Below are 55036 nucleotides of genomic sequence, written 5' to 3'. Positions count from 1 at the left end.
AAACATGTGTTCATAACATTCATAACACAAACTAGTTAAAGCTAATTGTCACTTGATTAAGACGTTTTATAAGATGACGACGTGAATCCTAATCAAACGATTGGTTTAAAGCGTACACGTGACCTTGCGTTATTGGCCTAACGCGTAATTTGGATAATGACCGGTCATTATCCAATTTTATAATGGTAGCGGTGCATGCAGCTTTATGGCAGGTTAATATAAGGAGCAAGCATAATTTGTTGAAAGATTAACATTCTATTAGATCTACTCGATGTTGGAAAACAAATAATGAATGTTTTTCATTCGTTCAATAGTTCGAATATTTTCATTCGTTTAAAGACTAACGTTAATTCTATTCAACTCATTGAAATATTCGCACTGTTGAACTCATAAGCATTCATTATTTGTATACTTATGACCGGTCATTAATACAATCATGTAATAAAACATCTTGTTATATACAAAATAAACCATAATCTTATACAAACAAATTAATACACAGCATTTTGTTCGGACATTAGTAAAAAAAAAAAATATAAAAAAAATAAATAAAAAATAAATAAAAATTACCGACACCGGTACCTTCAAAACAGACCAAACACCCTCGGTTTCCGCCTCGGGCGTGTTAGACTGTTCCAAAGGTACCTTGTGTGGGTAATTCTTACTAATGCCCTCACTGCTGGAAGCTCTCACTGTTGACATCTTTGACTTCATATCAACTTTATACCTCACCTCCCTTACGAAATTCGAAAGATATTCTTATTTTTACGTACACTTTTAATGGTTGAATGTATGTAATCCATTTCAATTTAAGGACTTATTTCTTTCCTTAGAAAGAGAAAATATTTACAATTCTAAAAATGGGCAAAGGGTGACTCGTTGACAAAAATGGTTGAATGTATGTAGTCCATTTCAATTTAAAGGTATTAAAAAGTTTTGGTATGGGGTCATGAATTTGGTTCAAATTAACATATTGGAAGAATATGCGTTCCTACAATATTTTATTGATCGTTGTCGCGGTTGAAATCGAGTCTACGGTTATGAAATATAAATAATAAACTCTTTATGTTGTATAGCTCCCTCTCAAGGTCAAGATACTAATTAGGCTATAAAACAATATTTCTTGACCAAAATCGACCGATTAGCTATTCCCGTTTGGAAATTATATATCACAACTACATATTCTGACATATTCTGAGATTTTCATGGGCGTACGTACCATTGTACGGCCATAGGCGCTATTTGAAATTTATCAAAATTTACCGGGAGCACCGGTAAATTTTTATATTCAATTTTTCTCGAAAACAGAAGTGTTTTAGAGGCTAATTTTTTTAGTGCTTATAATACATCCAAAGGGGCATCCAAATATTCAAAATTGTAAAGATTCACTATCCACCCAATTTTCAAAATTTCCCAAAACTTTGTATTACTTTAGTATTTGTTATAATGCGCAATGTATTAAAGCATTATTATCATATTCAATTTTTGTATATGATTTATGAATTATTTTTAGTACATGTATATTACGACCAAGGTAAGCATTTATTACAATATAACTATTATTTTGTAGTACATTTTTATTATGCCCAAAGTTTAAAGCATTAGTACCATATAATTATTATTTGTAGTACATGTATATTATGGCCAAAGTAAGCATTTATTACAATATACATATTATTTGTGGTACATGTATATTGTGTCCAAAGTAAGCCACATTAGATTGTGAATCATAAATCGGAAAATAACAAGAGCAACATGGTCATGTCAAATATTTGTATTAAAGATGTATGTCGTGTCAGCCGTATCAAAAGGTATATCGAATAAGATGATTTTTTTTTATAAACTGATACAGTGTATTTAAACTGTAATATGGAATGTGAATGAAAATATGACCGAATTTGAACTCATTTAAAAGCAATGTGAATTGTGTTCAAGACGATGTTGTTGTTTTTTTCTTCTCGTTTCTTATGATATTTTAATTCAATAATTTACTGTGACTTTATTTTTCCAAGCTAAAATCACATTTTTAGTTGTGTATTTGTAAATCTAATGCACTTTTACACAATCAGAATACCATAAAAGAACCGTTGAGGGTTTTTTTTTACTTTAAAACAGCTGGAATTGGCTATACGCCTGTTTTTCCTCCTCGAAATATATTAATAATAATAACAATAATATATGGATATTTATATAGCGCCGGTATCCGCCAGGCTCTGACGCTCATGGCGCTGTACATACATGTATTACTATCACTATTACTATTCAATATAATTCAATGGAAGTAATTTAATATGCTATTGATTAAGGCAATCGAATCAAACACATAAACTGGTGCTCTACGGTTTCCGGATTATGCTATTCATATAGACTGTTCCATCATCTAAGTCATGGTATACATTATCTACAGCCCGTCTTGAAGGGGGATGCACATCATCTCTCTCTGGATACCCAGAAGCCCCTCGTTTAGGGTCTGGAACCTCTTCATAGACGGGATTATCGAAGATGGTTTGGTCTACCGAAGACGCTCTGACCAACCCTGTTCGATCTGCTTCAGCACCCATCGCCGCTGCCATGGAGTCTGTGACCGACACACTCCTGCTGGTGAACCCTGCCGATCCTGCCACCGAATCAGGTACAGCCATCTTGCGGCGTATACGAACTCTGAAATATAATTATGAAAAGGTATAAACGGAGATGAATGCCATTACATCGAGGAGGAAATTAATAGTGAGCACAATGTTATCAACTAATGCAAGGATAACTTGGCGATCATTGAAGTACTGCCTCAAGACATAGGTAAAATGTATCTCATGATCAAAACTAATGTGTATGTACTCTGTCCGAAAAATAATCCCATATTCGGTCTATTGCGTAAAGCTTTCAATTAATAGATTTCACGGACTCTCTCTTATATGAAGCTTGACAGGGCAATCAAAATATCACGTTTCCGGAAATGACTGCATTTTGCTTTCATGTCGTGATATGGATATATTAGTAAAAACCAAAAATCACAGCAGTATAATTGAGTACCTTCTGACATACACAGCCCCAAGTATGACTAAGACGAGGACGATGATGACGAGTATGACCACCACACCGATTATCCACGATTGAACTCCACCCGTCTGCAAGAAAGTCATAAAATCACATCAGCCTATTTCACACCTAGCACAGTTCCTTCAATGCCATATTACATGAAGATGTTCAAAAATGGTTGGTCTGATTATGCGCTACATTCCATTCTATATAGGACGTATCGACACGTACTACAAGACACCCAAAGAAGATTATGTTAAGGGTATACCCACATGTATAACTACATTTTTATCAAAAGTCATTCATGTGTACAGGTCCAACCAACTGGAATCACCTATCCGAATATAAGCGTTCCACGGCTGAGATAAAGGCTTTCGTATCCAATCTTAAAAACACCGTATGAAACACTCTTCAAATAAGATTTCAGTCTCCTTTATTAATCATTCTTTTCATTTTACCATCAAGAATTTGAGTTAAGTACGTTATATTTCATGTAATTGTTCTTTTCATAATGTAAACAGAGCCATGGAGAAGGCCAGCTGTTTTATATGTGCTTCGTAAATTCACTTTTCTTATAAATCATTGTTCATGTATTATATGTTTTGCATTTTAATTATTTGCGTTTAAATTATTGTTTGCTAGCTGAACATGCTACTTTGTGTAAATATGTCATTTAAATGAATAAATAAATAAATGACTCGGAAGTGACATTACAAGTAAGAATATTTTGAGGGTGATGACAAACCATTACCGGTACTGCTTTTACAAAATGTAGATTTTGACCATGCAGTGCTTGACATATGTGTCAGTCTCGTGCATGTAAGATAGCACTCTTGCATATAAGCTAACTACCATCAAATACTAACAGGAAGACAATTAAGAGAAGACAATAACTGATAGACTAAATAAACTAAAGGAAGTATATTGAGTGATTGCACATGAGATAGATATCCAGCAGAAAAACAAATCGGAGAAATGAGCTGATGGGAAAAAAAAACATATATGAGTGGGAGGAGGGCCAGAGAGTGGAGGACAGAGTGTGCGAAGATGGAAAGAAATGGAGGCTAAGGGGCGACATACTAGGAGAGAGAAAGAGAAGAGGGAGAAAGAGAAGGAGATAGTGTTATGAATAGATGGGAGTGAGCAACATAGAGCGGGAGAAAGAGAGACAGAGAGATAAAGAGAGAGATAAAGAGAGAGAGATAGATAGAGGGATATATATATATATATATATATATATATAGGAGAGAAGGAGAGAGAGGAGAGAACCGGGAGAAGTGAGGAACTGAGAGGAGATAAAGAAAGACAAAGAGACTGGGAAAGAGATAGAGAGAGAGACTGACACAGAGAGATAAGATATATATATATATATATATATATATATAGGGAGATAGAAAGGGGGTTGTAACCGGAGGGTGGGTTTGGACGGGTTCCTACCTGCGCGTCGGGTTTTCCTCTATCCCTTAGAACGAAGATCTTGAAAGGTTGAATGATAGAATCTTGAGATTCAATGCTCATAGCCGAAAGCCCTCTAGAAATATTCTCATTCGACACTATGTCATCTTCAACGTAGGCATAGAACCCTACTGCTGTGTAGTTCTGCCTGCAATGCGAAACATAGTTAAATAGAAGACCAAATACATGTGTTATTATAAAACATCAATGACCAATGCTGTTAAAATCATTTAGAGAAAATATTTTCTTGATATCCTTTAATCCGAGACATGCCACATAGAAACACATTAGTAAATCAGATTGCTTCTCAGTCATGTCATTGAACAATAATTCATGAAAAAATGAATTACAAATACTATGAGTTTCCTAGTGTAACATCAAAGAGAAGGGGAGTGAGTGCGCAGTTCAATAATTTTATGTAATGTTTCAATTTTTGATGTACTATATAAAAAAAAGGGTTTAAAATTTTCAGAAAAAACAAAAGCGATTACAAATTGTTGTGTTGTTGCTGTGATTAAACAGTCTATACTTCCTCGTGGTTAAATAGTCCTACATGACATACCCAGTATAGGCAGTACGATAAGTACTGTTGTAGAGTATAACAGTGATGATGGAGTTAGACTGGTTGAGTGCTATCCCTAGAAGAGTACTCAATCTGTTGGTGAGACCGTCGAAATTTTGGATATGATCTTCGAGCTCGATGGCGTAGAAAGTTCCTAGCAAATCTGAAAAGTGAAAGAAATTCGATTCCAATGAAATCATTATCATCACGAATGAGGAATGAGGAAGGTGAACATTAGTAGAAGCATCGATCAATTTTATGATGGGCGAACTTAATCCTGTTTAATCCTATGCTGCTTGATAATGCGTAGCGACATTTCTTCTAAACTACCATGATCTAATCGCATTTCTTCTGCATCCAATTCGTCGTCTGTCCATGCGGCCTATTATTGGTCTAATTTTCTCTAGATTTTTCCACTTAGAGCGTAGACAGGCTGGATATACATGATACAGACAAAATATAATTCGAAGAGCTGAATACTAGATAAATGCGAATAGGACATTGGATCAAGTTACATTAATCAGTGCGGTATGTTAATCCACTTCTGCCCCCCGAACAGACCCCCCCCCCCCCCACCCCATAATCCTCAGTTGGCAGGTAAGTTTTGATAAGAGAAGATATCCACGACGGTGTCAAAATAGTCAGTCTTGATGTCCTGAGTTTTTTTGTAAAGGTTAACAAAAATTATCCTTTGATTTCCTCCATGTAGCATGTTCAGTTTCCTGTTGACATTCAAATACTAATAGTTGCAGAATCGCATGTATTGACATTCAAAGCTATTTGTAATTACCCGTATTTTGTCTTTATCCAATATGCAAACGTAAGGCAAAGTATACCAATTCATTGTTCAATTCCTAAGAAAATGTATCTCTTTAGTTTTGTGTTTTTGAATATCTATATGGAGATTCACATAACTTTTGATTTACCGAGCTAAGACTAATACTTACTTGTCTCACATGTAGTACCGATATAGTTTTCTTGACAGTCACATCTTGAAGTTTGTCTGCCATCACTCTCGATGGTTTTGACGCATGTGCCACTGTTCTGACACAAGGAAATAGCGCAGTCAAACATCGTGGGCACCTCGCACAGATCTCCACTAAACTCTTCTGGACAATCGCATCTGTGAATATGAAGAAGGGAAAAAAAGACAAATAGTGATATTTTAATTTATTTCATTCTTCCCATTTATTGGGTGTCGTTTATGCTGACTTCTGGTTGACTTATGTAATAAACGGTTCATTTAAGAAGGATGGACTCTATTTTGCACCGGACTTGCACCTCTTAAATTCCTATGTCCTCGTTATAAATGATTGTAGTGACACTTCAAATCAGTAGAAAAATATATTGACTTTCCAAAATACTTACAGAGATCCAGCTTTACTCAATATTATATTAGCCCTAGCGAATAATCGTTATTTAATTTCTTTTAATCCGCATAATCGAAAAATATTCATGATTTTTGTTGAATCTGCATTTACGTCAATCAATGCGATTACTACCAAGGAAAATGAGATGAAGATTAAAAAACAGGAAAAACATGCATTTAAATGTCGAAAACAAAGAGAGAAGGAGAGAGGGATGAAAAGAAAAAGAGAGAGAAAGTGAGAGATAAAGAGAGAGAGAGAGAGAGAGAGAGAGAAATAGTGAGATAGAGAGAGAGAAAAAAAAGAGAGAAAGAGAAAGAGAAAGATAGATGGATTTGTTACAAAAAGGGAAACTCATCGGTATCATACACGTAGGTATTTCTGTAGAGCGAGCAAGTTCCGCCATTTCTGCACATTTCGGTCTGACAGATGCCGCTCGGGGGAACTTCTTCGACTGGTATTTCTTCACATTCGTATCCTCCTATGGTATTGCTACACGCTGATCCAGGTGGACACACGTTGTCAAATTGTGTACATTCATCAACATCGGATTCACATAGATCCCCATGGTAACCAGGAGGACACTGACACCTGGAATAGGGAATCAATTAAGAGGCGAAATACAAAATATTTTTAAAAAACGGGATTCACAAAAGTACATAGCATTAGTCATCCAGTAAATTACGTAAGAGCTGCTGATTATCATAATCGATGAAGAATATTCAAGCTCAATAATACAAAGTTTAATCATGACAATCATGGAATAAATGAATATTATATGCAACAATAATTATTGTAGATCACTAAAATACAATGTATTACATTTATCAACCAAAGACCTACACGTTCGAAATATTGAGCTTCAACTGATGATCTTTTAAACTCTCAACATCTTCTTAATAATTATGAAACATGTTAAAGTGTTGAAGATGATGTCTATAGCTTTTCAAGTTAGATCTGTTTTAATCAATCATTCATTTATTTATTGATTTGTTATTTTTATTTCTTGTTTTACCTGTAGGTCGGAAAGTCATCAATGCAAGTTGCGTCGTTCACACAGTTGTTATTGGTGCAGTCGTTTGAGCTCAGAATGCACGTAGGTCCTCTATACCCCGGAACACAAGAGCAAATGAAACCGTTCCTGCTATCAATACATGTCCCTCCATACTTGCAAGGATTACTCACACACTCATTGATGTTGGTGGCACAGTTTACCCCTGTAAAACCTGGTTTACACGCACAATGATAGCCATAAACCATGTCTGTACATTGCGCGTCGTTCCTACAAGGGTTGCTCATGCATTCATCAATATCGGTCTCACAATAATCACCCTCGTATCCAAGCGCACAAGAACAGGTATAATTGCTGAGTTTGTCTATACATGTCGCACCATTTTGACAATGTATATTTACACAATCGTCTATGTTCGTGTTGCAATATCTACCCGTGTATCCTTCCGCGCAAGAGCAAGTGTAATCATTTGTTCCATCAACACAGGTAGATGAGTAGTGACAATGATTAAAAACGCAGTTGTCGTCATTGATCTCACAATGTGTACCAGAGAAACCAGTGACACAGTTACAGACGTAGCCAGCGATTACGTCACTACAAGTAGCTCCATTCCTACACGGAGAGCTCACACATTCATCAATCTGTGTTTCACAATCGGAGCCCATGAAACCCTTGGAGCATTTACAAGCATACGTTCCAAGCCCATTCGCACACGTGCCACCATTGTTACAGGGATATGCAGCGCAATTGTTGGTCAAATTTTCACAGAATGTTCCTTCATATCCAGCGATGCAAGTACATGCATAGTTATTAACCAAATCTGTACACGATCCCCCATTTCTGCAAGGGTTACTTACACACTCATTAATATCAGTTTCACACATAGGTCCAGTATACCCATCCATACACAGACAGGAGAAGGCATCGTTGAGGTTCATACAAGTCCCATTAAAACATGGCTGAGAGCGACAGAGGTTCGTATCAACTGAGCAGTCAATACCACTGAAATCCTCAGTGCAGTTACAGCGAAACGAGTTCACATCATCTATACAAGTTGCACCATTTAGGCAAGGGTGATTTTCACATTCATTGATATCATCATGGCATGTTTCACCTTGGTATCCTGGTTTGCATACGCATGTAGGTTGCCCTCCAATCGACTCACAAGTTGATCCAGAAGCACATGGATTGTCGTCACATACATGTCCCTCGCATGTCGGACCAATGAAACCAGAGGTGCAGGCGCACTGGTAAGCGTTCAGTTCGTTGGATAAGGTTGAGCAGCTACCGCCATTCAAACAGGGATTCGAGTTGCATTCATCGACATCAGTTTCGCAATCACTGCCTGTAAAACGGTAATTATGAATCCGGCATAAATAAACGTATTCGTTTTCTGTTAAGACCTGCAAGTAAAATGACGCACACAATCATACACAGTGACGCATTTATTTCCATCTTATTAAAGATACTTTTAAAACAACACAAACGTAGGAGATCACAAAAGATTGTCATGGAGAACAATTTAAACTATAATTTCTCAGATTTCCATTACCAACAATGTATCGTATTATGAACAAAATTATAGACATTCAAAACTGGATTAATCGTCTTACCGCTGGTTCCAGCAGGGCATTCACATCGATATGTATTGACGAGATCGGTACATGTTCCTCCATTTTGGCACGGTCTTATGTTACAATCATCTGTGTTGCTCTGACAGCGTTCACCGGTAAACCCTTCTAAACAATCACATTGGTATGTGTTTAGCTCTTGAGTTGGATGGATGCATGTTCCTCCATTCTCACAGGGGTCACTATCACACTCGTCTATATTGACCTCGCAGCGAAGACCTGTATTTGAGTAGGAAGGAATTGACAATGGTCGGTTTTAGTAAATACCCAGTGAGTTATTCTGAGAAAGACATTCGGTCAAGGGAACATTTATCTAATTAGTGTTTTGATGATATAGGAATATGATGACGGGAGAGAAGAAGTGATTTTCAGGAGCTTCTTAAGCTAAGGCCCTTTTTCATGTTATCAAATTAAGAGAGATGAGAGAAAGAGAGAGAGAGAGAGTTAAGTCCCTGCTTGAGCAATTTTCACATAATGCCTCTACATGGCCCATAGCTTACCGTTGGTACCCTGAGGACACTCGCATCGGAAAGACGCTGCCAGGTCTGCACAAGACCCTCCATTTGCACACGGATTTGACGTACATTCGTCTACATCCTCTTCGCAAACATCACCTTCGAAGCCAACCTGACAGATGCATTCATACGTATTGAACTGTCCTGCCTGGGTCATACAGGTGCCGGAATGTTGGCAAGGGAAACTGAGACATTCATCGATATCATTTCCACAAGTATCACCTGTATTCACATTAGATTGGATAGAGAGAGAGAGAGAAAGAAAGAGATCGAAAAGGGTGAAATATGATTTTGAAATTGCCATTTTGAAAGAAAAACATTATTATATGTAAATACACAAGCCTCTATTAATAGATTATCAAATATTATGGTTTAACTAATACGTGTATTTCTTCACAAAGATCTTACGAGATGTTTATGCTTTTAACGTCAAATATTGATAATTTTCATAAAGTTGTATATCATATTGGATAACAATGGAAATATATAATAATAAAAGTGGGTTGTTGTATAACGCTCATGTCTGTCGAACTTGACACTCCTGGCGCTCCACACATGTTTATACCCTATTCAAATCTTAATTTTCATTACGTAATACATTGATATCGCCACTCACCATCAGTTCCTGGTAGGCACTCGCATCTATAGCCATTCACCAAATCTGTACAGCTTCCACCGTTTTGGCAGGGATTGGACATGCATTCGTCTGCGCTGGTTTCACAGTTTATTCCTAGAAAGCCTTCACGACATGTACAGTCATAAGAATTGAGCTGTTGCGGGGATGTAGTGCATGTGCCATCATTCAGACAAGGCTGATCCAAACACTCATCAACATCAACTTCACAACGAGGTCCTAGGATGTGAGAATAAGAGAATACATTTATGTTAGGAGAGAATTACCAAAGAGTTAAGCTGTGAGAGAGCTAGAGACAGGGACACTTTGAAACACAGGGACGGGGGGCAGAGAAAGACGCTATTTTAAAGATATATATATATATTCATAAAGATAGAGAGAAAAAGAGATAGAAAGAGAAAGAGAGACTAACAGACAGACAAACAGAGATATATATATATATATAGAGAGAGAGAGACAAGGGGGGTTTATTACAACGGATATATTTAATTACAACGGATTTATTTATTTGATAAATCTCAAGAAACCAACAGTTTGTAGTTATCGTGCACACTTGTTTTTTCACCATACTAAAATTCCCGTCCTCTTATTAAACTCCACAATAATAGTGTATGTAAAACACACTGAGAATTATTTAGACCTACCGCAATTTTTCAAGCTAAACTGTTTTATTACATACTCGCTTCCCAAAGGGGAGGTAGTTCAAGGTTCAAAATATTTCTATATTAATTTTCAGTGCTAAAACACTTCTGAATGACTTTGCAGCAGCTATTTTACATCTTAAATTCGCTGTTGAACATGTTCAGCGTAGTAATATAATTTGCTTCTTTTATGTATTATTATCCTCTCAAAAACAATAATGTCATTATATATACATAATATTATTTGAGTATTCAATATAAAGAAGAAAACAATCTGAAATGAAATTAATGTTACTTTGAATTTGAATGTCAGTAAAGTGATGACAAGTAGCCTACTGCAGAAGACGCGAAAATAGTTCCCCAAACTTTGCCAAGACTTGATTTAAACATCTGATATCGTAAAAAAAAACGGAAGTACGAATGGATTAATTGAATGAAGAATTAAAAATGACTCACCCAGTGTCCCTGGCAAACATGTGCATTCGTAGGAGCCTAGACGGTTTGTACATGTAGCACCATTCTGACATGGAGTAGAAGCACATTCATCAATATCAGTTTCACAGTTCACACCATCATAGCCTGTGACACACAAGCATTGGTAGAAATTTAGAGCTGTACCAAGCGTCTTACAGGTCGCTCCATTTACACAAGGGTTGCTCTCACATTCATCCAAATCAATTCCACAGTTTGTGCCTGAAAAGAGTCATAATAATGAATTGTTAACATAATCAATAGGTCATCACATAGTGTTAATCCTTATCATCATGTTTTGTTTGATTCATATTGGATTTTAAGATATCTGTACATTCTTAGAATATCTTAACGTTTGTATGAACCTTTAGTCTCTGATGAAAACAAAAATGATGCATTTGATATCATGCAACATATCTAGCTGAATCATGAAATGAAATATAATGTTTAGTTTGTTATGTAAACCGATAATTAAAATCAAGTCCGTTTCGGTGATAGACAGTACAGAAAGAGTACAATAATATCATCTATAAATACAGCACAGTTTATATTTCCCTTCAGCAAATTCCTTTTAGTTTTAACCTCTATATAAAGACCATCTGCATAATTAGGGATCATGTGCAGTTCTTGCATCCCTCCACCATGTCTACCAGTCTGTACATAGATTTTCTCATACAATAATCCCCACAGAAAAGATGAAAACAGAAGAATACCTGAAGATCCATCTTGGCATTCACAATCATACGCGTTCATGAGATCTCGACAAACGCCACCGTTCATGCATGGGTTAGAGCTGCACTCGTTGATTTCCTAGTTTCGATAAAGTTAGAGGAAATGATTCAAAATTACTGATGACTTGAATTTAATTGTTCACTCAAATGTTATTACACGTAGACTATATACAGTTAACAACTAAATTATTAATACCCCTTGTAAATATCATGTTTTTGTGTATTTCAAAACTCACAATGAAGGTGTACTCGTTGAATTATGGCATTTGTTAAATACTTTTAGATTTGAGCTGTAATATGTCACATTCTCAAGAAACATAAATTGGGCTAAATCTATTTTTCACATACTTAAAAAATGATGAAAAAATGGTAAGGGTATGAATAATTAAGTTGTTAACTGCAGATACTATTCCCCAAATTATGTATGTTATGAAGTTGCTACTAACGAAATCGAGTAGACTTAGTAATGCTAATGAGAGGTTTTATTCAAAGATTATTTTTGCGCAAAGTAAAGGATATTTCATTGCATAATTAAAGATTAATACGCCGGACTTGACCTCTACAAAGTCGAGTGATACACATGTGATAACAATATTCGATATCAAAAATATATACAAAACCAATTTAGCTCAACGGGATAAAAAGCTATATAATATGTACATAAAGAAAAAAAGGTTTGCAAGATTGAAATGATACAAACAGAGGGAATGAAATAAGGTTGGGGAAAGTGAGAGAGGAAGAGAGAAGAGCTGGGAAAGAACAAGAGAGAGAGAGAGAGAGACGTTGAGTTAGGTAAGAGGGAGTGGAAAGGAAGGGTTAATACACAAAATAGAATTCATTTCATGAAGTTGTACCTGTTCACAGTCTTGACCTGTATAACCCGGGTGGCAAAGCTTTGACCCTGTGACGTCATGACAGTCGTAATGTCCCAGGGCATCATCACGCCCCAAACAATAGGTATTGCAACCTTCAGCTGCTTTGTAATAGTGCTCCTCGCAGTAGACTTTGATCTGTACTGTTATTCTGATTTGTTTATAACAATAGAAAACACGAATCAGGCAAAATGGGCTTTGGAAATTTTTAGGAAAAAGAACCCTTTTTAGCAAAGAAGGTAAACAATCTGAATTGAAAGAAAATATTGTCCACGACTGCACCCAGAAAATACGAAATAGTTCATGGTTATAAATGAAAGTCAATACATGTCATACCGCTTTGGGAATACTACGTCATTATTTAAGACGTAATGCTTTCCTTCAAATAGAATGTACATGTAGCTACAGAAACAAGGGCTAGTGTTCTCGCAAAAAAGACTTAAGTTACACCTGACTTCAAGATAAGTTGAAAATCTTTTCACCTAAGTATGTGTTTCTCAAGCATGAATTGTTAACTATCTCATAATTCACGTCCAATTTGTATTATAACTTTTGAATTATGTAGTGGTGATCATCCATACCGCCTTTGGAGAAATATATGACAGTGACGATAATTGGAATATATACTTTTAAGGGGGCGGGATAGTAGGAGTACTGACTTACATGGCGTGCCCACGTCCACCATCCAGTACTATTTCCTTCCAATCCGAAACACTTCCAAGGCTTGCTGACGGTTGATAATCAGAGTCCATGAAATTATAACCAATCTCATCAATAAGATCATCACTGTTATGTGGGTCGTAGTCCAAAACTTTGATCTTAGTCCGAAATCCATTCTGCAAGTTAAAAAAGCATTTTCCGACATGTACATGAAGAAAAAAAATGCACGTTTCCGTAATGGTTTGTCTTTGGTAGATTCTAAATCTATAGATAAATAATCCATCTTTCATACCGTTACTTTTTTGCATTTTCTTTCTGATTATATCATGTCTATGTTCATGAAACTGGTAGTTTGTTCATTATTTGTCCCACCCGTTACCAATTACAAAAGAATCATAAAATTTGTCTATTGATCTTCTTTGATTATTATTTGGTATGATCCTAAAATCGGTGACTTGTTGGCAAAATACTGTTGACATGCATTATATGATGCTCATACAGGTGAACATATATCAAATCAAATAGAAACATTACTCAAATGTCAGTCAAAGGTAAGTCTTTCTTTCCGCCCTTTTCTGTTCTTTTGCAACCTTATCAACGTTAAAAACGTTTACATCAATAATATTAACAAACCGATCGCTATTATTCTTTGTTTCATTTCTATTTGCATTTTTGCTCTGCCAGCATGAAATCGGATGGCCTCGAGTTGCACGTTATGACAAAAAGGCTTTCCGACGCACGATTGCTTTGTTGGTTTCGTGTCTGACTCCACTTCTATTTACTCTAGTGTGAAAGCAACAGAATAACAAGGGTCAACGAAACTTTAAGACTATAAAGTACCTCGATAAATTCACACTAATTAAATTATGACTTAAAAATGCTACCATTTAAGTAGATCGTAATCACTAATGTTGTAAAATGGACATAGAAAGTGACTATAAATTATGATTATTTAACATTGGAAATCCCTTTTTTGGTACATCTATTGGACAATTTTATATAATCTTCCTACGTCATCGATTGAATATGATCATGATATAAATATTAAATCATCAGCTTCTGCTATTAGTACAATTAAAAATACAACTACAACTACAAATAAAACAATAACAAGAAGAAGAAGAAAACAATACGAACAGCAACAACCGTTACTACTACTACTACTACTACTACTACTACTACTACTACTACTGCTACTACCACCACTAACTACTACTACTACTACTACTTCTACTACTACTACTACTACTACTACTATTATTACTACTACTACCGCTACTACCACAACAACAACTACTACTACAATTACTACTACTACTACTACTACTACTACTACTACTACTACTACTTTTACTACTGCCACTAACAGTAATACTATTTTTACTATTAGTACAACTTTTACTACTACTACTACTACTACTAGTAGTAGTAGTAATACTGCTTTTACTACTGCCACTAATAGTAATACTACTTTTACTATTAGTAGTACTTTTACTAATAATACTACTACAACTTATACTTCTACCTCTATTACTGGTGTAGTTGCTATTTTACTTCTAACTAGTTCAGGGATGATCGCTTACCTGCCAGTCTGTAATATTGATGAGGAAAGGATTTGGGATAAAGGTATTCTGTGGCGCCCGCAGTACTGGAGGAAAGTAGAAATCATCATCATCAGCAAACAGTCGTTCTGTCTTGAAACTTTCATAGTGACACGTGTGGAAATCTAAATCGCTGAAATTATAACAAAATGGTATTAATGAATAATGCAAAGCAGCCGGAGTATGTATGGTAATGTTATCATGATAAAGTGTAGGGATAGACTCCTGATTTTAAATGTTAATCACTATAATTGTGATAACCCATATAGTTCCATTCCGTAAGGCCATACATTTATTTCATCTTTAAAAAAATATATATTGATAAAGCCATGACTATAGGAGTCATACCAGAAAGTGCAGGCAATGGTCGATGGTTATTTTCTTTTTGGCTGCAGTCGTAGGAGAGATACCTCCATTTAACAATACCTAATTATAGAATAATACAACACGTTTTAGATCTCTTTTCCCTCTGATTACCTTGATATAGTGTCGAAACAGAGTTCGAAGTGATTGTCGCAGTCGTTACAAGGGTCCCAAAGTATCCATGGTTGAGGATCACAGCAATCATCGTCGAGTTCGTGATGACCGTGGTTCTGATATCGTTTTAGTTTCATAGAAACTTTAACGACAGCTGTCACCTTTTGTGAAAAATTAGAATCAAACAACAGGTCTCAATTTGTCATTTTCGTTGTGGCAATAAATTTTAATTAAGATTAAAATAAATGATCGAAAATGGAAGTCAGAGTATTTTCATGTTTGTGCTTCTGTATGTCATATTTCATTCCCTCATATCTCATTTAATGTTATTTTCCACCGAATTATATCCGGTATTTTTCCTTCCTTCTTCGTCAAAGCACATGTTTCAAGGTCATCCTATAAGCATACACTGGTCGTAAAACTGTACAAATTTACCATTGCTTTCACATGCATTCGTTTAAGAGATGGCGCTCGAGAGTCGGGGCGCAGTGCCCCCCCCCCCCCCACTCTTTCAAGGGCAAACATGTCCTAAATAAATATGTACTTATGATTTCTTAATTCATTTACCCATGTTGCCCCAGTTTTATGGATCAGCACTCTCTTTGAAACATTAAAACAATAGACTAGTTTAAGTCTGCCCTTAAAACACTTATTCCAAATCATAAACAGATAAAAAGAACTCAGTATAAAACCGGTTTGCATTTTGCTTTTCTTTTCTTTTTTTCTATCCAAGCGCATGTGGACATACTTATGTAATGTGCTTTGCACTCTACAAGAATGGTTTATAGTTATTACTAATATTGTTTATGTATTTAGGTGAAACTTGCACTATATTAAAGTGCAGGTGCTTCTATTTAAACTATAGAGTGTTTTATTAACACGGAGTCATGGACATTTGCTCGCAATAGAAATCAAAGACTGGCAAATTTGTGGTTGATTAGCATGATCTTCAAACATCCATTGGTAGATTCCCTCAAACTATTACGTATCTGCTTCTCTGATTATCCAGCTTATCGCTGGGTAATTATTGTGTGCCAAGGTACTAGGTGCAAGTATTAGGTACGGCATGCGCTGCATGTCGATGGGTGATTTATTCTCATTTATAGTTATATTAGGTATTATTCAGGAAATAATTTGATGTATTTGTTATAAAGTTGTTTTCTTTGCACGTATATGTGTATTTTGCCGCTCACACAGTTGTTTACCTTTTTGCATGACGTACTCAAACTACTCCAATTTGCTTGAAACATCCCGGATTCAGAGAATAATCTTCATGCCAGACCCAACCTTATATACCTCCAGTGTGATCAATTCCTTTCAACCATGAATTTGAGCGCGACTATGTTTTTTTCTCGCTTGTAACTTCTTCGTAACTTCCGTCAAATGTTCACTAAAGTAAATTTCAATTCAAGGTTTCGAATTTTCACATCAATAACATAGATTAAGTGTTTTGAAAGGAATTAGAAGCGCATGGTGCTTATTAAAGAGAGAGGATAAAACACTTTTACAAAACACCAGTCAACCTATTCCAGCCTTTGTGGTTCAAACATGGAGCATTAAAATAAACTTTGTTTTCAGATAAAACTAAAGCTAATGTTGATTAAAATAAATGGGGGCAGAGAATTTCATCAAAATGAATAACGAACAGCAATAACGGCATCCTCCTGCAAAACTCGTCGTAAACATAGTATATGAACTAATCTATGAACTTTTCTCACTCATTGAATCCGATCATCATATAATAACATGTTGTGGCTGAACTCTCGGAACATTTTACGAATAGACTAAATTGAGTTATGTATTACTTTATTACAAAATTAACTCTCTTTGCTAGGGTCTCACCTCTGTCAGAAGCACAGTTTGCAGTAATAATGCCGTTAGCAACCAATCCATTTTGCACATGGGTATATAATCCGCTCTTCTGACAACGACACCGTTGGTATATGTCTCCTTAACGCTCCAAAAGGGTAAATATTATGTATCATAACCTTCCCCCACACAAATATCAGCTGTATAGGTTTCAATATTGTCGGACATGATAATATCTCGAAAACACTCTATTCGACGGCCCACGTGATGCCCTTGTTTGTGTGGCAAACGCGGGGCAGCTCTATTGTGTCTTTCTTGAACAAACCACTTTTATTGTACGAAACCGGTAGGATACCAACTTGTGTATTAGGTCGTGTGTATTTGTATGAAATGAATAGATTCTAAATTCAGTTTTGTGGGGGACAAAGTAATCAATTTGACGGTGAAATCTTGTCAAGCGTAAAGATATGACAATATTTAACAGGGAACGGTTAGCACAATGAAACAATTGAATAGAGCTGAATATTTAGTTTCTTTGTGCCTAATGATAAAGGCAATCCAATCCTTGTAAATAAGTAGATTTGTATGAAAGCAGAAAAATAACAGAAACAGAATGGCAAAAGTTTGAAGTACATCAGACCAATAATAAGGAAGTTATGAATGTTTGAAATGTGAGATCACTAAGTCTGTGCTAATCTCAAATTGGTAGTTTGGATAGTGGATTATGACGTACGACGTGGATTACTCTCCCATTTGTCGTGTACAAAAAATATCACTAATTTCTGTTTTTTTTCTCGTAAGGTCACTACTCAAAATATATTATAGATATCATATTACTATAGGTCCTCTAATAAGAATAGACCCTCCTTAGCCCTGAATTTTTGAAAAATTTAAATTTTAGTCATTTTATATGATGGAGCAGATGGGAAAGTAGGCCGGCATTGGCTACATCACATTGACATTATCTCTTGAGCCAATTTCGTACATTCGAACTTTCATCAGTTTGCTTCTCTGATTTTTCTGCTTTAGTTTGGAGTATTTGTCTATTTGGGTTGGATTTCCCTTTGAGAAAAAAGTATATACAATAAAATAAAACTGCGAAGAGTAGCATATTGTAATAAGGCCTCACAATAGCAGGTCTACACTTGCTCATTGCTGAAGGTCTTCTAAGAAGATTTCCAATTGTTTATATCATTCCAGTGGCGGATAACATGAGACAGCATTTTTTGTTTATCCAATGTTGTACTAAGTAGTAATAATATTGTTTTTGTTGTTTTGTATACGTGTAATTGAGAAACTATTCATCACAACCTAAATGGAACTTTTTTTTAAAAATCATTAACCAACTTGTAGACAAGGTGCCCATGTAATAGATTCACTCACTTTGTCCATTCTATTTACCATTATTATTATTCATATATACATACCCACCCCCCCCCCCTTTCTCATGCGTCTCTCATCTGCCACTCTATCACTTTCTTTCCACACATTTAACAATTGCAGAGCTCCTTACACATTTTTCATACATCTTAGTCACCTTGCTTTAAATTCATTATTCATTAATTCCAGCAACTTGATCTAAAACAACCACATTTAACACTTTTATATTGTTCAATTTTTGTTCATCTATCTTTTTATTTTACCTTCATCTTCCTCATGCAACAATTCATTTCGCGTTTGTAAATAAAAATATATATTTTTGTTCACTTTTGTTTCGTACTACTAATCAACTTTACTAGGTTTTACTAAACAATACACTTCTCGACATAAGTAGGTGACATCTCGAAATGTTTGATTTACAAACAAAAATGAAGAAAGAAGAATAAAATGTATTCTATTCAAATTGCACATACAAGTATTGAGAGACAAGAAACGTCTATAATAAGGGAGTTTACAGATACAATCTGCGCATGGGCAGATAAAGGTCATTTGTACCAAAAAGGTAAAACCCACTGAGATGAATACTGGATATGCGCTCATGAAAGTTATGTAGCATTATTCATTTATGCACCAACGGTACATTCTATGATACGCAGGTGGAAGTATTCTTTTCAAGAGGGCAAACAAAAAGTATTCATAAAGCACATGTAGGACTTTGGCAGTTATTATTCTGATATGCTCAAAGTGGAACTTCTCCATGTGTAAAAGATCTGTGGATATTTGGGGTCATTTGTACCATGTGCTATCTGTAAACTCCCTTATAAAGCTGTATTAAAAAAAAACATTGAACATATTGTCAGAAAGAAGATACAAGTTTTTTCATTTCATTTATCGTGAGGACTAAAAAGGTTATTACGAAAAAGGCAACTTCTTCCGCAACATAACAAAATTATGTATGGATAGTTTGAATTAACCTAAAAGAAAAGGAATGCAAATCCTGCATCCAAGGCAAAACAATGTTAATGCGGATCCCGTTATAAGCCACTGGTTATCTAACACAATGGCATTTCATTCATTATCAATTTGTCATGTAGAAAAGAAAAATAAAGTAGCATAAGCATCTCTGATAGAAAATATACATCAATATGATAAGTGCATGGTTATACATTGAAATATTTCAGAATATGATTATATACAGTGGCAAAACATCAATTTTTTTTTTTTTATGAATTCCTATTGACTGCTCCATGAAAACCCCCTTTTTTCTTCTTAAAGAGTAATAACAAAAGCATATAAAGGTAATAATAAATGGAACATCGATATAGATCTTTGACAGCATTATCGTTCAAGAAGGTAGTCGTACTAAAAGCAAACCACGATCACGCTACAAAGATGCCAACGTGTATAGATATACATTTTTAAAGAACATCTTATATTTGAAGAAGAAAAAATGGCAAAGTTCTTAGATTAACATAAAAAGTATATCATGTGCATAATTTATAATGGCAATGTTCTGCTCAATTAGAAATTTTAAATTCATGAAATGATAATTAATATCTGTCAAGCCAGTTATGAAAGAAATCTTTAAACTGTACACCTGCATACCAAACGTTTTCAATGCGATCTGCATAGACACATGATACAAAATCGATACAATTATCACCCTATGTTTAATCGACATAAAACTCAATAAATGTAGGCGGTATGTTTAATAACAAGAAGGAATAATGCTGCATAAAGTTACTTACAAATATTCAGATATACAAATTATGTCTGATGAAAATTGCTTGTTATTTCCAGATAAACAGCACTGCACTGGTGACTTTGAATTTACTTGTAATTATTACCTATAATAGTCCTGTTAAGATTTAAAGTTGGTGAAAAGTTCGCTGTCATTCAAATGACGAAGGCTTTCAAGTTCCTAGTAAAATGTTGATGTTTAATGATTGTTTTACCTGACTGCTAAGAAAGCACTATATTATTGTAAGCAGCCAGGAGACGGACGGCTTCAAGTCCTCTAATGAGGAGTAATACCTTACCAAAGGGCACGAGCGCCTGAATTGGAACCCAGTGCCTCCTGGTTACGAGATCACCGCTCTACCACTGAACCATCGCGCCTCCTTAATCAACAAACCACAGAACTGTTTATGCAGGAACCCGGCTCTAAAACTAGTTGCATTGAATACAAGGAGGGAAAATATGTGAGGAAAACCTGAGATATACGTGAAATAGCATAGTCATAAAACTTAGTAAAAACTTTCTTGATAGAAAAAAAAGTTGGCAATGGCAATACAAAATTTGTACATATTAATTATCTATATATTTTATCTCACATCTAAAATATGTACTGAAAATTTACATCATTAATCAACACATATACTGGAAGAAAATAATTTCCGAGCTCATGAAGACAAATGTTTAAAGAGTTGTAAAAAAAAAAGACATTCATCGATATCATAGGAGCATACGAGTGTACAGATAAACTATATGATTGCTGAATTAATACATGCTGTAAGGCCTGTTTTATCCTGCTGAAATAAAACAACAAAAACGTTTATCTCTACTCGGCAGTACGTTCTCATGTCGATTTTATGAGGCATTAGGCGTAAATGTTTTCTGTTGCATGGTTTCGATTACTTTCTCCGTCGCAGGTAGAGCCTCCAGAGGTATAGGGATGGGCTAGCTCCGGAGTGTCCATCTCGCTATAAATGGGATTATCATACGCTATCGATATGCCATTAGGATCAACGATGGGGATGATTCTGGATTCATAACCACTAGCTTTTCTTCCCATCATCGAGTTTTGGACACCACCTGCAAGATAGTCTTGACTCGTAGCACCCGCTAATGCGTCTGGTACGTCCATATCTCGCTTCCTTTTTGTCCTGTATAAAGACAACGACAACAACAACAAACCCGTCTGAATGTGTGTTTTTTTCTGGGAGTACTTCACTGATACAAAAATAATTGCAATACTAAATATGCACAATTTTATAATTATCAAAATGTCATATAACAAAAGAAACATTTAGGAAGGCCATATGAATGTATACTGGGTGGGTTCTTTCAACAGATCAAAACATATTTCGACCCTTCACAAGCTGGTTGTCCTGATGTCCATGAAAGAGTGTTCATTTTGTGGACCGTGGTTATCTGAAATTAAACATTTTCTCATAAAACAATCCTCGATGAATAGGATTGTAATACTATTTTGGATTAATATAAAGCTTGCGATCTTTCTTTAAAGCGTTTAATATGCAAAAGTGGATGGTTCTTAAACACATACATAATTATTTCATGATATTTAAATATCAAGAGTATTTAGGAGTACAAGATTCGTGATATAAAATTATATTAATGCAATTTCCTTGAGATTCAGTAGTAGTGCCCTTTAATGAATTAGCAGCATCGGAGCCTTAACATTAGTTTTTTCCTAGGGAACATCAAGTTAATCCTTACTTTCCTGCCAAATAAGAAGGGGGATGATAGCATAAAGTTTGAACCCTGTGTAAAACAATCGGACCATAAGAACATTGTATGACTTAAGGGATTAGGCAATGTATTTGGGAATGAAGATAATAATACTGATGAAGATAATAATATTGATAACTTCAAACAGGGGAATATGTGGTAATATTCAATGTATGATTAATCACCTTCTGATGTACATGACTCCGGTTAATGCCATGATTATGACCAAGATTACAAGAGCGATAACTAAGAAGAGTATCCATGTTGGTATCCTGACACCTCCAATCTAAATCAAAAGATAGAGGTCGGACAATAACACAAAATTTCCATTGATTGATAAAATGACCAGAACGGACCTCGAATTTGTTATCCAATAGCTTATTAATACAAATAATTATCAGGTTATACAGCTCAATAAGGAACTAGTTTAAGACTTCAGTCTTCATCAATTATCAATAAAAGACCAGATACGAAATATGAAATATGTCCACATTCCATTCAATACCCTTAACTTGCAACAATCATGTTTCTTCAATGACAATAATTGTTTTCATCGACTGAAGTATTCCGAGCAAAGATTTGCTACAGTTAAGACTCTAATATTTGAAAGAATAGCATGAAGAAGAATGACCAACACAAATACAAACACATGATACGTTTGCATGTTCATGTCATATGTAGTAGTTTTCTAGCTTACCAAATATTTACATGCCAAATGTTTACATAAAGTCATAATTTTCATGAAACTCGTGTCAGTTGTATCGTGACTAAAACTAACGCACAAAGTGGTACATTACCAGAAGGCTATTGTTGGGAGAGGATCCGTCAGATTTGGTTGTCGGAGTCACTGTCGGAGAGGATGTCGTTGGATAACGAAGAACAAATATTTTGAAAGGAGAAATTATTGCGTTCTGAGTTGAAATATCAAGAGTGTATAGGCCAGCTTCGATGTCTGAGCTTTGCGCGAAGTTTCCATCAAGGTAGGAATAAAAACCTACATCAGTATACTTTTGCCTGAGTAGAAATAAAAGGAGAAAGAGTTTTTAATTGATTAAATAATGCAATACAGTTTTGATTAGAATGTAAGTTCACCATAAATTATTAGTAACTATTTATACTAGATCGTTAACTGAACATAACGATTACATCAACTCGAAATTCATGTAGGTTAATATTCATATCAATATGAGAGAGAGAAAGGGGGGAGTAAGGAGAACCTATTTGAATAAGATATTTCCTACTCACCCAGTAACAGCAACATTATGTGATATGTTGTAGAGGTTAACTTCTGCTGTGTTATCATCTAGACCTAGGGCCAAGGATATCAGGTCTTCTAAACGACTGCTCAGTCCGTCTACATTATTTATGTGACTCTCCAATGGAACGGAATAAAATATTCCTGCTAGGTCTATGGCGGAGATAAAAGGAGAACGACAGAGGAGTATAAGAAACAATCGAATGTCAAAACATGATGACGCAAACCCAATGTAGCAGAACGCAGGCGCGGATCCAGGATTTCTTAGGGGAGGGGCCCAACTTTTTTTTTTTGCTCCCGAAAATTTGAAAATGCCGAAAAGTCGCTCAGTACAGAGCACAATGCTCGAAAATGAAAAACGCGCCGGCAAAAATCGTTCAAGTGAGACATGATCAAAAAATTTGATCAGCAGGTAAAAATCACGTGATACATGATCAAACTATCATTGGCAGAACGGATAACTTGATCAAGTCTTCTTCACTGAATCATAGCTTGTCATGCATGCTGGGATACAAATGTTAGTGAATTGATAAAGCTCAGATTAATGTAAAATAGTTCTCTTCAAATACTGTAACTAATTGCATGAAATATAAAAATGCTTAGAGTACGATAGTTTAGAAATACGAGGTAGAGTACAGATATGATTCCAGATTGGTTCGCTGTAACTAAAAGTGATATATCTTTCTACAGTACGCTGCTACACAACTCTTTCCCTAGATCTATGACCAGTAATATTCCTGTTAATAAAGTGTGTTCTGAAAAAGGCTGTTAGTATACGAAGATTAGCGAACATTATCATAGATCACATGGAGTTGTAAAAGACAGTTTTCCTCAACTAATTCAATTTTTCAAAGAAACAGTAAACATTGTAACCCGATAAATTTCATATACCTAAGCAGATTGCTAACAATCAGACCTATTTCACAGGTAAATGTGTGTCTGATCAGGATCCTCGTTTTAACTTGCAATGCAACTGGTGATAAATTATGGGATAACGATTAGCCATGATTGTTGTCTTTCACAAAGTCTAGTCCGAAACAACTAAATGGATAAGTTTGGATAGGATAGACCTTCTGGTGCAAATAACTTACTTGTTTCACAATTTAGGCCAATAAATCCACCAAGGCATTCGCACTGATGAACAGCTCCTGAGGAGGAAGATTCAGTAGGAGTGCAAGTTCCATTGTTTAAACATGGAGAGGATAGGCATACATCCAGTTGGGTTTCACATAAGTCTCCGGTAAATCCTGCTTGGCAGGAGCATCTGGATATTGACAGAAGCAACATTCGTTGCGGGAGAGGAAGAGAGAGAGACAGAGAAAAGGAAATGTGAGTTTTATTTGAATAAACTCTTGGTAAGAACACAACTTAAGAATGGTTTCGTTTTCTTGATTATAAAATAATTTGAATTTCTATACAAGTAAAATGAAAAATGATTAAATAAAACAACATGGATATTGTGTGCCAACGCAGTTTAGTCAAACAAAGTGATTTACTTTATAGCATGTTTTCGTTGATAAACGTAAAATATCTATAAGCCTTGTGTACCTAACAATTATTGGACATCTTTCACGCGATGTTCAAAACTTAATTTTTAATTGATTAAAAAATGTAGCCGACCAACTTTGGTACATTTAATGCCAAGCAAGCCTGCTATTTCGTCGAATTATGATGCTGAAAAAGAACAACTCTTTCTGAAAAATAGGCGATAAGTTTACTGAATGAGCATGAAACTAGACATGACAATTGCTCCAGGTTATTTGCCCACCCTAATCATGTTATTACTAAGAATTTTTACCAATATCTTAAAAGCGTTTACCTGTATTCTGAGTTGAGAAACACGCAGGTACCTTCATTGTAGCAAGCCTCCTGGAAGCACATACCGGCGAACGTAGGTTGTGTTGTAGGAGGTGCCACACAGTCATGCCCCCCGTAAGAATTCTCACATAACATGTCTGGTGGGCAAACATCAGCATAAACAGCGCACTCGTCTACATCCTCATCGCAGAAACGACCGGTGAATCCATTGTTACAGTAGCAGGTATATTGTTTAAAACCATCAATGCACGTGGCGTTGTTTGCGCAACCATTGTAACGGCATTCATCGGTGTCCTCTCCACAGTCTAACCCTTGGTAACCACCGGCGCAAGAACAAATGTAAAAATTGGAGAACTGGAATTGGAAACAGGAACCACCATTCTTGCACGGAACGCTTTCACATAGGTTGATCTGCTGTTCGCAATGAGTACCTGTGTACCCGTCAGGACAGCGACATGTGTAACCTTCTGGAATATCGTCACATTGAGCACCATTCTGACAAGGGTTACTCCAGCATTTTAGGGTATCCACCTCACAGTTAAAGCCTTCATAGCCCTCGACACAGAGACAGGAATAGGCATTGACCAAATCCATACAAGTTGCAGCATTTCGGCAAGGGTTGCTGGCACATTCATTAATGTTGGTCTCGCAGGAACTTCCTTCATAGCCTGCATCGCAGAGACAGACATACGTATCCACCCCATCAACACAGCTTCCACCGTTCAGACAGAGGACACTTTCGCAATTATCTACGTTGATTTCACAGTGAATCCCCTGAAATCCAGCTCTACAATTACACTCGTAGCCATTCGCCTTATCAATGCAGTTACCAGTGTTGGCACAGGGAAAACTAAGGCATTCATTGATATCCATTTCGCAGTTGAAACCCATGAAACCTTCGGGGCAGCTGCATGAATACGAGGCAAACCCATTGATGCATGTTGCACTATTCTGACACGGTTGACTCAGACAGTTGTCTGCCACATTACTACAGTGCTCCCCTTCAAAGCCGAGTGTACAATAACATGTGTAACCACCAACTGCATCAACACAAAGTCCACCATTCCTACAGGGATTACTAGAACATTCATTTATATTAATACCACACAGATCCCCCGCAAATCCTGTCTTACAATCACACGAATAGGAAGCTATCCCGTCAACACAGAGACCATCATTTAAACAAATATGATTACCGCAGTCATCAATATTTACTTCACAGAGATCTCCAGTAAAAGCGGCTGTACAATGGCATTTAAAATCGTCCACCATATTTGTACAAAGGGCACCATTTTGACAGGGATCTGATCGGCAGGTATGTGTGTCAACCTCGCAGTGACTACTCCCAAACCCATCTGGGCATTGGCAAGTATACCCATTAACTTCATTATGGCATGTAGCATTGTTTGCACAAGGACTACTGCCACATTCGTTGATCTCTTGCTCGCAATGTGTACCCTGATACCCTAACAAACAGAGACAGATGATTTCCTCTCCCACAGACTTGCAAGAGGCTCCATTGACACAGGGATTCGTGTCACAGACATGTCCTTCACAGTTCATTCCTAGGTATCCAGCCAGACAGGTGCATTGGTATTCGTTCAGTGTATCCACCCCCTCCGAACAGGCTCCACCATTGAGGCACGGGGACGATTTACATTCGTCGATGTCCTCTTCACATCGCGAACCTATGTGGCAAAACGAAAAAAAAATGTGTATGTATTGTTGTGGTCGTTGGTGCCGATGACTTTGTATTTGATATGTACATATCCTGATGATGCATATAGCTTACATGTGGGAAGAAAAATGAGAGCAAAATCAAGGTATTTATAGCGGCTATGTAATAATGTTATTTCAAGTCCCACGATGCATTATTATTTCAACAATATCAATATAGGATAGTGTTACAAATGCAAGTAATGCAAAGTAGATTTAATATATATATATATATTTACCTGAACTCCCTTGTGGACAAGAACAGTGATAGCCATTTACTCTGTCAGTACATGTGCCATTCCGTGAACAAGGATTTGGTAAGCAGTCATCAATGTCACTTTGACAATGGGAACCCGTATATCCAACTGGACAGACGCAAATGTAGCTGTCCAATTGTTGAGACTGGTAGCAAATTCCTTCATTCTGGCACGGCCTACTCAAACATTCGTTTGTGTCCACCTCGCATCTTGGACCTTCAATATGAGGCGTCAGATAAGATTTTTAAAAGGGCTAGTAGCATTGTATTGCGAAATATAACCAAGCATCTGTTCTAGAATAGTTATCTTGAGAATCATCTGACATCTTGCAAATATTCAAGTAGAAGTATATTTAATTGATTTAATAAAAACAATTTGGGAAGATGGGGCTTGTAACATTGTATTGCAAAATATAACCAAGCATCTGTTCTAGAGTAGTTATCTTGAGAATTATCTGACATCTTGCAAATATTCAAGTAGAAGTATATTTATATTGATTTAATAAACACAATTTGGGAAGATGGGTAAATCATAAAATTGTCTTATAAGCATACTATTGTCATTGTAATGTTGTCTGATATAGTAACACTGTAATTATTCTCTGACGGCATACCTGCACTGCCAGTTGGACAATGGCACAGGAATCCACTGATAAGGTCAATGCAGGTTGCTCCATTATTACACGGATCGGAGCTGCATTCGTTGATATTACTGCTGCAATGGACACCCTGGAATCCCGGTGTACATTGACACTCGTAATCATCAAGATCGTCTGTATAGGTTAGACATATCGCGCCATTCAAACAAGGGAAGCTCAGGCACTCGTCAATATCAACCTCACAGTGATTACCTATGAATTAAAAGGTGATATGAAGGATAAGTGGATTATAATATAAACAACAACTTTCCGATGCAACGAAAGGATTGACAATAAACAATACAATATGAAACTGCTCCTTGATAATAATAGTATATAATAATAGTATATGTATAGTATATGTGTAATTTTGTTGTATTACAATTGTAAAGCGCATTGTTATTTTCTTCGAAGATGAAATGCGCTATAGAAGCCTAGGTTATTATTATTATTATTATTATTATTATAAACGATAAAAAACGATATATGTATTAGTTTAATGAATAACAACAGATGTTACCGTTTGTCAAAAAATATATATTGGGGTGTGACAATTATGTCGAGAATTTAGTTTTAACAAAAACATAGCATTAATCGTGGGAGTATTGGTTGTTCCAGTCAACTCACCCGCAGTTCCACTTGGACACCAACATAAATAACCATTAAACTGCTCAGCACAAGTACCGCCATGTTGGCAAGGATCTGAAAGGCACTCATCAACCTCCGTTCCGCAGTTAACACCAGTATACCCAGCGCGGCAGGTGCAAATGTATGTATTCAGGATATCAGCAGAGGTCGAGCATGTACCACCGTTTTGACATGGGAGACTGGCACATTCGTTCACGTCAACCTCACATTGTTGACCTGTAGTATTAGAATGTGACAAAGATATTTAACTGTAATTTAAAAGTAATTGTACTTAGTCTACGTCTTGGTTTCGTTGATATAAATCGAATCATTACAATTAAACGAAGAGCTAAACATTGGTTAACATCCAGTTAGAAGCTCACTAGCAATTGCAATTTTGAAATATCCTGCTTATGTAAAATTATAGTTCACCCTACATGATTTTACTGTGAATACAGAATGTTTATATATGACATGACGACTGTGTTGAGAGTGTTATATGCAAAAATGTTACAATCCTGAAGCGATATTCATTTTCTTAGGATTCAATCTATTGGCTACCACCTTTAATACTGAGTAGCATTATCTTCATACCTGCTGTTCCTGGTGGACAGTCGCAGTGTACTCCATGATAGCCGTTCTGACATGTACAAACATAGCCATTGATGTGATCCGTACAAATGCCAGGATTGTGGCATGGGTTGCTGCTGCACTCGTTAACATTCTGGTGGCAGTATTGTCCAATGTATCCCGGTTGACAAATGCATGTATAGGTGTTGATTCCGTCTACACACGTAGCATCATTCTGACACGCGTTGGCCAAACAATCGTCGGTATTGACGTCGCAGTTGACACCTTCAAAACCACTTCCACACTGGCAATTGTACCCACCTATCCTATCTGAGCATGTGCCATCGTTTACACACGGTGTACTGGCGCATTCATTAATGTCAGTTTGACACGTTAATCCCATGAAGCCATGGGTACATCTACATTCAAAGGCTGCAAGACCGTTGATACAAGTAGCGTTATTATAGCACGGTGAACTCTCGCAATTGTTGACAATGTCCTGACAAACTGTTCCCTCGAATCCAGATGGACATTGACATGTAAACGTGTTTACACCGTTTATGCACACAGCTCTGTTCTTGCAGGGATTTGATGAACACTCATTGATGTCAAACTCACATAATTGTCCAAAGAATCCAGGTGTACATATACAGTAATAGCTCAGAATGCTATCTATGCATGTTGCCTCGTTTGCACAAGAATGTTCCAAACAGTCGTCTATTCGGGTATCGCAAAGATCTCCTGTGAAATCATCTCCACACTGACAAAGAAAATCATTAGGTAAGTTTACGCACATCGCTCCATTTATACATAAGGAAAGCCTGCACATGTTAAAGTCAATCTCACAGTTATTGCTCCCGTAATGTTCTGGACAGACGCAAACGTAACCATTAACATTATCATGGCAGGTCGCATCGTTCTGACATGGATTACTCGAACACTCATTAACTTCATTTTCACAAAAAACACCTTCATAGCCAGGCTGACATCGGCACCTATTCTCGTTACCTACTGCTTCACACGAAGCCCCATTGGAGCAAGGATCATCATCGCAAACGTGTCCATCACACGTTACTCCTACGAAACCATCGAGACAGTCACACTGGTAATGGTCCAGTTGGTCTGGAGATGTGAGACACTGTCCTCCATTCAAACAAGGATCAGAGGCACATTCGTCTATGTCGACTTCGCAATTTTCACCTGTAAAATAAAAAGAGTTCAAAATGTTATATGAATAGTTATGAACTAAGGGGAACATTGGGACACCAAATGAAACACACAAATACATACACAAAAAATAGTAACACCATACTGTTATCATCTGAATAACCTGCTACATTCCACATTAAGAAGCAAAAAACAAACTGAAAGAATTCAGCTCTATCCCCGCTTTATTGGCCTATGTACATGGATCGCCTAAAGCTTGGATGTTTTGCTCCCTCCCTCCTGATCTGGACCAGACCTTTCACAAAGCCTTTTTTCAATGACAAATGACAAAAATCAGTGACAAATCTGCTGATAACCAATCAGAAGCAAGCATTTCAGTAGCTTATAACAACAACTGTCATTTGTCGCTGATGACAAGTTTTGTAAAACGCCCCCCAGGATACCCCATTACACATGAGTATCACGATACCACACTTGTCATACTTGTTATCAAAATGACTAAAGAACAAACGAAATTGCAAACTAACCTAGAGTACCGGGAATACAATTGCAGTGATAGTCAGCAATCAGGTCAATGCAAACTCCACCTTGAAGACATGGACTGGACAGGCATTCGTCAAAGTTATTCCCGCAGTACAGACCTTCGAAACCAGTTGAACAGGAACAAAAGAAGTAGTCGAGCTGACCGGGTAGAGTGATGCATGTAGCTCCATTCTGGCATGGAGCGCTCTGGCATTCATCGACGTCCATTTCGCATAAATCCCCTACAAGTATTATGAAATTGAAATATAATGGCATTACCACGACGTCAAGAACCTTATAGTGACATAATAATGTGGATACTATTTTTACACGGGAATAGGGTATTAAAATTGCACTTTAGTTGAATTCTTGAAAGTCTTTGCGATCGGATTAACTACAATGAAAGCTATTCAACGAAATTAGGGTATTCAATCATTTTATGCATAAAGAAATCATTGAATTAACTTGAATCGACCGATAATTATGAAAGTAAGAGAAGCTGAACTAAAGTTTCATAATGTGTAATTACCAAAGGTCAATTAACATATTATGCTCATTGTTTTTGGAAACTATTTGATAAGAATAATCTTAAACATACCCTCGGTACCCTGTGGACAAGTACATTGGAATGCGTTGATAAGATCTGTGCATACTCCTCCGTTCGAGCAAGGTTGTGAGAGACATTCATCGACGATACCATCGCAGTTGGTGCCTTCGAATCCTGGTTGGCAGTCACAGGTGTACAAGTCCAGCTGTGGTGTGCTACAATTGCTATCATATGCACATGGAAAACTGAGGCATTCGTCAATGTCCGTTTCGCAATGCAGACCTTTCGAATAAAGAAACAAGGGGAGATGTTTGTATCAACAATTATTGTCACGTAAAGTTTCGTAAAATCAAAATTACACCATTTCTCTCCACTTGATTAGCCAAACCCTGAAGGATCAGGTAATCTGCCAACTCTAAAAAAAAACGACACTAATTTTATTCCAAGACGTGGTTACATTGAAAGCAATAAGCACTTTTAATTTCATATACAGGGCTCCACATTGCATCTTTTAAAGAAACAAATATATTAACACTTGTGAAGTTATTTAGGAATAAATATATAAAGATGGCTATCACATCCATATCAGGTGTATCAAAGATCATAATAATTCATGTCCAATCCCCTAGACCCTAGTTCAAAGTAATAGGACATTCTCCTTTTCCCACTTTTTTTATAGATATTTTTCTAAATTTCACCTGGGGTGATTGTTCCTTTTACTTACCTGCAATGCCTGCAGGACATGAGCATTCAAATCCATTGACCATATTATGACACTGTCCTCCTTGTTGGCATGGTGATGACAAACATTCATCTGCATCCTCCTCACAGTTCACGCCTACATAACCATCGGCGCAGTTACATTGATAGTAGTTCAGTACTTCCGGTGAGGTCACACATGACCCGCCATGTTGGCACGGCTGACTTGAACACTCATCAACATCGATCTCACATCGAGTACCTTCAAGCAGGTCATGGAAAAAAAGAATGTGATGATAAGTGGATGGGGAAATAACAAGTTGTGAAGTGATGATGTTATCCAGTTACATTCTGATTAATGATCTAAAGAAGTACCCTTTTTTTTAAAATGCAGGAATTATCTAAGCATTCTTTGAGAATGAAGCAATGTGATCAGCTAGTCACATTGTACTAATCTTGTACTAAACGTGACATTATATGTTGAAATGAACCCTATCATAACATTCGTATAGTTCTCTCAATTTACTTGGAATCTCAACACCAATCCTTAACGTTTCTTGTACAGAGGCAAAATACAATTATACCTCAGTCACACCGAAAAACTGACACCACGGTCATTCTAAACCGACTAATTCATGGACATTGGAGGTAATGTAAGTTTTGTTCGGTCTGCCGTTGGTCTGTCGTCGGTCTGTCGTCGGTCTGTTGTCGGTCTGTTGTCGGTCTGCTGTCGGTCTGCTGTCGGTCTGCTGTCGGTCTGTTGTCGTTCTGCTGTCGGTCTATTGTCGGTCTGTTGTCGGTCTGTTGTCGGCCTGTCGTCGGTATGTTGTCGGTCTGTCGTCGGTCTGTTGTCGGTCTGTTATCGGTTTGTTGTCGGTCTACTGTCAGTCTGTTGTCGGTCTGTCGTCGGTCTTAAGTCGGTTTGTTGTCGGTCTGATGTCGTTCTGGTGTCGGTCTCGTTGGTGTGACTGAGATATGAGTTTGAAGATCATCACCTTGCGATCCAACCGGACAGTAGCAGAGGAATGCATTAACCAAATCCGAGCACGTTCCGCCACGCTGACAGGGGTTAGACGCGCATTCATCAACATCATTCTCACAATTCATTCCTACATAACCCGGATGACAGGAACAGGTGTAGATATTGAGAGTTGTGGGAGAGGTATAACAGACTCCATTCACACATGGGTTGCTGGAGCATTCGTCGATGTCTGTCTGACATTGCAAACCTAAATTAAAAAAAAAAAAAAAAAAAAAACATAGGGTGGTCAGTGGTTCTTCTTTAGGAATTGGCATCCATTTTTAAATTGGAACGGGGTGATCGTTATGGCTTGAATATAGTTTTTTTTTAAACAAGTCTAAGATAGGCCTACCGTCTTTGCCCCTCAATACTACACCGAAAATAAATGTGCATGTTAAAAATCAAGGATTCAAGTGATATCATATCTCTTTATTTGCTTTTTGATCTACCCTCCATTAACGGCTGTGAGTATTCAGAGTAAAACAAGGTTTAAACAAAACAAATAAAGTATTAGCGCGAATTTTGCAAAGATAAAAGTGATCTATAATGATTATTGCTTATTTCATACACACTTTTAATAAGCTAGATTGCACAAAATATAATACAAAGTATTGACAGATGTATCATCATATTCGCTTTGATTTGATTAAATCATAGTTGTACCAATACTTTTATTATATTAAATGGACCGTTTAACCGTACCTGTGGTTCCGGGTTGACAAGTGCAAACGTAACTATTGTGAAGATCAGTGCAGCTTCCTCCATTATAACATGGATGTGGGCTGCATTCATTTGTAGCCTGAATAATTGCGGAGAGGGGTGTGAGCAGAGAAAGAGAGAAAGAGAGAGAGATAGAGATACAGAAAGAGAGAGAAAGAGAGGGAGAGCGAGCGAGAGATAGAAAGAGAAAGAGAGAGAGAGAGGATGGATAGAGAAAGAGACAGAGATACAGAGAGACAGAGAGATATAGAGACAGACAGAGAGAGATATGCGATTATGCAATAGATGTTCAAGCGGATACGATAATTCAATCAGGTTTGAAAAGAGGGGGAGAATGAAACATAATGGCCCTAATTCACAAAGGAGGTTTGTCGACAAACCTTGGTTTTCGAACGTCATATGACGCGTTTTACGCATTTTTTACAAACCTGGTTTGTAAAGAACAAAAGGAGGTTTGGCGAAACAAAAGGAGGTTTGAGCTCAAACCTTGGTCTGAGCTCAAACCTTGGTCTGAGCTCAAACCTTGCTTTGTGAACTCGGGCCAATCAGTGTCATTATTTTTTCAATGCCTTATTGATCTTGTGTACACATATATACATGTTAACAAACATTTAGCAGACTTTTCCGAACTTATTAAAGATCTTTGGATTTTCTGTCAAATGAGTCTCGATATCATATAGCAACGGATAAAAACTACAACAATAACAACGATAAAAATGATAATTATAATAAAAAGAAGAAGAAGAAGAGGAGGCAGAAGAGGAACGAGGAGAAGAAGAAGAAGAAGCAATACGAATAATGTCATATTTAACAAGGGTAACGACATCAGTAGATCAAATCTGTAAACACATTTACCTAATCGCATCAATGGTAAATTAATAGCGTTTGAAAGTACTCACCTGATTACATTCATCACCTTCATAGCCAACATGGCAGTTCTTTGCTCCAGTAATATCATCACAATCAAAATGACCTAGATTATCATCTCGAGCCAGACAGTAAGTAGAACAACCAGACGATGTACCGTAGTAATGCTCCTGGCAATACACCTTTACTTCTACAGTGATTCTGCAGAAAGCAAATACATTGTATCAAGGCATTTATATATAGTTTTGAGTTTCATTGAGCTCATTTCTAGAGTATACTCAAAACAACATAAAATGTGTAAATGTTATAGATCATAATTATCAGAGCAAAACTTGCAAAGAGAGAGCTTAGATTTGATTGATCAATGCTTGTTTGACAAACTGCCTGAATGTTTTATTCTGATCGGCTGTTCACCCATTTTTAGTGTTCAGTGATGATGATGATGATTCACAGCATTTGTATGGCGCCATATATCTGTTTCAAAAAACATTCAAAGGCGCGATAGAACATGTCAATCACGTGATACTTACGTTGCCGTCCCTCTTCCGTGATTGAGAGTTTCTCTCTTGGTCTGAGCGAGGCTAGATGTCCTGTATGGTTGGTATTTAGAACCTTCGAAATTGTATCCCATTTCATCTATCTTATCGTCTGAATTGTGTGGGTCGTAGTCCCAAACTTGGATATTGGCTCGGAATCCACCCTGAAAAACAGGAAAGTATGACGCGAAACTTTACGTTTGTGGTTGGGTTTGTGAAGGCCATGATTACCTTATTCCTTGACAAGAAATAACGGTCTAAATCAGGATAATAAGATAACATAATAAAGCGTTTAGTGTTGACTGATAACGTATGCTGTGAGGAAAGTCCTTAACATGGCATCTTTATTGTTGTTATTAATTTAATGATTTCGGTGTTTCTCAAGAACTGGATACTTTTACAAATTCATCGAGTAGTTTGTTCTGTTTAATTGTTTAGAACAGTGTTCTTCACTTTTTAAGAAGGGCAATTCAAAACTAATCGTACAATAACGATGACACGAGGAAACAATTCCTCCATAAAGGCCATTTTTATATAATCCCATCTTAAGATTAATATACTTTATTTAATTACAGTCCATAGGTTATACTGTATATCATCACATTCACCATTCATATGCTATAGCACTTATATCCTAGTTTTTATAGTCATTTGTTGTTGGTGTGTTTTTGTTAGCAATAAAATGGTGATGTCAGTCATTTATCCGCTCCTAGTTTAAAAAGGTAATTTTAGTTTAATGACAAATCAAAGTTGAATTGTACATGGTGTAACAATATTCGGCAAATACATTTTAGAATTTAATTCTGATTATCTCGTTTTCACTTCGGCCATACCGTCCATGAGTTGATGGCGAAAATGGTTGGATTAGGTCCGCCACCAGGCAGATGAGCTGGGAAGTAAAAGCTGTCATCATCCGAGTATATTCTATTTGTTGAATAGCTACCATAGGGGCAAGGAGTCAGGCTGAATGAACTGTAAATTTAGAACATAACAAATAACAAACAAAGTCAATTCTCTCTTAATGACATATTGTCCATATTCGCGTCCTGAAAATGTAAACAATATTCAAAGTCTCTCTACAATGCATGAATAATTATAATACATGTAATAAACATATTATATACAATTATGTATATATTGACTGCTATGAGAGGCATAGCTGTTTCTATAGGCTCAAGGGGACGTCACATTCTGCTACCATTTTTATTGATTGAGAATTAAAATGGAATATACACATTGATGAATTATGTAAAAAGGTTGGAAAAATGATTAGTTTCTTAGGAAGGTTGCATTACTATGTTAATGAGCCTGGTTAAAACTTGTATATAATGCCGCAATTATGCCACATTTTGATTATGGTGACGTGTTTTGGCAATCACGCACTAAGACTCAAGTAGACATGTTACAAAAATTACAGAACAAGGCTGTTAGAATTATTCTTAAATTTAAATTATCTGAACATAAACCAATTAGTGAAATTCATGATATTTCAAATTGGGAAATTTTAGAAAATAGACAAGTTAGGCACAGTTATTATTTGATGAATAAAATATTTCACGATTTGGCACCTGTATAATTATTTGAAATATAAGTTTATTGTTAAGACTACAAACTATACCCTCAGAAGTACTAATTTTGTTCTGCCTAAACCTACAACACAGAATTGTAAACGTACGTTTCTGTACCGCGGAAGTAAATTGTACAGTGGATTATCTATGCACACTCGACAATCAAGAAGTTTGGCTATATTTAATAAAGAAATAAAAAGTTTAGTTTGAAATGTTATGACGGAGAAATATTTTTTGTAGATACCAATTCATGAATGTTAAACAAATTGTTTATTGGTCTTTGTAATATACCCTGGAGGACTTGGGAGGGGGTAGCGGGAGGGGATGGCAGTATCGAGAGAGGGTGGGAGAGGTGGTGAGGCTAGGGAGGTCGATAAGGATAGTGCAGTGTATTGGTAAATTACTATGATTTATTTAAACAAATTTATATTGTATCTAATTTAATATGATTTTTTTGCTTTTGGACCCCATGGAAGATCAGGAACATTTTGAAAATGGTACTGAAATGGGCTATCCAACCGTTTGTCTATACTTTACACATTTGCTTACATGCTTACATACTTTCTTATCATTTGAAATGTGTTTTATATGTATGTTTTTAAAACTTGTATATATATGGATTTCGGAAATTAAAACAAACATCCACGGTTTATTGACCCATAAATGACGCTGCAGTCGTAAAAACCTACTCAAGCAGGCGCGTACGCAGGGGGGTGGTTTTGGGGTTAGACCCCCCCCCCCTCGAGTTTTTTTAAGTGTATGTTTTATATATGTTTTTTTTGGAAAACTCCCCCTTTTGATTTAAACCCCCCCCCCCCCCTTGAAAAAAATCCTGCGTACGCCACTGTACTCAAGTGTACATCAAAATGCATACACAGACACAAAAGAGAGATATATGTCAACGTCGTATTATATTCCATACCTTTGCACATTGCCGAAACAGAGGTTAAAACGATTGTCACATGTATTACAGATGAATAGGAACTGATCACAGCATCCTCCGTCTAACTCTTCATGACTCGGGTTTGAGTATTGCTGGAGTTTAAATGATACCTTCACCACACCTCTCACCTGCATAATCAATAATTAAGAAGAGATGTTTTGGTATTAGTGGGGTAAAGGTTAACGATGATGGTTTAAAATTACTCTGTAAGAGAAATGTATTCCCTCATTTCACGTAATCATAATAATTATATATAAACATATGTATACATTGTGCATAAAAAGTGTACCCAAATTCGGAAGATCTCTATTTAAAAGTTATTCCCTTTGTGACCATGGATTATTTTTGATAATAAAGAGTAACTAAAACGCTGTCTCATGATTATCTAATTCATAACTCTGCTGTCACTAATGACTGAGCAGCAGCTATTTCCAAAATTACGCATTGTTATTTCATCCGAAATTTATTGCTGATTTTTTTCGCATTTATTTTTTCTATTTTAGTCAGTTGTTGACTGATTGTCATTACAACAACAAACAACAAAACACAACAACATGCCCAGGGGCGGATCCAGCCGGCGGCGAGGGGTTTGGGGGTTGGGGGTTGGGGGGGGGGCAATTCGGGATAAAATATTTAGCGGCGCTGGACAGGGGAGAGTCTAAAAGGGGAGATGTGCCCCCCAGAGAAGCAGCATAAATATCGATTTGGTGTATACTTTTTGCCAGGTTATCATTTAAAATCTGTGACTTATTCCAGCATAAATTTATGATAGGAAAAAAAAGACTGTAAACACAAGAAACGGGCCTATGTGTGCAGTCCGCATGTATATAGTACGCCTACGCCGGTGTAACAAAAATTCTTTAGGACACTGGTATGACACCGGTACGTCTAGGTGTGAGTGTTTAATATTGACGCATGTATAACTATAAAACACCGATATGATTCCCTTAACAAGAACAAGAGTCCATAGACTATAACTTGTATCCTTTTTATTTCAACTGTAAACAAGATCTTCAATGGCAACAATGTTGACTATTATAATTGACACGGTACAGTTTCCTAATACCTGAGGTATCACTTGATTGTCAAAACCAGTCAGTATATACAACTACAAGACTAGTACAGCAGTTGGAATGGGCAGACGGCGTCGGGATTTCAGCAAGCCAGGGGCGGAGAATCGTCATTCAAAGTGAGGGGGAGAGCACCAACAATAAAGGGCACTTTCCGGAAAAGGGGGCACCTACGAAGGGAAACCTCAAAGCGAAATATACAATTTTTTAGACATTGGTATATACCCTTATATTGTGATTACATTTTCAGGGATGATTTCAATGTCTGTTTATCTCTTTACATGGTCTATACTGTTTAAGCATCATACATGCAGGGGCGTCGCTAAAGGGGAGGGGTGTGGAGGTACGACAACGCCTCTCCCCCACACCTATCAGGATTTTGTCGGGAAAATTGCGCTGCCGTCGGAGAAAATGAGGAAAGGGGGAGGGAAACATGAAAGGGAAAGAAAAAGAAAAAAGGAAAGGAAAAGAAAGAAAAAAAGATAAACAAGAAAAAGAGAAAGGAGGGGGAAAAAAGGAAAAGAAAATAAAAGAAAGAAAAGAAAGAAGTGGACAAAAAAGGGGAAAAGTGGAGAAAAAAAGAGAATATGAAACAAAAGAAACGGGGGTGAAAGATAGGAAAGATAGGAGAGAGAGAGAGAGAGAGAGAGGTAAGAGCATCGGAGAGAGGAGGGGTGGCAGTAAGAGAGAGAGGGGGGTTGTTGGGTGAAGTCTCGTCGAGGGAGCAAGAAAGATACGTATAGATATGTTGCTGTGTCGGGTCAGCTGTGTCGATATTCTCGAATCTCGATTGAACCTCGTGTACTATATCAATGCAGAAGTTTGAACTCAATGAAATGTATAATTCGGTCACCCGGCGAATTTTTTTCCTGTGACTTTTTTTCCCGCTGTGACGACTTCGAGAGAGACTACAACTAAAAAACTTATATTTTCCCGAAGTTTCATCAGCAATCATTGTCATTGTCAACCTTACTATAATAAATGTATCAACAAAAGAAAACAGGGGTTCAAAAATCACCCAGCGGATATCGAACCCGAGAAATTTCTGTCCAAGCGCAACGCTATTATATCAAATTGTTGTTTACGAATGTTGCACATCAGGGGCGGATCCAGCCGGCGGCAAGGGAGGGGCCAAATTCGTGAGAAAATGTTTAGCGGCGAGTCAGCACTTTTTTATTTAAAAAAAAATTAAATTTACCTGTTTTGGCCAAGGGAGGGCTCCCCCCCCCCCCCCCCACACTGAAAAAGGTCTAGCGACGCCCCTGCATACATGCTTAGATCTTATAAAGAGGAAAACAATCCGGTGATGGGGTTTTAAGCACAATCTAACCATGAAAGGCTGAATATGTTTGTTATGAAACAAAATTATATAAACTTTGAATACGAGCGAGTGTAGCGAGCCAGATTTTGATGAATTTTTTTTTTTTAAAGTTGCTCTTAATTGTTTTAAAATAGGAGCACTTTTTATGGGGAAAGGAAAAGGGGGCACATATCTAAAGGAAAAGGACACTTACTTGAAAAGGAAAAGCGCAGATGGCAAGGTAAAAAGGGGAATTTCCAGGGGTGAAAATGAGGCACTCTTCGCACTTTATAAAAGGCATTCACCAGAGATGAAAATAGGTACTTATGACACCCCCCCCCCCCCCCCACTGAGTAAGTTATCGGCCGGCGCAATTTTCAAATTTTCGGGAACACAAAAAAAAATTGTGCTCCTTATACCCCCCCCCCCATCCCCGCTTAGCTGGCTGTTTCGCCGCTAAATATTTTCTCATGAATTGGGCCCCCTCTTTGGCCCCCTCCCCTGCCACCGGCTAGATCCGCCCCTGGGGACACCCCTGTGTATCTGCGCCTGATAATACTAACTGATACTAAAGAAAAGTCCCATTTTCCAATCAATAGTAATGACATTATCTTTATTAAGATGAAACACTGGTGGCTTATGTAGCTTGTTTAAGGTATGCCTTGTTATTGAGTAATTCAAAATGGAAAAAGTTTACTAGGGAGGCTATCTTTTTTCATGAAATTTTACAGTCAGTACCTTTGGTAGTTGACACGAAGTTAGTATAGGTTGTCATTATGGTGGTGGTTATTTTACCTGACTGCTAATAAAGCATAAATGCTTGTAAGTAAGCAATCAGACGGCCGACGGCTTTAGGTCGTCCCCGAGGCACCTGGTAATGAAGATTAATGCCTTACCAAAGGGCACTGGCGCATCGCCTTGGTTTCGAACCCGGGTTCACCGGATTACGAGACCACCGCTTTATAGACTGAGCTATCGCGCCTCATCTGTTAGAATAATAATCATGGCCCGGCCCCCCCCCCACTCAGTGTTATTTATAGGGTACGCATATGCTCGTACCCTCTTTTTGAAAGCACCCCCTATCTGAGGACTGCCAACATTTCCGAACCCCCCTTTCGCGGGCTTTTCGCAGGCTTTTCCTGCCTTGGAGACCACCCTAAATCAGGAAAAATGCTCAATGTACCCCCCTAAATTCGGAATAATTTCTCAGGAGTCCAAAGAGATGAGAGAAAAAAGGAAAACACCCCCTTTTTAAAGAAATCTCCGGGTGAAAAGTAAGCCTAGTGAAAAGTCAAATACACCCCTTTTTTTACAATTCTCGGGCCGGACTTTGTCGCACGAAAAGTACCCCTTTAACGGACATTTTGGCAACACGCATGCGGTCATTCCGACCTCTGAGTGGGGGGGGGGGCCGGGAATCATGGTAGGTTATCTTGTGGATTGAAACAAGGTCCTGTGAAAGCTTACATACTCAGTGGATCATTTAAACAAATGAAGAACTGAAGCATGAATCAGTATTTAACTGTCAAAGGGATTTAAGACCAAAGTAACATATTCATATACTAACCCACATTTTTGTGCATTAGCTCAAGGAGATTTTGACGGCACTTCTTCAAAACCCCGGTGCTCAGCCATCTACTGCAGAACAATTATATGCGGTGTCGTTAAACAGATCTAGCAAGTTACTCTCTACCATGAAATAGATTTCAAGTTTACATCAATCATGACTTTTCCATCATAAAGCAACCAAATGTGGGCACACTTTTTAATACGCACTATATAATTTGAGGGCACGTTGTTTTTGTTGTAGGTTGTGGTAATATTTGGAGGGCATGTTGTTTAATAAATATATTTTTATAATTTGTTTTTGTGAAACAATCTAGGTCAAGACAACTTGTACTTACCCCCCCCCCCCCCCCCCCCCCCCCCCCTCCTTTCCTGATTGAATAGGTGGAGGCCTTTAGCCTACATCCTTTTTCGTTTAAATTTTGCATTTTCATTGTTGACTTTTCGGGAAAATAAGAATATTCCACTATTATATGACTCTATGTTTAGCATTATAAGTGTCAAGCATTAATAAAATTATCTATATTTTTTGTTATTTCTTTTTTCTTTTTGTGAATTGTAAACGTTAACCAGTGAACACATTTCCGAATGGACAATGTCTGTACTTCATTTAAATTTCAACAAGCATTGACCCGATTTCTAAGCTGGATGGAGGTATGGTTTTTGCGGCGTCTGAGGAAAAAGGTGCCCTGTTTACTAGAAAGGATACAGACTAGATACCATGGAAAGTATATAGTTCAGCATTTTCATTCAAGGGAATAATATGCTTCTCAAGGTACATAGTTATTGAAAATCATGATTGTCCGATATTCTTCAGCAATATTATCAAAGTTAATATATACCATATGGATACAGATATTGCTAAATGGGGTACTGTATATTCACTAATATTGTCACTATTAATTGCCTAAACATTTAAAAATAGCTAATACAATGATCACAACCATTGTAGGGGAAAATAACACTTAATCCCCCTTTTTAATCCAGTTTTGATAATCGATAATGAGAAAGCTAAAAATGGAAGGGTCAAGCTAAACCAAATTAAATAATATATTCCTTCCACGTTAGTTCCATGACCAAACGAGCTGGACTGTCTTATATTAAAACAACATTTAATTAGAAAACAAACATACATATAGATACTTCACAAGAATTATTAACATTCTCAATATCAACATTTTGATCGCATAAAAAATAATGGGCGATGTATAAAGCCGATTTAACGTTTGTTCACCTCTTTAAGTCTCTTCTAATAAATATGGCTTTTCCAGGTACTTTTGTTTAATGATAATTTATCGTCATAAGGATCAATGCATAATATGTACAAAAGTAGCATGCCGAATTTCACTCCATTTCGTTCTAAATAATTGCAAAGAGCATAAACTACATAAAACATCACATGAAACGGGTTTAGATAACACAGTAGGTCTACACGTTACAAATATGCTGATGCAGATTTTAATATTGTTTGCCCTCTAATATTGATATTTTAAAAAAAAAATCATTGTTATTTTGTTTACATTGTAGGACTGTAAATACGTTTGCCAACGTTCTTGATGTGTGGGCAGTGTGTCCTCAATATGGTCCGATTGTTATGTACGTACATATGCTAAAATTACGATGATACCAATGATCTGGATATAGATCAGACTAGAATGTGCACTTGTTTTTAAAGTACCCATAAAATAAAAATACTATTCAGCTCTTAATTCTTAACTCACCTCGTATGAGACCTGAAGTACCAGGAAGATGAAAAGTGGCACGAATCTCAACATGGTCATCTATGTTGGTGCAGTACGTACTAAGAATCGTTGTACGGTACCGAAGTAGAATATTCTATACATTAAAGGCTCTTGCTGAGAATTCCAGCTTCAATATTTCACTTCCGTCAAAGCTTTCTGTCTGAACCACATAGCTCACACATTTTCTTCGAACTAACAAGTAAATATATAAACAATACAATGCATCTACATGCATGCGGGCAATTCCACACAACCCTAAGCTGAAGTGATGTATCTGGCGTTATAAAATGTATGTGGGATACTAAGCCGATCGAAAACCTTTGTTATGAAATTCGTCTTTATCCTTGGCTGCCGGAGCGCGGATCCAAGGACGGGCTATTCGGGGATCCCAGATTACGGCCTCCTGGCATCGAACAATAGCTCCCCACCAAAATGGATTTTGTTATGGTCTGAGCTACAAGCTATGACTAAGCAGTATAATTATGATCTTGACAGAAATGTAGACAAATATTTATTTTTCAGTATTATATTTTAAGCATAATATCTATCCAAATGAATTAATATTCAGGGAAATAAAATTCAAGTATTAGTATGAATTGAAAAAAATATGAAATGTCCTGAGGCAGTATCAATAGCATAATGCATGCACAATATGTTTTCTTTACCGCTTTGGCTTTGCTCGCTCACTATAGTTATTAGAAAGTTCCTTGAAAACAACTGTATGGTGCATATACAAAATGATATCAAAATCCCCCCCCCCCCCCATGCACCCCGGTAGAAGAAAATTTGGGTCTGACAAGTTCTTTTCAGACTGGATTACCATTGGCTTGTACGTCTTGCCCCCCCCCCCCCCCCCCCCCCCCCCTCAACCCATTCCTCTTGACATCAACATCAAGAACGCCACAAGAAAAATCCAGTGTTTCGCAATGTCATGTTATGTTCTCACAAAAATCCCCTTTCAAAAGAAACGTTCTGCTGTTCGATCATGCACTGTTAGAAGTTGATAAATGAGGAACGATACATCAAAAATTAACCTCAAAATGAACTTGTAAATATCATGCTATTTTAGGTCTCTTGTTTCGCAATGTCATGTTGCGATTTTCACTTGCAGAGGGTATTTTCCCCAAAAGAGCTCCCTTTTATAAGAAACGTTCTGCTGTTTTATAGCATAAAACGCCATGAACGATTTATCGATATTTTGTATGAAACATTAAAACGAAAAAAAAAATTGTTACATTATGTTGTACTTGACAATTTTAAGCCCTCAGATATCAATCAAGAAATGTTTCCATTTGTCGTACATTGTCTCTCAATTCCTTCGATAGATGATTTTTCTCTAAACTTTTAATCTAATTTAAAAGAAATACATGTATATATATACTGTCAAATATTTAAATCGATATTATCCGGTAAACAATCATACATCGACATTAAATTATATCATTAATTTACTGCATACATGTGATATCGTTTGCAGACTTTCTAAAATATCCCTTGCTCGTTGTCCTCCCCAAAAAAAGATTTTATTCAAGTTAAAGAGAACCTCCTTTAATAATTTTGATGCCAAATGATCAGAAATCGAATGAGTCATGTAAATTGGTTGTCACTCACCGTACACAAGAAATCAGAATCATACTGTATATGTCGTGTTCTGAATGTAGAGATCGATGATTAACATATTTTTATATTCATATTCTAATTACAGTGTAATTGTAATGGCATACAAAATAATGTCAATATTTTAACTTAACTTTACTGCCCAGATAGGTGCACATTAAGAAAAGTACTATTTCGTAGGCCTCATAATTTATTTATTTTTATCACCGTTTCAATCTGGTCCTCAGAGAAAGCGAGCGTTTTTTTTAAAGTTGGTTTGGCTAGGGTGGGGGAAGGGCAGCTGGGGAGGCGCTATCTACTCAAAGCAAAAGCCCCCCCCCCCCAACAAAAAACCCAAATTGGGGGGGGGGGGGGATATATTGGCTATTAGCCTATTAGGTAGATGGAAGAATCTTTAATATCTGCAAGAACAACGGAAGCAGATTGCATATACTCAGGGGCGTCGCTAAACCTTTTTCAGTTGGGGGGGGGGGTGTAGAGGCCAATGATTACCGACAAAACTAGCCCCCAATTACCGACAAAATTAAATGTCCCAATATTTACCAATTTAACCCTATATACTCGGGGCCGTAGGCTAAATTGTTTTTCCTACGGACTATCTATAGTACTTGCGTATGCGCAAATGGTCATTTTCCTCGACGACATAAATATGCGAATTATTTCGTCAACTTAGTCAGCATCATAGCTATATTTTAATGCAGGCGCGGAGCTAGGATCTTATTTTAGGGAGGGGCGGTAGTGAGCAAGCGAATCACTTTAAGAGCGCGCGAAACGTGCTCATTAGGGGGTGTGGGTCATAGGCCTCCCGCGCGAAGCGCGGAAGCTTAGCTGTTTCCTTAAATTATAAGGAAAAGAAGACGATTTTCATTGTACCCTTCTCGACTGTTTATCCTTGTCTGAATGAAATTTCCCACCTCCCGCGCGAAGCGCGAATGCTTTGTACCGTTTTCGACTCTTAATAAATCCTAATTGTCTGAATTCAGTTTCCCCCTTTAGCGCGAAGCGCGGAAGCTTTGACATTTAAATTATTAGAGAAAGTAGACGATTCGTTAAACCATGCTCGACTCTTAATCCTTGTCTGAATTAGTCTTGACGTTTCATTAAATTAATATAGAAAGAAGACGCTTCATTGCACCGTTTTCGACTCTTAAAGTCCTATTTATCTGAATTCAGTTTCCCCCTTTCGCGCGAAGCGCGGAAGCCTTGACGTTTCCTTAAATTATTAGAGAAAGCAGACGATTGGGTGTACTGTTTTCGACTCTTAATCGCATGAATTCAGTTTCCCTCTTCCCGCGCGAAAAAGCTCAGACGTTTGATTTAATTATTTGAGAAAGTAGACGATTCGTTAAACCGTGATCGACTCTTAATCCTCACCTGAATGAAGTTTCCCCCTCCCGCGCGAAGCGCGGAAGCCTTGACGTTGCATTTAATTATTAGAGAAAGCAGACGATTGGGTGTACTGTTCTCGACTCTAGTCTTGTCTGAATTCAGTTTCCCCCTTCCCGCGCGAATCCCGCGCAAAGCGCGAAAAGGCTTAGACATTTTATTAAATTATTTGAGAAAGTAGACGATTCGTTGAACCGAGCTCGACTCTTAATCCTTGTCTGAAGGAAGTTTCCCCCTCCCCTCCCGGAAGCTTAGACGTTTGATTTAATTATTATAGAAAGAAGACGATTCGTTGCACCGTTTTCGACTGACTCTTATTAAGCCCTATTTATCTGAATTCAGTTTCCCCCTCTCGCGTGAAGCGCGGAAACTTTGACGTTTCCTGAAATTATTACAGAAAGCAGACGATTCGTTGTACCGTTTTCGACTCTTAATAAGCCCTATTTATCTGAATTCAGTTTCCCCCTTCGCGTGAAGCGCGGAAACTTTGACGTTTCCTGAAATTATTAGAGAAAGCAGGCGATTCGTTGTAGCCTACCGTTCGCGACTCTTCTAAATTAAGTTTTCCCCTCCTTATAATTTTTGGCGTTTCATCAAAACATAGAGAACGGAAGACGATTCGTCGTACCGTTGTTGACCCTTTATCCTTGTTTGAATTTAGTTTCCCGAAAATTTTAAACCTCTGATTTCTTTAGCTGATATTATAGGAAAGTGAAACTTCAAGAAAATACAAGTATTGTAGTTTTAGTCACTCTCGAAGTCGTCACAGCGGATAAAAAGTTACAGTTCGTATGGGAAAAAAACTTGTCGGCCGACCAACAATATACATCCCACCGACTTCAAACTTCTGCATTGATATAGTACACGAGGATCGAGCAAGAATACCGACACAGCTGACCCGGTACAGCAATATAATTACCCGTGTCTTTCTCCCGGTCTTTCTTGCTCCCTCGACGAGACGACTCCACCCAACAACCCCCTTCTCTCTTTTACTCCCACTCCTCCTATCTCAGGCTCTTACCCCCCCCCCCCCCCTCTCTCTCCTCTCTTTCATCCCCTGTTTCTTTTGTTTCCCTTTTCTCTTTTTTCTTCTTTTTTCCTTTTCTTTTTTTTTCTTTCTTTTCCTTTCTTTCTTCTCCTCACTCTTTTTCTTTTTTTCTCTTTCTTTCTTCTCTTCTCTTTCCGTTCTTTTCCTTTCTTTCCTGTCTTTTTCTTTCTTTCTTTCTTTTCTTTTCCTTTTCTTTTTTTTTTTCATTTTCTTTCCCTTTCCCTCTCTTTTTTTCCGTCACCCTTTTCTCTTTTTCACGACGGCAGCGCAATTTTACCGACAATATCCTAACAGGTGGGGGGTGTCGCCCCCTCCACACCCCTCCCCCCTTTGGAGACGCCCCTGCATATACTTTATATGCTAGTTCGAAATATGCCTAATAATAATGCTCACTGACATTGAGCAATAGCTCAGCACTTGCTTTGTTTCACTTGATTCTAATTAGAGGCAAGTTAAGATGAATAATGAATGAATGAATAATTCAGTTTTTTTTTTTAATTGATGAAGATTTTGGTCGTAGGCCTATGATCCGTAAACGACTATTTTTTTTATATAAAGCAGCTAGCTAGCTAGCTGCATTAAGCGCTTGCGCATGCGCTATGCGTTGCGTTCATAAAATTTTAGCAATCATCATGTCTTCCGAAGGAACTGAGCCTGAAGCACAGGAGCAAAATTATCAGAAATATAAGAGTTTAAAGAAATATCAAGGTAAATGTTTACTTTTTATTACTTATATTCAATTAACATTCAATATGCATCTATATATTTCTTTATTCGTATATAGGTCTAGAATTTATCGACCGGCCGTAGTTTCAGGCGTCCAGTTCTGGCCTAACAAGAGAGCTGGCCCTTGGCTTTGCAGAGGGCTTGCCGCTCACATCTCCGGCCCCGCCGCCCCGCTCCGCACACGCATAGCGAGGTCGGTGATATGTCTAATTCTGAACTGACTGATGCGAGTCTGTTTTATAGATCTATCCAATGAATCATTTGCAAAGTCTTTTTGTAATTGTACCGTCTTGAGATCAAGATCTCAGGCTATGCAGACAGAAGATGATCGTCGGTAGGTCTACATCTACAGTAGATCTAACTTTAGATTAGGCCAGGGCCTAGGCCTAGGGAGAAGGGGGCCTAGTCTACTCAGTCTAGTTAGGCCTACTCCGTCCGAGTCTCTGACTAGGCCTAGATCTAGATTCTAGGTCTACAATTACATTACAACTAGATGAACTAGATCTCAATGATCTAGAGTAGTTTATTAGAAGTGCCAACATTTTTTTTTATTGAGGTTGAAGTGCCAACCTGTAATGCGAGGGAGCGTAACGACCGAGCCGATACCGCGTGGGTTCCAGGGGGCAAAGCCCCCGGAACCTAACTTGTTAGTGGATTTTAGGGCTTTTTTAAGGCCCATAGATGTGGCATTTTTTACACCTTTTTATTCCATAAAATATCAATCATAATTTAATATTGATGTGAATTAATGAGTACAATTCCTGGGTGAAATCTATACTGGAAGTAAATTTATAGACCCTAGACCTAGACCCTATGTAATTATTTTGGTGCAATAAACACGGAAAATGTCAAAATCAAGTGAAAATCAAACAAACAAAATGGGTTGCTTACATTTTGGGCTCAACATTCGACTGCGTCTTTTTGATTTTGCTGAATTTTTAAATTTTAAAATATAGATTAGGGGGTCTAGTTTTTTAATTTTTTCTTTCTTTAATTTTTTTCTTTTTTCTTCTTAGTTATTTTGTAATAATTTTTTGGAACAGCCGCGTGCCACTCCGACTGACCGCAAGCGCCACAAGTGGGGCGTGCGCCGCCAGTTGAGAAGGCCTGAACTAGAGTATTAGTAGATAGTAGATCTAGATCTAGCCTTCTAGGCCTACAATACAAGTTAGACAACAGTTACACAACATCTCAATCAACACAACATTGCAATCCATGGATTATTATGAGGTCAAAAAGATGAATGGAATGATGACGCTGAAACACATGTATTAAAGCATTATAAACTGAGAAATATCCGCCAACAGAGGGCGGAAAAAAACAAACAAATATTCAAAACTGAAAAATATCGGCCCAAAGATGGCGACAAAAAAAAAGTTTTAAAAAACAACAAAACTTTTCTGACCGACCGACCCATGTTTTGGCACCAAAGGGCAATACAACAAGTTTTTATTTTAGGCCTTAGGGATTTGTCTGAACCCAGACATTCAGTTCCAAACTCCTTCGTGTTAAGTTGGCTTGATCATGTCTGAGTGAGTTTTGGCTGAATTTGTACTTCCCAGGTTCACTTTTCCAGTACTTCTACTTGTCCAGACCATTTTAAAAACTATTCCAGGACCAGGGTTTCCTCATTCCTAATCAGTAATTCTTTTTAAAAAGAGTTTTTACATTTCTGAGTGATAGGCCTAGGACTTGGAGTAGATCTAGGGATATATATTATAGTGTTTACTTCAAATCGACCTGGTTGGCACATGCACCTGGCCAAAGTCTGGCACTTCCTAGTATGTATTTAACCTATATTTGTATTGGTCTTATTGATGAAACAGTTTGTATGTTTTCATCATATCTCCTTGTGAACGACAATATGCGAGTGTATGGTCTATGGAGTCTAACTTGGGTGAGATAACCTTTGCACATACGAAAGAGTCTTTATTGCAGGTACCAATTTAGTGGCCTTTTTTTTTAATTTTTAATGCTAGAATATGCATTTTCAAATGAGGATTCCACACAGCATGTGAATATTCCAAGTGCGGTCTACTTGGAGTTTTATTAGGAGTAAAAAGAAAACATAAAAACGTTTGGGTCACTGAACAGTGCTTGTTTTATTATTTAAAAAGTTGTATGGAGGATGACATGAAAAAACACGTCTTTTTTCTGCTGTCAAGTAGTCTATCACATATTTTGACTAGATTGACTAGTATAATACGACAAAGACTAGACCTTTGTTCTTTCTAGTAAAGCAAACAAATTACAATTTCATTATGATTTACTATAGTTTTATTTTTAAAAGCACCGTAATTGACTGTTATTTTTGGCTATTTTCTGTGTAAAATCAATGGGTCTTTTTCTTGAAGATATAAAGTTGAGGTCTATATTCTTGAAGATGTAAGTTGAGGTCTATATTCTTGTTTTAGTTCAATGTTTCATTCAACTATTCTTATTTCCCTCTGTTCTCCCCAATGCTTTCCTGGACAGAGGCAGTCGACTGGTAAGTGATTTTTTTTTTTTTTCCCCTGTCTTTTATCAATATTTTATTTTGTGAATTTACTGCATATTTCTCCATTTCTGGGTTCATGAATTTCTATTATTACAAAATTAAAGTAGGGAAGTCCCCCATAATATATCCTCATATGAGAATGATACATGTATCAGTGTATCAATGATGTTATTTAAACAAAATATCTGACATTTAGGTCCCCCAAGAGGAATGATTTTAACCCTAAATAAGGTTTTCCTGACATGACATCACTTTGTGTATGTTAGGGGGTATGCTACCCAAATGATAACAGTCATGATTTTAAATGCAATTCTATCCGTCAGCTTGTCAGCAGCAGCAGATGAATGCCAACAGACGAGCAATGTTAACTTGGAAAATCTAATCAGCAATTGTGATAACTGTGTTGGACTAGTTCAGCAGTTGGCGGACAAAGAAGACGACAGATTGAGAAAGGTGACTTTCGTTTGTTTCAGTAAGAATTCAAACTAACATGTAAGCACAGTCGTCAAAGCATATTTAAATTATTGACGTGGAAAGTAGTGGCAGATGTTGCAATAATAATAATAACAATATTTATAAAGCGCAACATATCCATCTCTAAAATGCTCGAGGCGCATACAAATAATTTGAATTAATATTAAACATACTTGAGATTAAAGATATATTGAAAGTTAAACTTACATTAGATCACACAACTTCCTGGTGCCATGGTACATATGATGTGGCACAGTGTGATTATTTGCTTTGCATGTATTGTATAAAAAGAACATTGAAATTTAACAATATGCATTGAGCATCAGGTGAGTTTTAAGCCCAGTTTTGAAAGTAGAAAAGGTGTTGGCCGTCTGAATAGAGAAAGGTAACTTATTCCACAGAGAAGGAGCTGCTGATGCAAATGCTCTATCTCCCCAATTTCTTTTGGTACGTATTTCTTTAAGCCTAATATTATGTGATGATAAAATTGAAACAAAAGGTCTTCAGTATTTGATAAGTACTTGAGATTTCAGTATCAGAATATACTCAGTGTACTTGTATTTGAATGGTTTTATAATCAACAACAAAAATCAAACAAAACATTTGGTCATTTACATGTAAGTAGGTTTGTGAGGGGTGGGGATGTAAAGGGCATTTTTATAAGAAATGTTACAGCACTGACTGAAAATGATACTTTGTTAATGAATCAATATTAAAAAATATCTGATTATTTAAGTTGAATGATTTTATCTCTTTATTGATTGCCTCTCTTTCCATTTTGGTTCGCGCATTGAAGTTTGCATTGCAACAGTTGTTGACCAGTGTCGGCCACTCTCTAGGCTCACTCAAAGCGAAGAAGGATCAACTGAATAAAGGACATGAACCCTATGTTAAAGATGCAACATCAATATCAACAGGTTAGATATCATGCAGATAACTTTTGTAGACAGTTTCTGTACTGTAGGTCTACTAGAAATCTGTCCATCTTAGAAATTGGACAGAAATTATCTTTTTACCTTCTCATTAATCACAGTGAAAATAGTCTTAGTGGTATTAAAAGGCCTACTAGCCACATGTGAAATGAAGTTGATAATAACAAAATATCGCTTTGATTTTTTTTTCTTCTTGAAATTGAACGGTAACCCATAGGAAAGTGTGAAGTATGCCGCAGACCTGCCGCAGACTTTTAATCTGCGGCAAAGAGTATGCCGAAGTATGCGGCAGAAAGAAATTTTGCTGCAGACTTGCCGCATACCAGTATCCCTTACCGAAAATGCAGGCTTATTTAGCCTGCTTTGAACCTGCGTCTGGCCTGCATTCTTAAATACATGCTAATTATTCTTTTGCATGTTAAATTTTAGCCTGTATTTTGCAAAATCAGTCTTACATGTTTTAGCAGGTTAAATTTTAGCCTGCATTTTGCAAAATCAGTCTTACATGTTTTAGCAGGTTAAATTTTAGCCTGTTATTAGCATGCATTTTGCAAAACACAGTCTTACAGTTAAGCAGGCTAAATCTCAGCCTGCAGTTTAAAATTAGCATGCGTTTTGCAAAATACAGTTTTAGCAGGTTAAATCTTTAGCATGCCAGATGAGATGCAGTTTAATCTTTAGCATGTAAATTTCTATCATAATTTGTTAAACCTGCAATCTGAAGAAATGTCCTCTGAGCAGGTTTATAACACAAATTTAACCTGTTATTGCTTTTTACATGTAGCCTGCAGGTTATTTTTCACATGCACGTTTAATGTTATATATTAGGGGTGATTTGAGAGTTTAAACAAAATAGGTTCATAGAAAGCCGAGCAAGCGAGGTTTCGAGCGCTTGGGGAGGCATCCCAAGACAAAAATCCAATTGAAACCAATTGAACACCAATTTAATTTTCATTTTTTCAATTGGTATTTAATAGGACTTCAGTTGGTTTCAATTGGTCAAGTTTGGCCCTATTGGACCAATTGGCCTAGGCCCCATTAGACTTTAATGGGAACTCAATTAGTTTCAATTGGACCAATTGGCCCTATTTTGGACTTCAGTTGGTCCAATTCAGTTTCAATTTCAGTTTATTTTCATATTTCACATGTTTATTTTATTACATGTGGCATGTTACATTTTTTGTAATTATTTTTTTTGGGGGGATGCATTTATACAAACAAACAGAATAATACATAAGACTAAGTTAAATAAAGGAAGAAATATGATGGAGCCTAAAGAGAGAGCAATGCTTTTAGGTCGTAGTTATAACATTGATATAGTCTTGTGTTTATTAGATACATGTATCATAATTGGATTAAATTGCAACTTATATGAAGAAAAGATATATTTGAAACCAATTGAAAACCTTACAGTCTATGGGGCTGATTGGTCCAATTGAAGTCCCATTTAAGTCTTATTGGGGCCAATTGGTCCAATTGAAACCATTTTAAATATCTAATGGGGCCAATTGGTCCAATTGAAACCAATTGAAATCTCGATTAGAGTCAAATGGGGCCAATTAATTGGTCCAATTGAAACCAATAAGACCAATAGATCTACCAATAGGAACAATAGGACCAATATAAACCAATAAGACTAATTGAACCCAATGGGACCAATAGAAACCAATAGAAACCTTCATTTATGTTAGCCTGCCTTTTCGATTAGCATGCTAAAATTAACCTGCAATACGTATCTCATGAATATTCATTATTACTTTACACGTCTCACAGAAAAATACATTTATCATGATTAATTGTTAAGCAACTTATGACAATTAATGCACATATCAATTTTGTGATTGTATTTTTCTTTGGCAATTATTGACCAATAGATTATTTGTCTGATCACACTTACATTCATGTTTTAGCAATAGATATATTGATTATACGATTACTAACCAATTTAAATAGCATGTATATTTTCTATATATACGTGTATGAGCCTGTACTTTTTTAAAGTCAATCTTGAATTAACTTCAAATGATCTTTGTGATGGAGTTAGTCTAATGCAATTGAGATTAGAATATTCCTATTGGTGGACACTTGCAAATATTGATTATGATATATCAATTTATCCCCCGTTCCTCTATCCGAGTCGATATACCAATAGAAGTCTTGTACTGATAATGATGGCAATCAAATATCTTCAATTTTGTTAGCCTGCATTTTAGATTAGCATGCTAAAATTAACCTGCATAACTTACATATTTCAGCGTTTTTGCAGGCTAACAAAGCAGGTTAATTTTGCATACTAAAAAAGCAGGGCAATTTTGCAGGCTAATTGAGCAGGTTAAAATGATTTTGCAGGCTAAAATAAGCCTGCTTTTAAAATGTACAGGCTAAATTAAGCCTGCCTAATTTGCATATTTCGGCGTTTTTGCAGGTCAGTGCTTGCTAAGGAATTAGCCTGCTTTTTAGCAGCTATGCAGGCTTGATGCAGGCTATAAGCAGGCCTGCCTTTTCGGTAAGGGATGCCACAGGAACAGTCTGCGGCAGATCTGCGGCAGGATGAAATTTTGCTGCAGACTTGCCGCATACTAGTTTGCCACAGGAACAGTCTGCGGCAGATCTGCGGCAGGATGAAACTTTGCTCCAGACTTGCCGCATACTAGTATGCCACAGGAACAGTCTGCGGCAGATCTGCGGCAGGATGAAATTTTGCTGCAGACTTGCCGCATACTAGTATGCCACAGGAACAGTCTGCGGCAGATCTGCGGCAGGATGAAACTTTGCTCCAGACTTGCCGCATACCAGTACGCCACAGGAACAGTCTGCGGCAGGTCTGCCACAGAAAAGTGGGAAATTATACAGTCTGAAGCAAGGCTATAGGCGGCCATTTTG

General features: G+C 37.0%; 4 protein-coding genes across 5 annotated transcripts in view; 1 reads left to right on the top strand and 3 right to left on the bottom strand.

Annotated features, from left to right (window-relative positions):
* Positions 1-1386: 1386 nt before the first annotated feature.
* Positions 1387-8156, bottom strand: LOC583674 (slit homolog 2 protein-like). The gene is made up of 8 exons (XM_030999954.1): positions 8126-8156; positions 7436-7646; positions 6790-7011; positions 6001-6176; positions 5054-5216; positions 4474-4639; positions 3031-3125; positions 1387-2661 (listed from the first exon to the last, which is right to left on the bottom strand). The coding sequence occupies exons 1-8, from the start codon at positions 8154-8156 to the stop codon at positions 2337-2339; spliced, it is 1389 nt and encodes a 462-aa protein (XP_030855814.1). The 3' UTR covers positions 1387-2336.
* Positions 8157-12757: 4601 nt separating this feature from the next.
* Positions 12758-17774, bottom strand: LOC115919512 (delta-like protein 1). The gene is made up of 5 exons (XM_030973549.1): positions 17508-17774; positions 15666-15826; positions 15171-15321; positions 13591-13763; positions 12758-13078 (listed from the first exon to the last, which is right to left on the bottom strand). The coding sequence occupies exons 1-5, from the start codon at positions 17565-17567 to the stop codon at positions 12844-12846; spliced, it is 780 nt and encodes a 259-aa protein (XP_030829409.1). The 5' UTR covers positions 17568-17774; the 3' UTR covers positions 12758-12843.
* A 1943-nt stretch (positions 17775-19717) lies between these two features.
* On the bottom strand, positions 19718-43756 carry LOC583696 (neurogenic locus notch homolog protein 1). Of its 2 annotated transcripts, XM_031000557.1 has the most exons (20): positions 43453-43755; positions 37775-37923; positions 36118-36256; positions 35279-35448; positions 34781-34949; positions 33864-33960; positions 33136-33369; positions 32166-32402; positions 31493-31723; positions 30900-31136; positions 29230-30405; positions 28636-28872; positions 27985-28221; positions 27354-27587; positions 25400-27086; positions 24672-24844; positions 23571-23733; positions 23123-23339; positions 22511-22611; positions 19718-21739 (listed from the first exon to the last, which is right to left on the bottom strand). In XM_031000557.1, exons 1-20 carry the CDS (start codon positions 43510-43512, stop codon positions 21454-21456), a joined length of 6234 nt encoding a protein of 2077 aa, XP_030856417.1. In that variant the 5' UTR covers positions 43513-43755; the 3' UTR covers positions 19718-21453. The 2 variants fall into 2 exon arrangements, with proteins under 2 accessions (XP_030856417.1, XP_030856419.1); XM_031000559.1 differs by lacking the exon at positions 22511-22611 and having other exon boundaries at positions 21518-21739; positions 43453-43756.
* Positions 43757-47770: 4014 nt separating this feature from the next.
* Positions 47771-55036, top strand: part of LOC579676 (suppressor protein of bem1/bed5 double mutants) — a 16894-nt gene continuing 9628 nt past the window's right edge. The window contains exons 1-4 of the mRNA XM_011665535.2: positions 47771-48232; positions 50726-50738; positions 51071-51200; positions 52018-52138. Coding sequence (XP_011663837.2) covers positions 48124-48232; positions 50726-50738; positions 51071-51200; positions 52018-52138 — 373 coding nt within the window. The 5' untranslated portion in view covers positions 47771-48123. The remainder of the gene's footprint in view (positions 48233-50725; positions 50739-51070; positions 51201-52017; positions 52139-55036) is intronic.

This window comes from Strongylocentrotus purpuratus, unplaced genomic scaffold, assembly GCF_000002235.5.
Source record: "Strongylocentrotus purpuratus isolate Spur 01 unplaced genomic scaffold, Spur_5.0 spur5_scaffold_6, whole genome shotgun sequence".
Taxonomy (NCBI): Eukaryota; Metazoa; Echinodermata; class Echinoidea; order Camarodonta; family Strongylocentrotidae; genus Strongylocentrotus; species Strongylocentrotus purpuratus.
The sequence above is the reverse complement of the archived record's forward strand: the minus strand, read 5'-3'. Positions and strand labels throughout refer to the sequence as shown.

Excerpts from the sequence above, each read along its gene's own strand:
- LOC583674 (XM_030999954.1), bottom strand. The coding sequence starts at position 8,156 with ATGGTGGCACGTGTGCGAATGGGCTTGGAAC. Across the intron at positions 7,012-7,435 it reads GATGACTTTCCGACCTACAG|GTGTCAGTGTCCTCCTGGTT; the intron begins GTAAAACAAGAA and ends TCCCTATTCCAG. Across the intron at positions 6,177-6,789 it reads CTCTACAGAAATACCTACGT|ATGCGATTGTCCAGAAGAGT; the intron begins GTATGATACCGA and ends TCATATTCACAG.
- LOC115919512 (XM_030973549.1), bottom strand. The coding sequence starts at position 17,567 with ATGTGCAAAATGGATTGGTTGCTAACGGCATTATTACTGCAAACTGTG. Across the intron at positions 15,827-17,507 it reads AAACTGTGCTTCTGACAGAG|GTGACAGCTGTCGTTAAAGT; the intron begins GTGAGACCCTAG and ends TTTTCACAAAAG. Across the intron at positions 13,079-13,590 it reads GGTGGACGTGGGCACGCCAT|AATAACAGTACAGATCAAAG; the intron begins GTAAGTCAGTAC and ends TAAACAAATCAG.
- LOC583696 (XM_031000557.1), bottom strand. The coding sequence starts at position 43,512 with ATGACCATGTTGAGATTCGTGCCACTTTTCATCTTCCTGGTACTTCAG. Across the intron at positions 28,222-28,635 it reads GTGTCCAAGTGGAACTGCGG|GTAATCACTGTGAGGTTGAT; the intron begins GTGAGTTGACTG and ends TTTAATTCATAG. Across the intron at positions 27,588-27,984 it reads TTGTCCAACTGGCAGTGCAG|GTCCAAGATGCGAGGTGGAC; the intron begins GTATGCCGTCAG and ends CTCATATTGAAG.